Source organism: Ziziphus jujuba, chromosome 9 (assembly GCF_031755915.1).
Source record: "Ziziphus jujuba cultivar Dongzao chromosome 9, ASM3175591v1".
Taxonomy (NCBI): Eukaryota; Viridiplantae; Streptophyta; class Magnoliopsida; order Rosales; family Rhamnaceae; genus Ziziphus; species Ziziphus jujuba.
Window position 1 is genome coordinate 25,900,442 of NC_083387.1, and position 58,551 is coordinate 25,958,992.

The 58,551-nt window shown below is 33.5% G+C and overlaps 4 protein-coding genes across 4 annotated transcripts; all 4 read right to left on the minus strand.

The window, feature by feature from the left end:
* Window positions 1-6,161: 6,161 nt before the first annotated feature.
* Window positions 6,162-8,201, minus strand: LOC107427653 (2-methylpropanoate--CoA ligase CCL4). The gene has a single exon (XM_016038036.4). The coding sequence runs from the start codon at window positions 8,077-8,079 to the stop codon at window positions 6,400-6,402; it is 1,680 nt and encodes a 559-aa protein (XP_015893522.3). The 5' UTR covers window positions 8,080-8,201; the 3' UTR covers window positions 6,162-6,399.
* A 15,861-nt stretch (window positions 8,202-24,062) lies between these two features.
* On the minus strand, window positions 24,063-35,608 carry LOC107427651 (retrovirus-related Pol polyprotein from transposon TNT 1-94). The gene is given in 3 exon segments (XM_060811243.1): window positions 24,063-26,192; window positions 26,194-26,260; window positions 35,244-35,608. Coding segments are annotated over 3 exon segments (2,562 nt in total).
* Window positions 35,609-35,740: 132 nt separating this feature from the next.
* Window positions 35,741-36,121, minus strand: LOC132799088 (probable acyl-activating enzyme 5, peroxisomal). Its single transcript, XM_016038035.3, has one exon. It carries the CDS (start codon window positions 36,119-36,121, stop codon window positions 35,741-35,743), a length of 381 nt encoding a protein of 126 aa, XP_015893521.3.
* A 15,750-nt stretch (window positions 36,122-51,871) lies between these two features.
* On the minus strand, window positions 51,872-53,969 carry LOC107427659 (2-methylpropanoate--CoA ligase CCL4). Its single transcript, XM_016038042.4, has one exon. The coding sequence runs from the start codon at window positions 53,851-53,853 to the stop codon at window positions 52,174-52,176; it is 1,680 nt and encodes a 559-aa protein (XP_015893528.3). The 5' UTR covers window positions 53,854-53,969; the 3' UTR covers window positions 51,872-52,173.
* Window positions 53,970-58,551: the final 4,582 nt, after the last annotated feature.

The following is a 58,551-nucleotide window of genomic DNA, read 5'->3' on the forward strand; positions in this document are numbered from 1 at the left end:
GATAGAAAAAAATTAAATAGAAAAATTCCATATATGAAAAAAATTATATAAATAAATATTTTTGAATTTAAATTTCATAATTGAATAGTATTATATATATAGATTAAATTTATAGTTCCTAAACATTTATAGTATAGATTGAAAAAAAAATCCACATATATTTATTAAAAAATAAACTTTTTAAATATAATTATTTATTATAATTATTTTTAAAATAATTTATTATGGTTACACATAATTGCAGCACATGGGAGCGTGTGTGTATATATATATATATATATATATATCTAAAGTTATCTACTTTTTAACACACCTATTGTAGATTTGAATTTCTAAAATAATAATATATCATCTTTTATTTCAAGCTTATATTAAAATACTTTTATAAAAAAAAAAAAAAAAAAAACAAAAGCTTAGTGCTTAAATTAAAATGTAAAAATCATGCTATTATAATTAATAAGGATTTCTGTTTTGACTTTTAAATTAACATATAATGTAAATTATTGGGAAAAAAAAGACATATAATATAGCAAGATTTCTTTCTTTCTTTTGATTAACCTTCATTTTCTGGGTTTTCTAATAGATATATATATATATATATATTTTTATATTGTTCCTCTTTTCGGGAAAGAAAAAGAAAAGAAAAAGAAAAACAAATATATTACTAGGTAAAACGTTAATAGAAGAAGTACGAGATCACGCCTCTTCGATTTGATCAAAGGAAAAAACAGAAACATACTTGTTTAATTACAAAAGATGAAAAAAAAAAATTTTTATTTTGTTAATAAACTTGAAAATCAACTAATATATAGGATTTTCTTTTTAACGAACAAAACGTTAAAATGACTAATAAAATAAATTTGAAAAAGCCAATAACAAATTTTTTATATTAATATATCATTAAATGGGCTGGTAGAATATTTTTCACTATGTACTCATTCAATTTTTCAAAAGCATCATGACTTTTCCCAAAAAAAAAAAAAAAAAAAAAAAGAAGAAGATATGACTTTTTTGAAAAACAAAAATGTGATACCTATCGGTAACAACTACTGGTTATATTAAATAGTAATTTTTTCTTACAAAATTAAAAAACAAATAAAGTTAAATTAATAAATTAAAAAACAGATAGTATTTTTAAATTTAACAGAACATCTGGCTGTCATTAAAGCATACAGGATATTTTGGTTGCGAAGGAGATCATGATCATTAAATGCTTCAGCTTTTACCGGCATTCAACACCACAAACCCTTTTAATCGAAAACATCGTACAAAATTTGGTCACAAAAGCCCCTTACGAAATGCTTCCCATTTGGGTCTTGGAACTACCCTACCTATTTTAGCATAAATACTTTTTTTTTTCCTTTTTCTTTTTTAATATATAATATTATAAATTTCTTTTCAATATATTTTTATTTTTGATACTTTATATTTTTTCCTTGCAATAGTTTAATTAAATTCTCGTAATTGTGGGTCTCCCTCTCAACCGTTCTTCCCTTGTTTGTTTGCAACCATTTTAGCTTTTTGTTTTTTGTATTTTGTTTTCAGGTTTTCCACTATTTCCCATGTCACATCATTTTCCCTCTCGCTCTCGGGAATGAATGGAAACAATACAAGAAGAGAGTCGGTAGACACGGTCACACCTCTTCAGTAAACCTTTTTCTATTTTTTTTTTAAATTTTTAATAAATAATTCTTTTATTGTTTTATGCTTGCCCTTGTTTTTATTTATTATCTTAGTAATATTCGAAGTCCTCTCTAGTTTCTATTTTAGATATATATATATATACACAGAGAGAGAGAGAGAGTTATTTTCATTTGGAATTCATCCATCAAAAAAAGAGTTACTTACTTGTGGATTTTTTTCCTTTATCTGTACATTAATTTGTTTAAACTGAAAACAAATAGTGTAATAATTGATGATAAACAGACTAGATATAGATATTAAATATATTTTTTAATAATGTAAAATTTTAAAATTAATAATAATTTAATATGATATTAGAATTTATGATTTTAAAAATCTAGATTCAATTCATATTATTACTTCTATACATTTTAATAATTAACACTTATAAAGATTAAAATACCTTATAAATGTTGGATAATAATAGACACTAGATAGACATAAATGTTAAACTCAAAATATTCACTCACCTCCTACAAACTACAACGGTCTTCCCAAATTTTAATCTTTTTTTTTTTCCCTGTTTTAAGGATTTAATTTTTGGCTATTCTTCCTCATTCTAGTTTTAACAATTTATTCAATATATATAATATTCTTTTCTTGGATTCAATATTAGCTTGTTCTTAATTCATTTAATTTGTTTATGATTTAGTTTCAAAATAGTACTGCTTTATCTCTTGGAGAAAGTTTTCACATTAATTCTTGCGAAAAAAATTAGTATGCTCCAATGGCATGTTAGCCTCACCTTTTTGTGATAGACGGGACCACTCATCGAAATTTGCTCAATTCTTGCAAAGTATATGACACGTAATATTTGAATCTCAGCATTCAATTTAGACTGAAAATTTATTGCAAACATTATCAATCACAAATCCCGTCTAACCAACCAAGACATTATGATATGCTACTCTAATAAACTGAACTGTCACTCAAATTAAGTAACTTTTTTTTGTCGTTGGTAAGAACACCTTTCATTCAAAAAGAGAAAACATCTAAATGGAAAAAAACATTGTCCTGTATATTCTTACATCTTTGTCATGTAACCCTTAGACAATCAAGTGGCTTTGGAAATTTAGACAATCAAGTGGTTAGTGGCCAAGTTTCGGTCAATTCGAATCTTCATATCCAATATGTTAAAAAAATAAAATTAAAATTAAATCTCTGTCATGTTATGTTTCATAATGCTTTCATAAATAATTTGGAGGCTCAGCTATCAACCAACAACAATAATGTGCGTGATTATCTTTTATATATATATATATATATATATTGCTCTTTTTCCTTTTGGCTGGGAATAAATATATGTATATCTTTTACCAAAAAAAAAAAAAAAAAAAAAGGACAGGACGTTATATGATTATGGTCCTGAATTTAATTGGAAACGCAAACATATTTTAAAGTTTTAATGGGGTCTACAATGATCTGTCATGATCTTCTTCATGAACCATATGGGTTTTAGTGGTTAAAATTAATATATTCAATGTATATCTTCCTGTCTTTATTTTTAATTCCTATATATGTTTTCTTTTTCCTCTTCTTCTTTTATTGGATGCAAGTAAGGAAGTGGCCAGGGACTCTGAAACACTATGTTTATTAGAATTTGTGTACTAATTTATTTTTATTTTATTTTATTTTTCATGTCCTTTCACTTTTATTGAACCCCGTGAAAGTTATCTCGCTGGCTTTCTTGCAGTTTACGTGCCATTCGTCACTTTCCAAGCTAATTCTGAATTTTCTAATACAGGTATGCATTTCCTTCGAACACATGCATTGACTCAGTCACACTAAAATTTAACATTAAAAAAAAAAAAAAAAAAAAAACTCTTAGTCACACTAAAACATTTTATTCAACTAGTTTATCTTTTACTTGTAAAATATAAGGAAAATTGTACTTTTCACTCTCAATTAAACTATATATACCATGTTTTTAATTTCCCATGCTAAGTTTTAGGAACTCTCATCGCATTCTGAAAATAGAATATATTTTCTACCTTAAACTAATATGTTTGTTGTGTCTTCCACCGAAATAAATAAATAAATAAATAAATATATATATATATATATATATATATATATATAGATATGTATATTGTCTCTCTAATTTATGAAATAATAATAATTTTTTTCTTTCGTCTTATAAAACGAGAGTGCAACAAATATGTTGATTAGTAGACCGGATATATTTGTTACAAAAAGGTTTTGCGCACCGGTTTCTTTTTAGTTTTATTATTTTTGCACTTTGACTTTTGCAATATCAAATTAGCACAAAATATCTTCCCGTAACTTTTTAATTGTTAAATTATATTAGCCATAATAAAATTTATCATTTTGATTATACGCTTATTCGGAAAAAAAAAAAAAAAAGAAGGAGAATCTCCTCATGAGTGCATATGTATTTTAATTATTAAAAAAGTGTTTTGTGAAAAAAAAATATCTTAGCTTTTAAAGGGTGGAACTCTTTTTGCTTACTAAGTGTTATGGTGGTCTTAAATTAATTTGAGGAGATCGAAAGATATTAATAAAGCTCTATTGACTAAATTGGCATAGCTGTTTCTTGCTGAATCTGAGAAAATGTGAGCTAAATGCTTGAAGGCTAGATATTGTTTGGGTAGAGATTTTTTTGAAATTTCTCCTCAAGCTAAGGACTCACGAGGTTGAGAAGTTTGTTTCTGTTAGAGATGTTTTAAAAAAAATATATATCTTTGCTATAAAGTTGGTAAAGGTTTGTCTATTAATAATTGAAGGATCCTTAAATTCCATTGAATAAAATTTTTAAAGCAGTTCCTAAAGAAGAAAGTACAAATGCTTATCCATTGATGGTAATGTACTCCTTATTTAGAACAGGAACAATGGAGTGGAACGTTGATTTATTATTTAGACTGTTTGAATCAGAGACTACTTCTAATATTTTAAGAATTTATTGGCAAAATTCAAATGTTCCAAATTATGTTTGACTTGGTAGAAAGGATGGTCGGTTCTTAGTTAAATCTGCTTTCCTCGATTATTATCAACTTCCTAATATTTTTGATAATTCAAAAACGTTTAAAGCCGGGAAGTTGAGAATTCAAGAAAGATTGAAGTTCATGTTGTGGTCAGTGGCTTCTAATGCTCTTCCTACAAAGCAAAATATTACTCATAAAATTCCAAAAATAGTGATATTTCTTGTATTTTATGTGGGAAAGGGAAAGAGGATGAGGTTCATTTATTTATGTTTTGTGAAGTTGCCTGAGCTTTATGGTGTCGAGCACAATGGGGTTGGCAATCAGATGCTTTATCTTGTCAAAATGCTAGGAGCTTATTTCTTTTGTTCTTGATCTTGCAAAGCTTGGCGGAGAATAGAGGTTGGTCTAAGTTGGATTTTATACGTTGGCAGCCATTTTATTTGATCATATATGGTATTTTCGTAATGCAGTGGCTCACTCTAATTATTCCACTGATATTATTTGAGAGTTTTTTTTTGTAGAGTCTAGATTTTTGGAATCCAAAACGCTACCAGATACTGTTGGTGGTTCATCTCCTATCAAGACATCAAATAGAAGTAAGTATGGTCTCCTCCCCTTTTGGTGGGGATCAAAGTTAAATGTTGATACAGAAATTTCAAGGTAAAGTTCAAGACTTGATATTATTGCTCGAGATGATAAAAGAATGATTATAGGGATGTTGATTTTCAAAAGTAATATTATCAATCCCTTTGCTACAAAAGCTTGTGCTATTCACTGGGCTTTTAGAATTGCAAGGGATCACGGATGGAAATATATTTAGATTGAAAGAGATGCTTTGAATATTATTGCTGTTATTGTTTCCGGTGATTTTGCTATTTGTTGGGAGAGTTTGAGCTACATTGAGGACGCTGGAGGTCTTCATGCGTTTTTCCAATCTTGTTTGGTACAGTGGGGCTTAGAGAGACTAACCATGCAGCTCGTAACTTGTGTAAATGTGATTTTTTCCTAGATGATCAATTTGGTCAAGTTAATATTTATGAGTTGCCTACTGTTTTATTGACACCGCAAACCCTTGGATATGATCCAGCGCATATTATTATCTTTATTCTGTCATATTTTGGATATGTAGTTGTCAATTGGCTAAAGTCCAAGAGACAACGTTGTTTTGATTCACCCTAAAACAAAACAAAACAAAACAAAAAAAAAAAAAAAAAGAAAAAAAAAAATGAGAGAGACAACGTTGATTTTTTTATTTTTTATTTTTAACGTTGTTTATATATATACAGTTCGATGTTTTTTCCATGCAAAATGAAAAATATAGTAGAGTGTCATGTGCAAAATAAATATTACTAACATTAAAATATACCCATAAAAAAAGAAAAGAAAAAAAGATTGGTTTTACGATATTTTACTGTCAATTATCATATTGTTAAGTAGGCTTGGCGGAACAGCAAAAAAAAAAAAAATAAATAAAAAAGCAAAAGAATATAAGAAAATAATTTAATACATTATCTTCGTAAGGGAATAATAAGGATATGCACGCACGAAAATCAATTTGTGACCAGTCACCCTTTCATTTATTAGAAAAATAAGATTTAAAATTACAAAGTTGAAAAATAAAATTCAAATTCTACAAACATTTCAAACATTTTCTAGAACATTATTTTGTTTCGAAATTATCCAACTTAATTGGAAGACCGAGTCAAAGACGAGTTGATCACGGAGTGAACTCAACCGCAAATATGACTCACTGAACTGAACCAATGTCCTAATCCTATATCCGACCCCGTCTGGTTCCCGTGGAGCCCAGGGATTTTGCGGTTTCTCTGAGAATAAACTTCTGGATCTTTCCGGTGGAGGTCTTCGGAAGATCCTCCTTAAACACCACAGTTTTGGGCACCATATAGTGCGGCAATTTCTCTCTGCAAAATTCCGTTATCTCTTTCTCACTGGGTTTGTTTTCTCGGATCCTTTCCTTCAAGCTCACGAACGCACACGGCGTCTCTCCCCAGAAATCGTCCGGCCGAGCCACCACCGCTGCTTCTTTAATCGCCGGGTGCATATACAGCACCGATTCAACTTCCACGCTGCTCAGATTCTCTCCTCCGCTGATGATCACGTCCTTCGATCGGTCTTTTATCTCCAAATACCCGTCCGGATGCATCACCGCCATATCTCCGGTGAAAAACCAGCCGTCCTTCATGCACTTCGCTGTTCCGACGGGGTCTTTCAGGTAACCCAGCATCATACACCCTCCTCTCAATACTATTTCACCCAATGTCGAACCGTCCCGCTTCACGCTTTTACCCGTGTTCGGATCCAACACGTCGATCTGGGTCGTACCGGCTACCCTCACCCCTTGCCTCGCCTTCAACCTCGCTCTCTCCGACGCCGGCAATCGGTTCCACTCGCGTTTCCACGCGCACGACACGACCAGCCCCGCCGTTTCGGTTAGCCCGTAGCCGTGGCTCACCACGAAACCCAGAGACTCTGTACGGTGGAGCACCGCCGCAGGTGGTGGAGCTCCGGCGGTGCGGATGTTAACGGGGTTTCTAAGAGGTTCGTTGTCCGGGGAATTGGATAGCATGTTAAGCACCACAGGTGCACCGCACATATGGGTCACATTGTGGGCCCTGATCAGACGGTGGATGATCGCCGCATCGAATTTGCGGAGACAGATATTGGTCCCTCCAACAGCTGCCATACCCCACGGGAAACTCCAGCCGTTTGCGTGGAACATCGGTAAGGTCCACAGATATACGGGCTGTTTCGGTACAGCCCAATCTATCAGAGAATCAGCAGTGATGAGGAAAAGCCCTCTGTGACAGTGAACCACACCTTTTGGAGACGAAGTCGTCCCAGACGTGTAATTCAGTACTGCAGGATCCCACTCGCTCGTGGGTCGGACCCACTCAAACCCAGGAACACCACTCTCCACCAATTCCTCGTAACTACAAACAAAGTCAACGGCTGGTGATTCAGATAATGATGATGAAGACGAAGCCTCATCAGTATCATCGTCTATGAGGACGAGACGTGGGATTGGACTTCCAGGCGGGAACAAAGAGAGGGCTTCGTGGATGAGAGACTGAGAGAGCTGGTCCACGAAGACGAGCTTGGATTCGCTGTGACGCAGGAGTATGGAGACCGTACGTGGGTCCAGACGGAGGTTGATGTTGTTGAGGATAGCACCGGACATGAGAGCAGCGAAGTGGAGCTCGTACATGGCGGGGATGTTGGGGGCGAGGACGGAGACCACGTGGTCCTTCTTGATGCCGAGAGATTGAATGGAGGATGCCACGCGGAGGCATCTGAGGTGGGTCTGAGACCAGGTGTAGGTGGTGGTGTCGTAGACGATAGAAGGGCAATCTCCATGGACGGTAGCGGCTCTTTCAAGGAAGCCAAGTGGTGTTAAAGGAGATGAACTTGGAGCTGTCGGTTTTAGAGCTTGCATTGGATTTATGTGTCTGAGAGAGAAAAAAACTAAAAAGAGTATGTGTTTGTGTGCGTGATTAGTAAAGGTATAAAAGCTTCGGTGAAGATAAGATTGGGTTGTTAGCACTTGTTGTTACCCATATATATGTATATATATATATATAATTCTCCTAAACAAATTAGTTCATTGTACGAAATGAAAAGGATAAAAAATGAATGTAACATATACATGCATATAGCGTTTTTATATAGGCTTTTTATACAGTGCAGTTCGTCTATCCGTAGATTTGTATTAAAGATGATATTTAAAAAATAAAAAATATTGATTTTATTATATATGATAAAATTAATATTTTTTTAAAAAAATATTTATTTTAATACGGATCGGAATCCACTTACGACGCCGTATCATATTATTTTTCTATATATATATATATATATATATTATATTAAAAGTGAATATCTATGGCTAATTTGGCAACTATAAAATAACATATTTAATTCTTTTTTTTTTAATTTTTGAGTATTAAGATTTTATTCTTACTAAAAAATAAAATAAGTAATTAAATTATCATATCAAAAATTCACCACGTATGTTCCGCTTATACTTGGAGTTAAATAATATTTTATAAACTTAAATTGTTCTTTTTCCTTTAAAAAAAAAAAAACTTAGATTATTGTATTTTGCAAGGTTCAAATATTGCCATGTCATTCTGGTAATTTTAGTTCTCAAACTTTTTAAATTGTTATAGGGGGTTTTCTCTATTAATAAAACTAGTTGAGATTATAGATAGAAATCTGAAAAGGACAATAAAAATGATAAAGCCATAGCAACTATATTTTTAAGAGTAAAATAAAGAATAAAAAAGTGTGCATTTCGAGAAATCAAACAGTAAATGTGTTGGTACTTCGACGACGAGAGACGTACTCCTCCCAGTATAGATAAGACAAGTCAAAATAAGTGTTTTCATTTTCATGCTTACTTAATCAGTAATTGTACTTTGACGGACCAGCTCCCCCAACTACAGACAAGAAATGACTGTTCTCTTTTCACGCTTTCTTATTCAAGTAATTGACAGGCTTTTTATAGGTAGCAATGTTAATGGGGCGGGCCGATTTTTTAAATGCCGTTTTGTCTCCACTGAAAATTTTTCATTCCATCTTTTGGTTTTTTTTATTTTTTATTTTTATTTTTTAAAGGTAGAATAAGAAAAGGGATTTTTCATTTTTTTATAATTGATATAATTTTTATGTATTTTATGAAATTTATATAAATTTTTTTTTATAAATAGAATTATTAAAATATAATAAAATGTATCAAAATTTAAATATATAATTATAATAAATTTTTTTAAAAAATATAATGTAATATAGTTCAAAAGTCCAAATATAAAAATATAAAGTTTATAAAAATATGCATTTTTACTTGTCATTTTTCAAGTCTTATGGGAAAATACTCTGTAAGAGTTGATTGCTATAAAAATAAAAAAATATTAAATAATATCAATAATTTTTTTAACAATTTAATATACATATTTTTGGTAATAAATAAATTCAATTCACTTCTTTATCAATTTTTATGTTACTCATAGTAGAAGAACAAGCTCTAACAAATGGTAAAGAAGATAAAGCTGACAAACATGAGACTAATTAGTTAATAATAAATATAAAAAATATTTACGACAAAAAATATAAAATTTTATTTTCTATATCATTAACTTCACCCTATAACTAATCTTGTGCATACATCAAAACTTCCAAAGTTTTAGGATAAAATCTATTTCAATGTGGACTTCCAAATCTTTCACTGATATTGAATGCAGACTCAAATGTAACAATAGCTACTGGAATAACCAAGATATCTCTTGTAATATTATACAAAGTAGAATACTTCTTTACATTTACTTTCTACTATGCCAATATGTCAAAGTCATTAGATCTAGGCAAAACCGACTCCTCCAAGTAATAATCAAGTTCAGATTTAGTATGATCAACATTAGTAATACTAAAAACAAATAAATCAAATTTTTCCAAATGAATTTTTTTTTTTCAATATAGAAGCACGTTGTGTGAGATCCCACATTGGTTGGAAAGGGGAACGAAGCATGCTTTATAAGGGTGTAGATACCTTTCCCTTGTAGCGCATTTTAAACTCGTGTGGGCGGGGCTCAAAGCGGACAATATCATATGCGGATGGACTGGGCTGTTACAGTTGGTATCAAAGCCAGTACCTCGATCGATGTGCCAGCGAGGATGCTGGATCCCAAGGGGGATGGATTGTGAGATTTCATTTTAGTTGAAAAGGAGAACAAAACATGCCTTACAAGGTTGTGTATAACTTTCCCTTGTGACGCGTTTTAAACTCATGTGGACGGGGCTCAAAGCGGACAATATCATACGCAGGTAGACTGGACTGTTACACACTGGGTTGGAAAGATGAAACATTTGGAACATTTGCACTTAAATTGCTCTTTGACTGATACTATTTCACCAAATCATAGCAAATTTGACGTACAACAACTATCTTATGCACTCCTTCATTCCATAGATCAAAGGAAAACAATAATCTATCACTTTCATTGTATACCTTGGATCTAAAATAATTGCTACAACCATTATTCCATGCATTTCACTCCAATATTTTTCAAATTTAGATATCATACTCGAGGCTATTAATCTAATTTGCTTACAAGAAGATGTTAGCTAATCACAAATCGACATCCTAATCTTATCTATGTGTTGGAAAAAAAAAATATTAGCTGTATGATACTTTGTTCTTGTAAATATTTCAGTCACTTCATAAAACGGCTTTAGACTTTCACGAATTTCTTTGGCTAAATCCTAATCTTGATTACTAGGCAAACATTTATATAGTAACTCTCGTTGTTTCAAACGAAAAAAAACAAAAAAAAAAAAAAGTCTTATATTTCAAAGCAGTAGCAAATATTAAATATGTAGAGTTCCACTTAGTTCTACAATCAAGTACCAGCTTCTTATCACAACAAATTTTCAATTGATGAACACATTTTAGAAAATTTTCCTCTCTTTTTTGTGTTGATGTCTAAAAATAAACACTTTCAAGAATTTTTTCAATACTTCCACAAATTATTTCCAAACCATCTTTCATAATCAAATTCAGTATATGTGCACCACACTGCTTATGAAAAAATTGACCATTTAACAAAAGTAAAGAATTAAGAAGCTTATTCAAAAAAAGATTAATCAAAGCATCATTTGTGCTACGATTGTCTGAGGTCAAAAGTAGAAAGCTTACCGTCTATATTCTAATCCAATACGCAATCCATAAAAGCATCACAAAAAACCTTGAAAGTATGTGGACAAAGCACTTATAAAAACCTACAAAAAATAATAATAGATAGTTATAATAAACTAAACTAATTTGACTTAAATATATAAAATAATATAATAAATATGAAATATAATATATAAACTTATAAAGTACCTTATAATTCGACTTTGATGTCTCCAATTATCATCAATAAAATGTGCTATAATAGCCATGAAGCCTCTATTTTTGTTAGATGTTCACATATCCATTGTAATTGCTACTTTACCATAATTCTTCTCTAATAACTCCATTGTTTTGGATTTCTCATAATCATATAATTTAAAGATATCATTCCTAATTGTATTACGAGAAACCACTTTAAACAATGGTTGAGCAGTATTCATAAACCTCCTAAATCTATAATGCTAAATTATTGAAAAAGGATACTCATGCAAAACTATCATGCTTGTAAGTCCCTTTCTAGAACTCTCTTGGTCAAAAGTGTATGTTTCAACTTTAACTTTCCTAACGGCATCTTTGGTAATATTCAATATTGATTGCTTAATATCCTTTTGTGCTCGAAGAGGATATCTTTTAAAATGATCATGTAAATGTCTTATTCCATTTCTACTCCTTCCTCCTAGTTTCTTAGTACAATAATTACATGCTGCCTTATCCATCCCATCTATTTTTACCTTTTTAAAATGATTCCACACAACCGAAATCAATTTTCTTTTTTCAATTACTTGACTATTATCCTCATCACTTACCTCTACTGAAGTTTGGTTTGTATCTTCTTGACTAGGTGTAACACCCCGTCCCGAAGTACGCTGGAATTTTCTCATGTTGACCAAGGTTAACTGGGTTTGATCGTAGTTGACCGAGAATGGTCAAAATTTGACTTTTTGACTCGACAGGAATTCTAGGTTGATTGATGTAACATTATGAAGTACGCATCGACACGAGTCCGTAGACTAGTAGCACGTCGAAAACGGAGCTACGGTTTGAAAGTTATGAGTAAAACAAGTTGATATCCGAACTGTCCGAGGATGCCCGAGTTGACTTTTTATTTTTGTGAAGTTGAGTTTTGACTCATACATGGTTGTGAAGTACTCGTCGATACGAGTTTGTAAGCTAGCGGCACGTCCGATTAGGATATGTGGTTTTAAAGTTATGGACCTACAAAGTTTTTCAAATACTGTATTATATTAATATTATTTTTAAACATGTGAACAGTATATGCCACGTGCAACTTAATTAATAGTGCCATGTGTCACAATGAGAAAATGCCATCTGTCAGCCACAAGTAAATATTATGTTATATTATATTATTGTTGTTATTATTTTATATATTATATTATTATGATAAAATTTTATTATTTTAATATTATTTATTTATTTATTTTTCTTCTTTTTCTTTGTCTTTATTTTTCTTTCTTTCCCCACGTGGAAAAACACAACGGGGCCGCTCCTTCTCTCTTCTTCTTCTTTTCTTCTTCTTCTTTCTTCTTTCTTCTTCCTTCTTCCTTCTTTTTCCTCCTGTCGGTCTCTCCTTGTTGCATCTCTTCCAGCCACCAGAAGACAACACGCATCGGACAGATAGAAAGCCGGTGGAAAACCTGGCCAGTAACCTAAAGGACAAGGCCGAACGTCGCCGGACGCACCCGGATAGGGCCTCCATCATCGGCGATGGCAAGGTGGTTTTCCAGCAATCCGGCCATCACCCGGTCAAATTGATACTCCTTTCTACTATTTTTGGACCCTCTGAGCTCAATTTTGAGATCCATTCAGCTCAATTCCTCTTTGTTTGAGAGATATGAGAAGTTGAACTTTGATCGAATCTTTCCGTCCATTTTTCGGTAACCGCCGGTCGATTTGAGTCCAACGGAAGTCGGTAATGTATTTCTCATCTCTTTAGCTTCTTATAGGTACCTTATTTGTGAATTATGATTGAGTATTTTGAAAGATGCCATTTTTGGATAAAATATTATTATTTTAATATGGTAGTTTGCAAGATGTACTATTTAATATTTAAATAATTATTATTTATATTGAAGATGTTAAATTGTGTTGAATTGCATAAATATGGGTTGAATTAATATTTCTGAAATTGGGAAGCTGTTATTTTGAAGGTGCTATTAAATTATTATTAAATTATTGTTAATTTTATTGTGAGATTATGCTATCTGTTAGAATATATTTTTGTATACTTATTTATATGTGAAGTTGTGAAATTATACGTGGATTAAATGATATTTGTTGTGAATTGATCTGAAAATTGAGGAATTAATTGTGTTAAATTACCATGATAACAAAAATATATTATGTAATTTAAATTATGTAAGAATTTTTATATTGTTTTGGTGAAAATTGATTTTATGGATTTGAAGAAAAATATTTATTTAAAATTTAGTATTTCCAAAAATATAATTAATTAATTATTCATAAATTTGATTTTATCTTATTTTATCGAAACTTATTATTTTAATAATACTATAAAATTTTTTATAGTTTTTAGATGCACCATACACGTAGCGGTGTTCTGTAGTTGTGGATGTGATTAGCGCGCAGGTGGATGTGGATGTGATTAGCGCACAGGTTGTAATGTCTCTCGTGAGTTGCCATCAGACCGAGGGCAGGCAAGTTTGATATTGGCCATAGCCGCCCCCCTCCATGGTTGGGATGATGGTTTAAGCAGCAGCGCGGTAGGATGCCACGCGACCATATGCCGGTTTCTCTCTTTAGCCTCCCCGTCAGATGGTGCTTTGGAATGTTGAACACCGTAGGACACCACTGGTATATAGTATGTGCATCAAGTATCTTTTGTGTATATATATATGTTATATTTGTATATATCACACTATACGGGAACAGCGATCCGATGTGGTCCATGAATAGCTAGCCTCGTCACTATGTTGCCTACAAGTCCAGTGGATTAGACGGCCAATCTAGGCAACCATCCCGGACTGTATTGGTAGCAAGATGCTGGCGACAGCTGGAATCATGGATTGCGCAACATGTTGGAAGGTATCGTTTGTACCCCTAATACGAGTGTATATTTGATAATATTTTTTGAATTTTAAATTATTATTTGATCTCGTATTATTCTATCTATTCATAATTTGATTTTCTAGCATTATACTTAATTGCTTTTATTGTCATTACTATTATTAATATTATTCTCGTTATTAATATTACAATTATTATTTATCATAATTATGTTTATAATTATTTTCATTATTACTAATATTATCATCATCATTATGATTATTATTATTATTGTCATTATTTATTTTTATTTTATTATTATTATCGTGATTTTCATACTGTAGCGTTGAACAAGTATCACAACCAATGGGTGAAAAATATGGCCATCGGGCAAGTATTATAGTCCTTGGGCAAGTGACAGGCATCGGGCGAGTATGACAGCCCTTGGACAGGTGTGGTTATATGATAGCCTTTGGGCATATGGGATGACTGTTGATAGCCTCGGACGAGTTATATTAATATCATTATTAGCATTAAATGGTTGGTACTATTATTATTGTTGATATAGCGGTTAATTTATCTTTCTTTCTATATTACACATTGGTATATTTTTAAAACGATGTGAAATGCATTTGAGATTTGCAGCACTAAGTGGGTGGTGTGGGCGGTTATGAACCTATGATGGTATATTTTAGTTGCTTACTTAGTAAATTATTTCCATTGTATATATATATATATATATTTTATATCTAATTTGTTATCGAAGTGCTGCCATTTGTGGATTTTATTTGTAGTAAGGTGGGAGATATAAGGTGGTAGTATATAGGAGTGTATTTTCGTGCAGGTAAATTTTGGGCATTTTTTATCCTTAGGGGAGATAAGGTGGTAGTATATAGGAGTGCATTTTCGTGCAGGTAAATTTTGGGCATATTTTATCCTTAAGGGAGATGCTGCCGGATTTTCCATAGGAGGGTTCAATAGGGTCTCCCTAGGATCAGAATTTGTCAAGGGTTCCGGGAAAAGATTCTGGATGGGTCCTGATACTAGGTATTTCTTGAGAAGTATTAATTAGAGTCTAACTATCGCTTAAAGATGTTGATGATGCTTGATCCTTGTCATGTGGAGTGCTTTCAATAGAAGGTGAATTAACATTTGCTGAACCACTAGCTTCAGCCATAATTTACCTAAAACAAATAGCATAATGTAAATTCAATAGCATGTGAATCTTTCTCTAAAATTATTATACAAATTTTGTAAAATAATCACTGATCCAAGAAGAAACATATATAAATAACATCATAAAAAAAATTTCACAGATGTACAAAAACCATGATTACAAGGCTTAATTAGTAAGAAAATCTGGTTATGATACACTACTACTATTATCCTAAGGAATCTCTTTATCAAGAAGCAACTTAAATTAATAATATTTTTCTATCTTCTTACTGGTCTTCTGTTTATAACTAAAATAATAATAATACAAAAAATAATATAGAATTGTTTAATTAAACTATGTGGGTTTATATATGGATATGTATGCAAATTATTATTATTAAAAATACATTAATTACGTTGAGTTTGTACAATTATCATGAGCAGAAAAAGGTGTAAGCTAATAATAGATTCAGTAGACACGGGATGTTAGATGTTTCTAAAATGAGTAGGCAAAAATTCTTTTTATTTTGTTATATAAAAAAGAACTCGTTTTATCTACTCATTTTCTTTCCACACAGTAAGCATTTCAAAGAAGAAAACAAACTAGTGCAACATTGAAAATTAAACTTGCTAAAGAAGAAGATTGAAGGGAATTAAAGTCATTCAATGCATAACCTTGCACATATACACAAGCATGACCAAGTAGCAGCATTATTACAAGCAATAAAAAAAAAAAAAAAAAAAGATTGAGAGACTTACATGTGTGAGCGTTTTGACTCTGAAGAAAAGCTAATTATCTAAAACTGCTATGTGTTAGAAACTAACAATTAAACTACACGAAGTTTCAGCTTATCATATATATATATATATATATATACCACTCGGAAGAAAAGTAACAGTACTCAAATGAAGAATCAACAAAAGACAATTAGACATTACCCAAAAAAAAAAGAAAAAAAAGAAGGACTATTAGATCTTACCCAAAAAAAATTGAAAACAAAAGACAATTAGAATTAAAAGTCTTAAGGACACCAGCGTCATTGCAACAAGTACATCAAACATAAGACAAAAACATAATAAAATTTTCTATTCTACGGCATTACTCCTTTGAAAATTTCTCAAAAATTAGCTTAGGTGCCATTCTTCATCACAAGCATCAAAAGCTTCTTAATCAAAATTTTTCTATCGTACGGCATTGCTCCTCTGAAAATTTCTTTGGTTTTCTACTTTATTGCTTTCCTCTAATTTCTTTGGTTTTCTACTTTATTGCTTTCTTCTTTTAACTTTCATTACCTGAGCTTTTCTTCTAATATATATATATAGAGATGGAATAAAGTAAATCATATTTAAATTATTCTTATAGCACTGAAAAATCAAGAAATTAAAATTCAGAAATTGGCAACATTTTATCTATTAAGGCCGCGACAGTTGCGTTGAGAGGGGTGACATTGATAGCGGGTGATGTCGCATTGGGAGGGCTACGTTGAGATGGGGTGACACTGCAACGGCTGTGTTGAGAGGGGGTGACACTATGATGTTTGTCCTTCGACGAAAGATTTTGGTCGGCCAAATATTGTGGTCGACATGGGTGAAAGCTTTGAAAGCTTGAGAGAGTTGAGTTAAGTGAGGCCTTGATCGACGAGGTTGTTTGTGGCTGGCAGCAGTTGTTTGTGAGGGCTATGAAGGTGATGGTCGGCGAGGTTGAGTTGAGGGAGGTGAAGCTTGGTGGCGGCGCTGTTAGGGTTTGTAAAATGACAAAATATGATATATCAATAATTCAATATTCATTCATTTAATTACATAAATGAAAATATAAAAAAATAAATGTATATACTGGGCCGGGGTTTTTAATTCCTTGGTTCCGGTCCGATCCCGATTCGGACTTTAAAATTTTACCCCAAGCTCGCCCCATAATCCCAGTTATGGGATGGTGCACCGCCATTTTTGGGTTGTATAGGGCAAGTTGCTATTTCTATTTATAGGGCTAGTCTAACATTACAATGCAAGAAAATAGGAAACAAATAACTAATTTCAAAGAAATAGGAAGCTAACAAATTAAACAAACTCCTGTAACAATATAACTAATCAGCCAAGACCCATTCTCTGCATTTGAATTTTTTAAAGCTGTTGGTGTAACAACCCATTCCCCCTTACAAAACACCTTTATCCTTAAGGGCAACTTCTGGAAAAGGTTCCTGAATTGTCTTCATGGCCTCCCAAGTAGAGTTTATTGGAAATAACCCTTGTCGGTGTATAAGAACTTCATTTTTTCCATTCCTTTTTCTTTGGTCCAAAGTGGCTTGAGGTGTAGGCACAAGCAAATCATCTTGATCTAACTTTGGCAATGATTCTAACACTATTTGCTTATCACTAATTTGCTTTTTAAGTACCGAAACATGAAATATAGGATGTAACTGAGAACTTCAATTGAATTCTTTAAAGCTGTTGGTGTAACAACTCATTCCTCCTTAAGAAACACCCTTATCCGGAAAGGAAAAGTCTAGAAAACGTTTTTGAATTGTCTTGATAGCCTCCCAAGTAGATTCTGTTGGAAATAAACCCTGCCAATGTATAAGAACTTCATTTTTTCCATTCCTTTTTCTTTGGTCCAAAACGGCCTGAGGTGTACGCACAAGCAAATCATCTTGATCTAACTTTGGTAGTGATTCTAACACTATTTGCTTATCACCAATTTGCTTTTTAAGTACCAAAACATGAAATGTAGGATGTAACCGAGAAGTAGATGGTAAATTGAGTTTATAAGCTATCTTCTCAATTTTTTTCCAAAACTTTAAATGGTCCGTAAAACCGAGCTGATAACTTAAGATTTTTTCTTGTAGCAAATGATGTTGTCTACATGTTTGTAATTTTAGAAACACCATGTCTCCTACATTAAACTCTTTTTCGCTGTGTTTTGAATCATAAAGTTTCTTCATCCTTGCTTAAGCCTGAATTATATGATCACGTACTTCTGTCAATATGCAATCTCTATTCATCAGCTCTTGTTCAACAGCTTCCACACAAGGTGTACCTAGAATGGAATCGCACAATAATGGAATCCAACAATCTTGGAGGACTTCTTTCATACAACATTTCAAAAGGTGTCTTTTGTAATGTTGAATGCCAGCAAGTATTATAGCAGTATTCTGCCCAGGATAAGCATTTTTCCCATTCCTTAGGACTGTAACTAGTGAAGTAACGTAGATACATTTCTAAGGTCCGATTCACCCCTTCTGTTTGAGGATGATAGCTAGAGCTAAAATTGACAGAAGTGCCATTCATCTTGAATAATTCTCTCTAGAATGCACTAATAAAAGTGGGATCTCGATCGCATACAATTGTTCTTGGAAGATCATGTAACTTGAAAATATTATTAAAGAATAATCTTGCCACACCCACTGATGTATATGGATGAGGCAGTGAAATAAAATGGGCATATTTAGATAATCTATCAACAACAACTAACAACAACAAGAATTGTTGTCTTACCATTGGAGGATGGCAAGCCTTCCACCAAATCCATTAATATATCTTCACAAATTAATTTTGGAATTGGGAGAGGTTGCAAGAGCCCTGTCGATTATGATTGTTCTAATTTATTCCATTGGCAGACATCACAGTATTGAATTAATTCCTTAATATGCTTTCTCATCTCCTTCCATCAAAAATTGGCCTTAATATGTTGAAGTGTCTTGACATACCCTTCATGTGTGCTCCCATGAAATTTTTCAATGATAGCTTTTGTTAAGGATGAATCACTTGAAAAATAAATTCGACTCTTAAACAAGATTAGTCCATCTAAAAGGCTCTAAGGTCCTATTGCTTCATCTTTCTGAATTCTATTCCTTAACTCACGTAGTGGCTGCAAGTCCTTAATGTCTTTTTTAATGGCATCTATCCAAAGGTCAATTGTGAAAATGCCAATAATGTACCCATGTTTCCACCACCCTCATAATGTCTAAAGAGGGTATCAACTATAATATTCTCACTTGGAAGTCAAACCCCATTAATTTATATAACCATTTTTATTAAGCTATGGTAGTAATTCTTTGGGACCATAAGTGCTTGAGGCTTTGATGGTCTGTTCGCACAGTAAACTTTCATCCAAGCAAATATAGCCTCCATTTCTGAGCTGCCAACACCCAAGATCTCCTTTTCATATCTAGACAAAAAGAATTTTTTTTTTTTTTTTTTTTAATGCAAGGCCTGGCTAAAATAAGAATATTTTAGAAAAGTTAGGCAGGGATAGTACATATTTTTGGAATCCAAAATATTATCAGATGTTGTTGGTGGTTCCTTTCATATAAAGACATTAAATAGAAGTAAGGTATGGTCTCCTCCCCCTGATGGTATATCGAGTTAAATGTTGATATAGGAATTTCAAAGCAAAGTTCAAGACTTAGTATTATTGCTCGAGATGATAAAAGAATGATTATAGGCATGTGGATTTTCAAAAGTAATATTATCAATCCTTCCACTGCAGAAATTTGTTCCATTTATTTGGCTTTTAAAATTGCAAGAGATCGCAGTGGAAAAATATTTAGATCAAAGGCAATGCTTTGAATATTATTGCTATTATTGTTTCTGTTGATTTTGCTATTTATTGGGAGAGTATGGTCTACATTGAAGAGGCTAGAAGTCTTCATGCTTTTTTCAATCTTGTTTGGTTCAGTGGGTTATAGAGAGACTAATCATACAGCTCATAAATTATGTATGTGAGATTTTTTCCTAAATGATCATTTTGGTCAAATTAATATTAATGAGCTGCCTATTATTTTGAGAGTGCATTGGCTAAGGATTTTTAATGGATTGCAGGCTCGTTGGTTTGCTTACTTAGTTTCTTAACTAGTAAAAATAAAAATAAAAATAAAAGAAAAAGTTTTTAATTGATACTACACCATTTACAAAGTTTAAAAAATGATGCTAGTTTAATGTTATAAAAAATGAAATATATAAATATTGAAACTGCATAAAAATATTGACACCAAAAACTTTAAAAAAAAAATGCCATGGATATGATCCAGCGCATATGATTATCTTTATTCTATCATATTTAGTTACGTAGTTATCAATTGTGCTAAAGTAAACGAGACAGTGTCGTTTATAAATATATATACAGGGAAGAAAAAGTCATCGAGAACATCGGAATTTTGATGACAATATCGAATATCGACGACCAATGATACCGACAAAGGGGGGTAAGAATATCTGTCAGTGGCGCTGGAGAAATATCATCATTGCCATAAAATATCGCCTATATCACCTGAAGTCGGTGGGAATCTCATAAATCCGATGGATAATTATGGAAATCTAGTGGAGACGTTGGTTGTTGATGCTTTTGTGATGGAAATCTCGGATGTCTCCCATGGAAATCAAAAACCCTTTCTCAACCGAAAGCCATCCCTTTTTTTCTATGAAAAATAGTGATGGGTCGTATAGTATATTAATGTTCTCTGCAGCTAATATTTTAGATTTTTCCTACATCTATGAAATCTCCAACCGCGTGGAATTCTTCAACTCCACATAATGAATCTCACTGGGTTAGGTTGATTATATATATAGAAATTACTCAAAAGGCTTGCCCAAGTTTTTCTTTTTGAAATTTTTCAAGAAAAAGAGCAAGAATAAGTGTAATCAGAACAAGTATAGTGTAACAGCCCAGTCCATCTGCATGTGATATTATTTGTTTAAGGTTCCACCCGCACGGGTTTAAAACGCATCTTAAGGGTTAGGGGTTTCACCCCTTCACTTGCCAGTCCCACTGTCCCGGGCCTCTAGGCCCACTCAAGATACTATCTACTTTGGAAGCAAGGTGGTGAGCCCAAACCTTCCCCTCATGGATTTCTACACGTTACAAGGAAAAGGTATCCACACCTTTATAAGGCATGCTTCGTTCTCTTTTCCAACCAATGTGGGATCTCACAATCCACCCCCCTTGGGGCTCAGCATTCTCGCTGGCACATCGACCCGGGTACTGGCTCTGATACAAGATGTAATAGTCCAGTCCATCTGCATATGATATTGTCCGCTTTGGATCCTACCCGCACAGGTTTAAAATGCGTCTTAAGGGTTACGGGTCCCATCCCTTCACCTGCCAGTTCCACTGGATCGGGCTTTCAGGCCCACTCAAGATATTGTCCGCTTTGGAAGTAAAGTGGTGAGCCCAAACCTTCTCCTCATGGTTTTCTACGCATCACAAAGGAAAGGTATCCACACCCTTATAAGGCATGCTTCGTTTTCCTTTCCAACCGATGTGGGATCTCACATATAGGACAATCAGTCTATATACTCGATGATTTTTCAATCCCAATTCATGAATACAAATTTCTCTTCAAGCTTTTGTTTATTGTCATCTTGAATGGCTGAAAACATTTCTTTAATACCCTTATAATCCTCCTTATCAGAGAAGAGAAAAAGCAGAACATGGCAAAGAAAGAAAAAACATGTAATTTAGTTTCATCTAATTTTTTTTATGGGTTTTCCACTTCTATTGTTTGAAGCACCACTGCACCACCACCACGGCACCACGAGTCCTTGGAGTTGGAGAAGCAAATTTTGGCGATGGCGCATTGTGTGTTTCTCGAGCAAACAGGCAAGGATGGTTTGATCGATGAGGGCAAAATAACATGTCCTCTTTGCAGATTAAAGTTGTTGCTCCATGAAGAAGAAAAAGATGATCATAAAAATGAACAGCCTGGATTTGAGGAGGCAAAGGAAGATCACAAAGAAAAGATCTGGAAATAAGATTTTTTTTTTTTTGAGTTTTCGTTTTATGCGTGAAAAGGAAAAAGAGATCTAATGTATAGCATTTTACTTTTTAAAATTTTTTTTATTGTTTATTTATATTTTATTTTTACAGTTACGAAAAACATATTATTTTGTTTTGTTTAATTATATTTTGATACTTTAGGTTATTTATTATTTGATAATGACTATGAAGAAAAAACAAAAAATCAATCACCTTTTTAATATTTTAATTCAACGTTTATATATATGGACTTTGGAAGTTTATCTTAATTATAAATTATTTTCTAATAATATTTTTAATTGCGAGTGATCCGCTGGTTTAGTTAAGAGATGTAAAGAAGGTTATGATGGAGTGTAAAGCAATAGATTGTGCTAGGTAGTTAATTCTTTACTTATAATAATTTTTAATATTTATAGACTATTTTATTATTATTGTATTTTTTATATTATTTTACTATATTAATTATTTCATATGTAAAAATCTATATTCTAAATTAAATATTTATAATTTTAAAATTTTATCGACATTTACACAAAATCATACTTTTGATATTTCCATCGATACTGATATTTTATCATTGTGTGTGTATATATATATATATATATATATATATATATATATAAATACATATGATAGAATGTTTTTAACATGCAAAATGAAAAATATAGCGTCATGTGCAAAATAAATAATATTAACACTAAAATATAACCATAAAAATTAAAAAACAAATTAAAAGAAAATATTGGTTTTAACATATTTTACTGTCAATTATCATGTTGTTAAGGTAATTTTGGTTTGGAGTAACAGCATAAAAAAATAATAAAAAATTAAAAGAATATAAGAAAATAATTTATTACACAATCTTTGTAAGGAATGATAAGGATATCCATGCACGAAAAATCAATTTGTGGCCAGTCACCCTTTCACTTATTCGAAAAATAAGATTTAAAATTACAAATTTGAAAAAGAAAATTCAAATTTATGTGCCACAAACATTTCACATTCTCTAGAACATTATTATGTTTTGAAACTATCCAACTCAACCGCAAATATGACTCACCGAACTGAACTAATATCCTATATCCAACTCCGTCTGGTTTCGGCGGAGCCCATGGATTTTGCGGTTTCTCTTAGAATAAACTTCTGGATCTTTCCGGTGGAGGTCTTTGGAAGCTTCTCCTTAAACACCAAAACAGAACAGCAAAAAAAACAAAACAGAACAGCAAAACAACGAGCAAAACCCGAAGGAAGGAAAGAAAACTGCAGCTGCTGGTTTATTGAATGATTCTCTGCTTTTGTGGCTTACAGCATACCAAAGCAAAAAACATAACACTATTTATACTAATACTTAACCCTACCTACATAAAACATCATAAAATTACCCTAAAAGAAGTTTCTAAAACTTGGACTTTAAGAAAACTTGGACCGTAAGTAACCAAGGCCCACAAAATAATAACCCAAAAAATCAAGTTTATATTTCAACACTCCCCCTTAAACTTGATTAGTTATTCCTATTAGACTTCTCAATTTAACAAAGACTTCATGCTTGAGAGGCTTGGTAAAAATATCGGTTACTTGATCATGAGTCTTCACATACTCTAGCTGTACATCTCCTTTGATAATGCATTCTCTAATATAATGATAACGCGTATCAATATGTTTGCTTCGATCATGAAAAACAGGATTCTTAGCAAGGGCTATTGCTGATTTGTTATCCACGTAAATCTTGGTTGGTTCTTCTTGTGGACAGCCCAACCTCCTTAACAAGTTTCAAAGCCAAATTGCATGACAAACACAAGAGGTGACAGCTACATACTCCGCTTCACATGTTGAAAGAGTAACAATTTGCTGCTTCTTTAACATCCATGTAAACACCGTATTTCCCAAATAAAACAAAGCCACTTGTGCTTTTACGATCATCTATATATCCACCCCAATCACTATCACTATATCCAACAAGCTTGTAATCATCGGAAGTTGAATAATACAAACCAAAACTTATTGTACCTTTTAGATAACGAAGAATCCTTCTTGCTGCCTTCAAGTGAGTTGTTATTGGATTCTCCATGTATCGACTTATAACTCCTACAGCATAAAGAATATCCGGCCTTGTACATGTCAAGTATCTTAAACTTCCAACCAAGCTCTTAAAAAATGTTGGATCCACCTTTTCTCCTTCCTCATGCTTTGTTAACTTGACTCCACATTCCATTGGTGTACCAACCGGATTTGCATCATCCATTTTAAACTTCTTAAGTACCTCCTTAGCATACCCTTCTTGAGTAATTAATATGCCTTCACCTCCTTGCTTTACTTCAATGCCGAGATAGTAAGACATGAGCCCAATATTGGTCATCTCAAACTCCCTCGTCATCTCCTCCTTAAACTCGACAAACATACTTGGATTGCTGCCCGTGAAAATTAAGTCATCTACATACAAGCACACAATCAATATATCATCTCTTTTAATTTTAATGTAAAGTGCATGCTCATATGGACACTTGATAAAATTCCTTTCTTGGAGATACTTGTCAATTCTAGCATTCCAAGCTCTTGGTGCTTGCTTCAACCCATAATGTGCTTTCTTCAACCTTAAGACTTTATCTTCTTGTCCCTTGATTTCATATCCTTGTGGTTGTTCGATGTAAACTTCTTCTTCAAGAACTCCATTTAAGAACGCAGACTTTACATCCATTTGATGTATTTTCCAATTGTGTTGAGCTGCCAATGAGATGATTAACCTTACCATTTCTAGTCGTGCAACAGGTGCAAAAACTTCATCATAGTCTATACCAGCCCTTTGACTATAGCCTTTCGCTACCAACCTTGCCTTATACCTTTCAACCTCACCTTTAGCATTCTTCTTGGCTTTATACACCCACTTCACACCAATAGCCTTGGATTTTTGTGTAAGTAAAGCTGGTTCCCAAGTTTTGTTCTTCTTGATTGCTTTTATCTCCTCATCCATGGCATTCTTCCAATTTTTGTCCTTCATTGCCTCTTGGAAGTTCACGGGTTCACAATCAGCAAATAAACAAAACAAAGTAAGATCATCCTGGTTTTTGATTACCTCATATATCTCTTGTAAACTCCTACACCGTGGGGCCCTTTCACTTGAATTTCCGCCTTCTTGAAAACCTGCTGTTGGTGAAGCTGGTGGGGTGATCGGCTCCTCTCTTATTGGCTCCATACCTGGCTGTTCCGCTTCTTCCTCTTCAAGATATGGGAGAAAATTGTAGCTTTCATCATGTGATTCCCAATTCCATTATTCTTCTTCATTAAATATAACATCCCAGCCGATTATTATTTTCCTACTCTTAGGATTGTAGAGTTTGTACCCTTTGGAGTTTATGTCATAGCCAATGAAGACATACTTCTGACTTTTGTCATCCAATTTGCTTCTTTTCTCATCAGGTACATGGGCATGAGCTATGCTTCCAAACACTCTTAGGTGTGAAATACCGGGCTTCCTTCCACTCCAAGCTTCTTGAAGTGTTTTTCCCCACACACTTCTTGTTGGAGATCGGTTAGATAGGTAGACAGCACATGCAACCGCCTTTGCCCAAAACTCCTTCGGTAATCTCTTGCTTTTAAGCATGCTTCTTGCCATATCTAGGATTGTTCTATTCTTCCGTTATACCACACCGTTCTATTGGGGGGATCTTGGTACTGTTAAAAACCTTCGAATTCCATGTTCTTCACAATATTTCTGGAATTCATTTGATGTGAACTCTCCTCCTCGATCAGATCTCATAGCTTTAACCAAACAGCCACTTTCTTTCTCAACAAGAGCCTTAAACTTCTTAAAATTCTCAAATACCTCTGATTTTTCTTTCAAAAAATATACCCATGTCTTTCTCGAAAAATCATCAATGAAAAGAAGGAAATAGTAACTCTTACCAAGTGAACTAGGCTTCATCGGACCGCACACATCAGCATGTATAAGTTCCAGCGGCTTTCGAGCTCTTGAAGTTGTCTCTTTGGGAAAACTTTTTTTAAATTGCTTTCCAAGTAAGCACCCTTCACAAACTTGATCCGGATTATGAATGCAAGGTAATTCTCTCACCATCTCCCTTTTGGACAGCAACTCTAGACCTCCAAAATTTAAATGCCCAAATCTAAGATGCCAAAGCCAAGACCCATCTTTGTAGCATGCCTTGATGTAACACCCCGTCCCGAACCATGTCAGAATTTTTGCACGTTGATCAAGGTTGACCGTTGATCGTTGACTTTGACTTTGATCAAGGGTCAAAAGTTGACTTTTTGACCCGATTGGAATTCTAGGTTGACTGAGGTACCGTTATGAAGTACACGTTGGCACGAGTTCGTAGACTAGTAGCACGTTGAAAAAGGAGCTACGGTTTGAAAGTTATGAGCAAAACAAGTTGAGGTCCAAACTATCCAAGGGGTGCCGGAGTTGACTTTTTATTTATGGGGAAATGAGCTTTAACTCATGCATGGTTGTGAAGTGCTCGTCGACACGAGTTCACAGACTAGCGGCACGCTTAAAACGGACATCCGGTTAAAAGTTATGGACGCATAAAGTTTGCCGGATACAGTAATATTTTAATATAATTGGTCCACGTGGATGAACAGTGTCACCACTGTGGCTTTTATTTGACAAAAATCTCGGGGAAGAGAGAGAAAGAGAGAGAAGAGAGAGAGAAGAGAAAGAGAGAAACTACCGGCCACCACCGGTTGGCCACCATCCGGCCACCGGAGGGCTACACACGCCGGCCACTGGTGAAGCCCAGTTCCCCGTGACCCAAACCTCCAATTTTCACGACCGCCGGACAAGCCCGGATCGAGGCGCCGAAGTTCGGCGGCGATTTTTCCCTCCACCGCTGGCCACCGCTGTTTGACCCCTTTCCGGCTGTTTTCCGGCCACACGCGCCAGCCAACCCTCACCACCTCCTCATTTCCGGCCAGCCCACCAAATTTCACAGCCACCAGACCTCCGACGCGCCGGGATCGGAGCGTTTTCCGGCGAGGGGCCGAAAATCTTCAAACCCCGATTTCTCCGCCTTCCGGCCTCCGTTTACCTCACCGTCGGTCCCGTTGGAACCCTCTCCCCTTGATCTACAAAACCGCCAAAAATCTCAGCCAACGGCCACCGCACGCGCCGCCGCCGGCGACGGTTGCCGGTGACCACGGCGGCTCGCCGGAAGTTACTATTCCGGCAAGTACCCAGTCGCACCGCCGGTCCTTGTCCACTGTGTTCGACCTCCTGAATCCGAATCCGGCATCCTTTTTCACCAATTCGCGATGGTTTGGGAGAATTGAGGAGTCGAAACCCGAAAGCTTTCCGGCCACCTCGGGTCCGATCACCGGAAAGTAAGACCGAATCCGTGATCCTCATCACTCAAGCTTCGATTCGGTATATTATTCGACCATGTTGGTTAACGTTTGTGTTTGACCCCCCGGGTACCGGGTATTATTTACCCGAATAAAATATTAATTTATTTGACTGTGTGTGAATTGTGTTCTAGGAGCATCGGTGAGTCGTGGAATTGATCCCATGGTGGATCATGGTTTAATTGTGTGCTCCAGGTGAGTGACCCACCTTCAAAAATATTTTGGGCAATTAATTATGTTTAATTGGTGTTTAATTGGTATTTAAATTATGCTCATGTGGTACAATTTAATTATGATTTTATCGTGATTTAATTTATTTATTATGCATGAGCAAAGTATATTTCGGTAATAGTCGTACGTGGTTTTAAGTATTATTTTGGGCATAATTGGTTTAAATATTTTATGAAAATATTTGTTAAATTGGTGGTTTAATTTTATAATTATGCCCATGGTATTTTATATGTTGAACCTCGTATTACGAGAAAATTATGGTTTCTTTGTTATCGATGTTTTCGTACCGATTTGTTAAATAAAAATATGTGGGATGGTAAGTGTGAAAATTTAATATATTTCCCAAGGTAATTTTGGAAAACGGTACGGTTGGTTTAATAATTATTTTAGACGCACTCATACAGTATTGGTGTTCTGGTGTATGTACATGTGGTTTAGCGCGCAAGTATTTGTTCCCTTTTCCCTCTTCATCTTGTATTGTTTCCGTATCTGTCATTGTATTAATTTATATTTATTTGTATAATGCTCTGTATACTGTATTGGACGTGTAGTTATTATCTATGCACTGATTTACTGTTATTTTGAAGTGCTGTAAATTTGTGGAATCAAATTGTAGTATTGTGGGAGGAATAAGGGGACAATTATAGAAGTGCGTTTTCAGTGCAGAAAATTTTTGGTAAGTCCTACCCTTAGGGAAGGTGCTGCCGGATTTTCCGTTGGAAGGTTCGGTGGTATTTCCCTGGGATTAGGGCTTGTCTAGGGTTCCGGGGAGGAATTCTGGGCGGGTCCTGACAGTTGGTATCAGAGCTCTAGGTTCTAGTATTCCTAAGGGACTGTGCATTGTTGTGCATCCCATCCGTGTCTAATCTCTCGTTTTACCTGTCTTAAAGTGTTCTTTCCCTTTGTCTCAAAGCAATTCGTTGCCAGAGTTTGAATAACTCTAATCTTCGAGGGTGTCAATGAGAATCACCTATCCTAACGGGGGAATTCCTATGGCCTAGTCAATGGTCGAGGATTGCCTTTTCTTTTTGAAGGTCAAGTAATGGGGGCAGATCTAATTCTATGAATCTTTTTAGGAATCGAAGTGGTCCTAGATATGGAGTGAGTGGTTCTTAAGTTTATGGACCACTAGCATAAAGGAGTAAAGTTTAAGTGTTTCAGCTTACCCGAAGTGGTGCTTCATGGAGGAGTTAGGAAGTCTTACGGAGGTTAATTTCTGCCGTCATTGTAAGGATTTATTGGAGAATGGCTGTTAAGGGTTTATGGCCCAGGTGGTTGATGCCAAAGAAGATGGGGAGCGTTGGAACCGCTAATAGTGGGAAGCAATTTGAAAGTATTTTCCCGGCAAGTTATCTGGATTACGACCGTAAAAAGGATATCGAATCATTATTGATTTGGCTTTGGACACCGATCTATTTCAGTACCGCCATGCCGTGTGACTCCAGTAAAGTTAAAGGAATGAAAGGTTCAGCTGCAAGATTTGGTGGATAAAGGTTTCACTAGGTCAAGCTTATCATCGTGAATGGTATCCGTTTCGTTCATGGAGAAGAAGGATGATTGTCTAAAGGTGTGTATCGGCTATCAACGGTTTAGCAAGGTCATCATCCATAATCGATACTCGTTGCCGAGTATGAATGTGTGTCGATCAATTTCAAGGCGTCAAAATATTTTTCCGATCGATTATCAAAATTAAATGCTTTTCAAAGTGGTATTTGAAATTAAAAGTATTTTATTCAAGTATTGTTTTGTTTATGTTCGTACAGGTATTTGTATGCTATATTGTTTGCTATTATACTGCACCATATGGAGGCGGCGAACCAATGTGGTCCATGTAGAGCTAGCCCCATAATCATGTTGCCTACGAGTCCAGGGGATTGGACGGCCAATATAGGCAACCACCCTGGTTTGTATTGGTAGCAGAGTGTCGGCGACAGTTGGAATCATGGACCACGTAGCATGTTAGAAGGTGTCGTACGTACCTCCATTACGAGCGTGCATATTCCATCTTACGCTATGGATTTTAAGATATGATTTTATGCATTTAATCATGTTTTTATTATTGTTCCAATGTGGAGTTTTAACAATTGCCTATGCAAGTTAGGTATATTTGAAAAATATATTTCATTATTTGTTTTATGTTATGGTTTTTCCAAAAGCGACTTAAGGGTTAAGTATCGCCAATTGAGAATCCAAAGTAGGATATCGTTGAGTTCAAGAAGGAGATCCTAAGGGGAGCATGTGATTCGATGTATGCGATACACCCCAAGGGTACAAAGATGTATGGAATGCTCACTAGATGACATTGTGGTTTGGCACGATAAAGTAAGTTAAAGGATTCGAATAAAGGTATTTAAGTCACCGACGAGTAAAAGTGGAGAATAGGAACGTTGAGATAGTTTCAATCCTTGCCCATTTCCATGTCGGGTGGGGAGATGTAAACATGGATTTTGTGCTTAAACTATCAACGAGAAGGTACAACAGTGTTTAGAGAATCAAACAAGATCCGAATAGCGACTAAAGTTCTACTTAGTGGTTGATGAGGTTAATGAGATGAGGATGACTCCTTAGGCGTGGTTAGATGTTTAAGCATGGTTATTTTCATTATAGAAGCTAAGATCTTGATATCTTATTTCCTTGGAGATTTAAGGTTCGTATTGATGGTGTTTTATCGATTTGAGGTGGTTGATATTGTTGGTGATAATTTACAAGGATAAGGAGTATGATTTTTGGGACGTAGTTAGAATTTAAGAAGTGTGGGATACTTTTATGGGTCAAGGATCTAGTGATTTGTTCATAGTATTGGTGGTGATGCTAGAATTAAGATTTAAATTCCCTATTGTTTGAGGTGTGGATTCATGGAATTTATTTGAAATTGGGGGAACTTAGGGTTTTCAAGAATGGTATTTGGATGTTGAGAAATTTTATTCATGACCTTGATGAATTTAGTTAAAAGAAAGATTGATGTTTGTCGAGGTTAAGACTATTGGTTAATCAATGAGGAGCAAGGGTTTTATAATTGTAAGTACTAGGAGGGTAATCGAAGATAAGAGAATTAATCTCAACCTTAACTTGGTGATACCAGTATTTGAGGAAATTAGACTTAAGTTCTAATCTTACCTTTTGAGTTGCTGATCGAGTTAGGAGAGTTGGTTGTTGGTTTAAGGATGCATGCTTCAGAAGCACCTTATGGTTAGCGTTCGACTATGACCAAGACTTGCAGATTGTGTTCTCGTGGCCTAGTTGAATATCCTCAATTAGGGGGCATGAGGAGGAAAGTTGCACAAGAGGAAAGTTAAAGTCACTATTAGACGTGATGGTAGTGATAGTGGGTGAGGTCATTTGACAAGTGCAGTGCAGAATTCACACTTGGAAGTTATGCTGAGACCATGCATTATGCAATGTCGAAGGGAGCTGGATTGAGCAATTGGCATCGATAGAACTCGTTACGATATTAACTACCAAGCGAGCATTGAGGTGTTTTCGTAAGAGATCCTATATGGAAGGCAGCGCCGAACTCCACAGTGTTGAAGTGAAGTAGGTAAGGAGGAGCACCATACGACTACCAACCTGAATTGGATGCAAGCACCTACGAATGACTATGAAAGTCATCCGAGAGAGTTTGAAGACCGCTCAGGAATCGACACATGAGTTCAGCCGATGTGCATGGAAAAGATGTTAAGCTCAAGGTCCGAGATTGTTATTGGAAGAATTGGTTTTGTGGCATGCAAGTTAGTATTTTCGGGAAAGCAGACATCGGAATGCAGCGTAACTCATGTGTTGTTGCTACGAAAGGACATCGAATACCTGTCAGATCAAAAGTCTCGTGGTGAATTAATCTAGTCGAGGAAGCGACGTGGAAGCTTGGGGCTCAAATCCGCAATCAATATTCTTATGCATTTCAGCGACGTAAGAAATTTCGAGGATGAAATTTTTGTAAGGGGGGAAGGTTGTAGCACCCCGTCCCGAACCATGCCGGAATTTTTGCACGTTGATCGAGATTGACCGTTGACCGTTGACTTTGACTTTGATCAAGGGTCAAAAGTTGACTTTTTGACCCGATTGGAATTCTAGGTTGACTGGGGTACTGTTACAAAGTACATGTTGGCATGAGTTCATAGACTAGTAGCACGTTGAAAACAGAGCTACGGTTTGAAAGTTATGAGCAAAACAAGTTGAGGTCCAAACTGTCCAAGGGGTGCCAAAGTTGACTTTTTATTTATGGGGAAATGAGCTTTGACTCATGCATGGTTGTGAAGTGCTCGTCGATACGAGTTCACAGACTAGCGGCATGCTTAAAACGGATATCCGGTTAAAAAGTTTGCCGGATACCGTAACAGTAAAATGCCACGTGTCGTCACCTAATTGGTCCACGTGGATGAACAGTGTCACCACTGTGGCTTTTATTTGACAAAAATTTCGGGGAAGAGAGAGAAAGAGAGAGATGAGAGAGAGGGAAAGAGAGAAACGACCGGCCACCACCGGTTGGCCACCGTCCGGTCATCGGAAGGCTACACGCGTGGGCCACCGGTGAAGCCAGTTCCCCGCAACCCAAACCTCCAATTTTCACGATCGCCGGACGCGCCCAGATCGAGGCGCCGAAGCTCGGCGGTGATTTTTCCCTCCACCGCCGGCCACCATTGTTTGACCCCTTTCCGGTTGTTTTCCGGCCACACGCGCCAGCCACCCCTCACCAACTCTTCATTTCCGGCCAGCCCACCAAATTTCACGGCCACCGGACCTCCGACGCGCCGGGATCGGAGCGTTTTCCGGCGAGGGGCCGAAAATCTTCAAACCCCGATTTCTCAGCCGTCCGGCTTCCGTTTGCCTCACCGTCGGTCCCGTTAGAACCCTCTCCCCTCGATCTACAAAACCGCCAAAAATCTCATCCAACAGCCACCGCACGCGCCGCCACCGGCGAGGGTTGCCGGTGATCGCGGCGGCTCGCCGGAAGTTACTGTTCCGGGGAGTACCCAGTCGCACCGCCGGTCCTTGTCCACTGTGTTCGACCTTCTGAATCCGAATCCGGCATCCTTTTTCGCCAATTCGCGACGGTTTGGGAGAATTGAGGAGTCGAAACCCGAAAGCTTTCCGGTGAGATTCCGGCCACCTCGGGTCCGATCACCGGAAAGTAAGACCGAATCCGTGATCCTCATCACTCAAGCTTCGATTCGGTATATTATTCGACCATGTTGGTTAACGTTTGTGTTTGACCCCCCGGGTACCGGGTATTATTTATCCGAATAAAATATTAATTTATTTGACTGTGTGTGAATTGTGTTCTAGGAGCATCGGTGAGTCGTGGAATTGATCCCATGGTGGATCATGGTTTAATTGCGTGCTCCAGGTGAGTGACCCACCTTCAAAAATATTTTGGGCAATTAATTATGTTTAATTGGTGTTTAATTGGTATTTAAATTATGCTCATGTGGTACAATTTAATTATGATTTTATCGTGATTTAATTTATTTATTATGCATGAGCAAAGTATATTTCGGTAATAGTTGTACGTGGTTTTAAGTATTATTTTGGGCATAATTGGTTTAAATATTTTATGAAAATATTTGTTAAATTGGTGGTTTAATTTTATAATTATGCCCACGGTATTTTATCTGTTGAACCTCGTATTACGAGAAAATTATGATTTATTTGTTATCGATGTTTTCGTACCGATTTGTTAAATAAAAATTATGTGGGATGGTAAGTGTGAAAATTTAATATATTTCCCACGGTAATTTTGGAAAACGGTACGGTTGGTTTAATAATTATTTTAGACGCACTCATACAGTATTGGTGTTCTGGTGTATGTACACGTGGTTTAGCGCTCAAGTATTATGTGGTTTAGCGCGCAAGTATTATGTTTCCCGTGGTTTCCATTGGACAGTGGGCAGACAAGTTTGATATTGGCCACAGCCACCCCTCCCTTGGCCGGGATGACGGTTTCAGCAGCGGTACTGTCGGGACACCGAAGTGCTGTTTGCAAGTTTCTCTCTTTAATCTCCCCGCCAGTCAGTGCTCGGGACGCTGGATATCGGAGGGCATCACTGGTATATGGTGTGGTGCGTCAAGTGTAATTTTCAGATAAAGTTTCAAACCCCAAACGTGTTCAAAAATTATTTATTATAATTTATTACATTTTAATTATATATTGGGGTATTTATTTATTTATTGTTTGTCAAATGGTTTGATCCCTTGATTTTCGGGAGGTACGAATATCAGGTTTTGTGAAAATGTTTTAAAAGGGGAACCTTTCCAATGAAGTAAATAGTGAGGGTTTTGAGAGAAAATATTACTTCAATTGTTTATTTATTTATTTATTTAATTGTCCGGTATTGATTAATTCAATCCCTTTATTTGGTATATTATTAATAATAAAGGTGTATAGTAGATAGGGTCACTTACTGAGATGATTAGCATCTCACGCTCTTAAATTCCATTCCCTTAGGTTCAGGTTGGGAGACGTTGATCGTCCGGGGCGAGCCCGACGTCTCAGCTCGTTGCCGAAAGTCCAAGAAGTATTTATTCCCTTTTTCCTCTTCATCTTGTATTGTTTCCGTATCTGTCATTGTATTAATTCATATTTATTTGTATAATGCTCTGTATACTGTATTGGACGTGTAGTTATTATCTATGCACTGATTTACTGTTATTTTGAAGTGCTGTAAATTTGTGGAATCAAATTGTAGTATTTTGGGAGGAATAAGGGGACAATTATAGAACTGCGTTTTCAGTGCAGGAAATTTTTGATAAGTCCTACCCTTAGGGGAGGTGCTGCCGGATTTTCCGTTGGAAGGTTCGGTGGTATTTCCCTGGGATTAGGGCTTGTCTAGGGTTCCGGGGAGGAATTCTGGGCGGGTCCTGACACTTGAGACACTTGGCAGCATCATTTTGAATGTTGAACATGAACATTCTATTTCTTGACATCGGCACCTTGGCTATTAAGTTGCTTGCATTGTCCCTTATACAAAGATGGTTGTCTCTTAGATGAATATCATAACTTTGCTCCAAAAGTTGTCCAAGACTCAAGATGTTGCTCTTCATATTCGGCACATAATATACATTTGATATGAACTGGTGCTTTCCGCTCCTTAACCGAATGAGGATGCTGCCTTTTCCTTTTACTGCTACCTTGGATTCATCCCCAAAAGATACATTGCCTCTCACGGATTCATCAAGCTCCACAAACATGCCTCTCCTTCCGCACATGTGATTGCTTGCACCGGTATCCAAGTACCATGTATGGTCTTCACTTCTTTCATTATCTTTGTAAGCCAACAACAAGGTACCATCTTCTTGACTTCTTTCTTCGACATAGTTGGCTTTCTATTCAACTTTATTGTAGCTAGGGGTTCTACATTCGGAAGCATAATGACCGAGTTTCCCACATTTGTAACACTTTACATGGGACTTATTATCATACCTTGGTGCTGAGAAACCTCTCCCACGGCCTCTTATTGATCCTCTTCCTCTTTGAAAGTTGTTGTTATGATTATCACCAAACTTCCAGCCCCGTCCAGGTCCTTGCCCGCGGCCACGTCCTCGCACACGGCCTCGTCCTTGTTGGCTTCGATCATTGTGACCGCTGCTGGTTTCCTCTTTAGTTGAATCAATTCGGGTCTTGAACAACTGTTCCACTATTCCTTCCTTCTTCTTTTTCTTTTCTTCATAAGCTTGCAACGAACCCAAGAGCTGCTCCAATGACATAGCTTCCAAATCTTTTGTTTCTTCGATAATGGTAACAATATGATCAAACTTTGAATCTAATGATCTAAGAATTTTCTCCATGATCTTAACATCATCTAATTTTTCACCATTCCTTTTTAATTGTCCTAAAAGAAGTTTCTAAAACTTGGACTTTAAGAAAACTTGGACCCTAAGTAACCAAGGCCCACAAAATAATAACCCAAAAAATCAAGTTTATATTTCAACACGTCCTTCATGCACGTCGCCATTCCAATCAGATCTTTCAGGTCCTCTCAGTACTATCTCAACCAACGTTGACCCGTCCCGCTTCATGCTCTTACCCGTGTTCGGATCCAACACGTCGATCCGGGTCATACCCGCTAGCCTCACCACTTGCCTGGCCTTCCACTCTGGTTTCCATGCGCACGACACACCCAGCCCCGCCGTTTCGGTCAACCCGTAGCCGTGGCTCACCACGAAACCCAGGTATTCCGTACGGGGGAGCACAGCCGCCGGTGGTGGATCTCCGACAGGGAGGATGTTAACGGGGTTTTTAAGAGGTTCGTTGTCGGGGGAATTGGATAGCATGTTGAGCACCACAGGTGCACCGCACATGTGGACCCTGACCAGATGGTAGATGATCGTCGCATCGAATTTGCGGAAAAAAAATTTCACATCTAATAGATTGACCATTGGCCACGTATTTCTTTTACGCGTTATGATTCCAAGATGAATGTTTTTTTAAACCAGCTATGTCTATTGTCCACTAATGGCATTTCAGTAACAAAAAGTTCATTGTGTTTCGTATAGAGAACCTAAAATAATAATAATAAGGGAAATGCTAGTTGCACGGCTGAAATAACTTTTTACAGTTCCATTATTTTTAAATTTCAATAATACCCTTGTTAAATATTGTATATTCTTTTATTTGAAAAAAAAAACCACTTTCTTAACCACCCACGCAAATGGAGACGTGAAGGATAATGGCTTTGCCAGAGAGAGACACCAGAGGACAGTGGACTCAAGGTGGAAAATGGTAGAAGATGTGGAGGAGCCGGCCGGTGGAGAATCACTTGGTGAAGAAGAGATCGTGGGAGTAAAGAAATCTTGTATCATGCCCCAAAACCAAACCAGACTGTTTGTCCGAACCCATTTTATAATATTCTAGTTCAAGATTAGCAAAATTTAAGGTACGGTATGGGATTATCACACAAGAGCACCATTATTAAGAGACTTTGGTATTTATCCAAATACTATGGATTTAGGTCATCCTTAACCAAAAAAAAAAAAGAATGACGATCTGAAATAAACAGATTTTGTTTTCTCCTTTTTTTTCTTTTTATTTTTATTTTCCTTGAATTTGAATTTCCCAATAAATGGATTTTGAGTTTATAAAGAAATTAATTCGAGAAAATAGAAATGGCCGTCAGTAGAGAGAACGAATGAAGGGAGATAAGGAAGATGGAGAAGATAAGGGAAAAGAGTAAAAAATAAATAATGGTATTTTGGTCATTAAATTTTGAGTGGGACTATATAAAATGTTTTTATTTATTTTTTTTATAATTAACGACTTAACTAATTTGCCACAAATTTAAATCTGAAACAGAAAAAAATAAAAAAAATATGGCAATTTGCCAACTCGGCTAATTGCATCCTTAATTGTATAAAATGTATTTTATATTACAAAAAGAACCACTCTAATAATAATAATAATACTTTATCCCCGTTTTAAGTGGTGGCACCAAGATGAAACGAGAAAAATGAAAAGAACAAAGTGGGGGTTTTAAAATTTCAACTTTAAAAAGATAGGCACATGTTTTGAAGAATACGATTCTATCAAATAATTAAGAAATAGCTGAAAATTGAGAATGTGATATGGGTAGCTGTTGAGTGACAGTTAAGTGCTGCTAGAATGAATAGTGTGAATGAATATGGTAGCCTCATATCTTAGATGTTAATTAATTATTGATAGTTAATATTGTGACGATCAATTGGTTAAGATCAACTTCGAATAATTTAAATACATAGCCATTTTATTAGCACTAATTAAACTTATGTTTATGTTTATAGGAGAATGTAATATGACATGACAAATTTTAATTAATAATCAATAGAGTTATTATCCCAAACTCGTGATCATGAAATGTATACATATACATATATCACATGAAGTCTAGAGTTCAGTTCCATATAATTAACACATCTTCTCAAGAAAAGTTATAATTATAGTTTCTTTTGCTGTCTAACAAATTTGAATATAATTTATGAACCAAACATGTTTTTCTGTCATTTGTTTCAAGATTTTCATGAACGTTCATGAACTACTCTCATGTTCACTAAATAAATTATCCTTAATTTTTTTTCTCATGTGATATAGTAAACAAATTCTCATTGTTTTTAAGTTTTGCACACAGTTTTGGACCTCTATGCCAAGCTCGTTTTCATATTTTCGTAAATTATTAAAATATCATATTATTTTATGAATTCAGTGAAAATTATGAAATAGTTTTTATCTGTTGTGGACAAACTGTAAATTAAATTTTCCATATATATATATATATATATATTTCTCTACAATTCTTTTTAAATGGATCCGTTGAAAACTTTGATAAATGATTTCGATACTTGTGGTCGAATCTAATGTGGTTGATGCATAGGATCCACTAGATGCAATGACCCAAAACAAAAAAAATATATATATATTAATTTCAATTTAATTTCTTAAGTTTTGAATATTACAATTATCTTTTTTAAAAAGTATAGATGATATTATTTTAAAAGGGGTGAATGAAATAATAGGAAGGCAAATAATAACTATTTGAAACCAAAAGAAAAATTAATAATATTTTTTAATAAAAAGTCAAATTGTATTCAAATTAAATTTTAAAAAAATAGTGAAATTAACCTTAAATAATTTGGTTGTGAAGAGTTATTCTTTTAAACATAAGATTTCGATTCCAAGATGTAATCCCATCCTCGACTTATTTGGTCATGGTACACTACAGAGTAATATTTTTGCGTTTGCAATTATTTATTTATTTTGTGGATACGGCTATGTTTGCAAAATTTAGAAAGAAAAAGCAGGTGTTAAGATTTTAATTTCATGAGTATAATGATTATGCTGTGGTTTTTCAGCAAGCTCTAGGAATATGAACTTGCTCAGGAAATTGGTATAGGTGAATGAATCTAATTTTGGTTGGCTTTCCCACCATTTTGCTGCAATTGTCACAACCAATCTGCATCAGCCTCACCATATGTGTCTGGTTTTGTCCTAATTTTCATATATGTATTTTTTTTCCCTTTAATAATCGAGAAAGTGAATAAGATGAAAAATTAAGTATTTACTGCCGTATATTCAGAGTTTGGAGTGGACTCTATAAAGGGAATAAAAAATAGTTCTCATTGTTTTTGTTTTTAAAAGAAATTACAAAAAAAGAAAAAGAAAAAAAGAAATAGAATATAAGAACGAGAATAAAGTCATATAATTGTATACAAATTTATTCTTACCCTTTCTTTTCCTGTTTTGTTTGGTGAATAGTAGAATCCAAATGCCATGAGCACATGTTTCAGTAAAACATCAAATTTTATATAAAATTAAGATTCTTTATTCTTAAATTCTTCTTTATTATATAATTTATCTTTTTCTTCCACCATTTTCTTATAAACCAAATCACGGAAATTGTTTACAAATTCTTCCACTTTTATTTCATAAACTCCAAAAATCAAATATTCCTTAAGCTTTATGCATATTATCAAAAAAGTTCATTGTTCCTACCTCAACTTTCATTTGCTTTTGGCTTGAAAACCATGTATGTATGCTTCTTTGGTATATGGACATGAGATTGGTAGGAGGACAACAAAGGAAATCCTTTACCTAATTCCATTTTCTCTCCAATTTCAACTCACAAACTATCCCATCAAGCTAATGGGCTTTGTCATATTCATTTTTCTGTGGGTGGTCTATTCCCTAATGTTTTCTTGCATCTTCAGTTGATAGAGGTTGCTTTCTTGTGAAATTTTAGATAGATCATTTAAAAACTTACTGTAATTAAAATTTTAAACATTATCCTTTCAAATGAAGGAGTCCTTTGTGAATTTATCAGTTTAAGAGAAAAATGTTACAAAATAATTGTAAGAAAAATTTACACATTTTGGTATTTTAATAATTCGAAATTTATGTTAAATTCGGAAGTTTTTATTACATGCAAATTAAATCATTAATTAAGTCTTAATCGTTCGAATTTTGATAAAAGATATCTTTTCCGGTTGAAAAGGGTGACTTATTCATTTAATCGCAGCAACATATATTAAAATTTTATACTAAATTAAATTCTCTTTTAAGAATCGTTTTGAACTTTTCTAAAGCAAGGTTCGACTTTGAGGAATAAAATATGTGCATGTAAGCTTCATTATTAATTCACTTTGTTTATATTTCGTCTGAAATGAATTTTGAGAAATGTGTCATATATATTATATTTGATTAGATTATCTTAATCCTAGTCATGCTTTAAGCTGGTCAGTCAAAGTAAATATAATATATGTATGATGTCTTAGATATACTAATGCATGCCGTATCATTGTTTTCAAATATGAGGCTAGTGGCAAATAATTATATTCACCCTTTATTACAGTTATTGTTTAATTAAAAAGCCTTTTAAAAGATTATTATGATTGTGTCAATATTAATTAATGGGCTATAATAGATTATAACAATGATGGCACTAGTGTTAAAAAGATGCTATTTATTATTACTGATGAATGATTATCTGTAGAACCTAAATGTTAAAATGATTACTTCTAAAGAATTTCTTTTAGGATTTTAAAATAAAAAATAGTCCAAGCTATATCCGTTTACAACTTACTTTTTTAAGAATTTTTTCTTTTTTTCATATTTTTTATTTTTTATTTTTTATTTTTTGTATTTTAGTCTTTTAGAATAAAAAATAGGATAAATTACATGATTGATTCCTACATTCTACCACCATTACAAGTTGGTCGTGAAGAATTTTTTTTAATTTACATTTTAATTCTCGAACTCATTAAAATATTGTACCGTTAATCCTTCTATTCAAAATCATATTCTTTTAAAGACCAATTGTAACACAAGATATAGTTTATGATCAACTTGTAACATCTAACATAATTTGACGATTAAATATGATAATGGATTGACTACACATTTAATTCTCAAATTATATCATGCGTTATATATTGATCTTCAAATTAAATCCTACATTACGAAATTGGTCCTCGACACAAATTTATACGTGTATCTAATGGTAGATTTTAGATAAAATAATGTCGAGGGATTAACAGTGCAACATTTTAACTAGTTCAGGAACTAAAATGCTAAAAAAATTGTTTAGGGATTGACTTATAAATAGCGAATATAGTTTGGAAACCAATTGCATGATTTATTCTAAATAATAAAATTAAATACTCCAATTAAAATTGACAACATAAGATAGTAATTATCACCAATGATGATAAATAACACAACTCTGAGTATTATAGGTATGTTATTAATGTTAAAAAAATGGACAGACTTAAATTTAAGAGCATTGTTTTGTTGAGATGCTGCAGAGGGCATGAAAAGGCAAACAGATGCAGTGTTTTAATTTTTTTTTTAATTTTTTAATTATTTATTTATTTATGTGTTAAAGGTTGTAACATCTGTAACATATATAAATCTCGGCTTAATGGTGAACCGCAACAGCTGGTCTTGTTAAGAATAGAAAGGAGGTAGAAGGGCTGGTTGAAGAAAGAGAAAATTAATGTGGATGGAGCTTTGTCACTGCCATTGCGTAAGGGCTGGTATTGGGTTGGTTATTATCAAAGCCCTATAAACCCAATGATGCCATTTGTTTGTACAGAAGGTGAATATCAATATCAAATGAATACGGTTAATGCAGAAAGTGGAATTCATGGAATCTGAATGAATTTATAGTGGAAGACATCAAAGGCTATGCTTAAAACAGAGAAGTCAATAAAAGGGGTTTTCCATGTTACCTCAATATAACAACGGAGGCATGTGGAGTGCGGGGCTTTATAATTGTGACAAAACAAACCCACATGGGGATAATTGTAACTAGATTCGATAGTGATCCCTAGAGTATAAAGATCTGCATTTTATTTGGTAATATAAGTGTATTAGCAACTATGCACAATCTTTTTTCCCTTTCATAATCTCAATTCCACTTTAAGGAAAATTGATAGATTTTAGTATCCGTTTGATTAATTTCCCTGTACAATCAACTATGCATTGGTCTCTATGTTAGGCTGTGAGCTTATAACATTCATAAAGGAAAGGAATTTGCTTACCAAAGGGCAAAAAAAAAAAAAAAAAAAAAAGGAAAAAAAGGGATGGTCATCGTAATATTGAAAAGTTCACCGCTTTTTGTTTTTGTTTTTGTTTTCGGCTTTTAGTGTTTTTGCTTTTCCGGCTTTTTGAAATCTCTTATAATGTCTAAGCAAGCATTTAACTGCTTGGACAAATAGCATTTGGTCAAGGCCCAAGCCTGTTTGGTAGTTTCGGCCAAGGCCCAAGATTGCTTAAGATCCAACAAACGTTGGTGTTCAAGGTATGACATCGAATGTTGCAGGAATAAAACGACGTCAAAACTGTTTGGAAGGGAAGAAGCGGTCCAAAAGATGAGATAGAGCCAAGATGCATATCGTATGACACCGTTAGGTGAAAAAGGAATCAACGCATAAACGTATCAGAAGCCGTAGAATGGAACAGCCCGTAGGATTCCAAATGGAAAGTGGTGGGTAGTGGAAAGTAATTCAGTAAAAAAGACATAAATAATTTATGGAATTTTATTAAACAAAAAAAGAAAAGAAAAAGAACATAATCAAAGATTTCCATCATTTCAATAGAATAATTAACATAAATTATATGCACTCGTTGGCATGGCATAGATATGTGAAGTGTTAAATTTATGAGAACGACACAACCTGTATGTATGTATCTTTACACATACATATATATATATATATATATTTTTTTTTTTTGGCTGAAACTATAAATAGGTATCTTGGTCCTTGATGATTGATATAGGCTCAGGAATATTTGATCATATATGAGCATGACATGGCAAGCTACTTAGAAGACAAATTTGTCAAGACAGTACATATATATAGGTTGGGCTTATCCCTAGCTTGATAGGGTTATTTATGCCATTCAACAAGATAAATCCTAAATAACTTTTTGATGCTCAAATTTTAACCTCTTTCCCATGTGGATTGCCATACATGTAAAGCATCTAAATTTTTATCTTTGTTTCACTTATGAGATTCCTAGTTTTGGAACCAGATCTTATTTGTCCGGTTGCAAAAATGGCCACTTGTTTAGATGTGAGTGCTGGAGTTTATAATCATGCCCATTAAAGATAAATGAATCAAAAGAGCTTGTTTTACTTATGCATTTATGGTGAGAAAAATGATGTATTTGGTTAGCAGAGATGGGTTAAGACTGCTGTAGTACTTTTGGCTTGTCATCAGCTCCTTGGTTCTTTCTCTTTAAGCATTCTTGTTCAATGGACTCGATTTAATTTTCATAAATGACATTCTTAATGCTGGAGGTCTTGTGATTGGCTTTTGTAAAGGATCCTGATGGTTGCTCATATGAGCTTGTTCAAAGGAAAAATCCAACTTATTCGTGAACCACTCTCCCAATTAATGCTTTGTGTTAAAGATCTTTATAATTTTATGGACTTTTTTATCATATGTCAAATTGATCATCTAGGGCTGTGTGTGTATCATAGTTGGTTTTGTTTTGGTTTTCTGATTAAAAAAATAAATACATAAATTTTGAGCTTTTATGGATCATAATTGTGTAATGTGTACTAAAACCTTGCAATGGTAAACTTTAAAAAACCAGAGGAGCTCTGCCAAGCCAGTAAAGTGGAAGACAAATTTTCTCTAAGCATTTCAGGTCAGTTTTCGCTGATTGTGATAAGAAAATGTATTTATAGATAGTGTCCTAAACAACAAATTGAATTTGACTTTATTTCTTCTTAGGATTGTACAGTTTGTCTCATTATTTTCTTTCTTTGTGCTGTCATTTTTGCTTCATGATTTTCCTATTTCTTTAGATAGAACAAGGGCAAACACAGTAGTATTAACTACACTTGTTTTCTTTGGCCAATGTCATATCCCATCCGTTCAGACTGTTTCATAATCCATCGGCACCTACTTTTTGTGAGCAAATGAAATAGGGGTAATATACTTTTAATACTAACAGGGTTTTGGTGCTGCTTTAGTGGATATGGAAGCCTCAATATTTATAAAAATATTCGTCCGAACTATGTTCGGGATTCGCTTCGAGGTGAGGTATACAAAAAATGCCTCAGAAGCTTAATTTTTTTTTTTACATATAAGTCCTCATGAACCTTATTTATATATAAATAGGACTTGTGTATTACAATTATTCGGAAGATTTATAAAATTTTACTATTTGTCTGAGACAATAAATTGAATAAAGTGTATTAAAATGTTGTCTGTTGTAAAAGGTATACAAATAAAATTTACGATAGACTAATATGTATTGTATTACTTTGAGTATTAACAACACATTTTATTTCGTAAATGACAGGCCATATGCTTGTAATATAATTTTAACAACATAATTTTTTTGTTTTTACAATATATAATATATTTATATGTTGCAAAATGTCTAAAACATCCGTATATACAAGAGACTAATGACTATTGTGAGAAGCCATTAACAATAATCACTGTCTCTTGTAAAAATGTTTTTTCGATTTAGTTTTTATTTTTTATATAATATATCATTTACAATAATTATTTTATTTCAATAGCTCAAATTCGTGGTATTTCAATTTATGTCTGGGTTTTACTTTAATATATGACAGTGTGCCCGACCAAAGCCAGTTCACTGTTGAATTTTGTGTCAAATTATTGCCTTTTTGTGCGGTGCTGATCAGAAAAATGATGGAAAAGGCTACGAAGCATTTACTGACAAAAGCCCCTGCACTGCAACCAAAAAATTCCGCATGTTCACTAATAGCCAAGTTAGCTGATCTTTAAATGAATTAGTTGAATCAATTTCCACATTAAATATTTTTTTTTTTTGTCACCCTTTTGATGTATAAATGGTTCATGCTATCATTTTCTATATGAATAAAAAGTTATCCAAATTTAATAACTAACTATCATATATTATACTATTTACTCAATTTTAAAAAGAGGCTTTTTTTTTTTTAATGGGATATGAAAATTCGAATATGCAGGATCATATTGCCTATAAAAAAATGGATTTCCTTAACATTAGTGGGATGTGCCATTGTCCCCTCAGAGGGACCAAAGTGGGAATTAAAAAAGACACAAACTTTTCAACTAACTTAAAACTCCAAAGTGGGACTTAAAAAAGACACATAAACTTTTGAACTAACTTAAAACTCTTTTTACTTTACCAAAAAAGAAAATAGCAAACTTAAAGTTCTTTCAAATTAAAGTCCCATGATTTCTTAATTGTTATGCTGTTCTTTCCTATGTTTCAACTAATAATATCCAGAACCAATATTTTTCAAAAACATAATGAGTATGTAATAACAATATATATTATTGGAGTTCAGTCACTTGAGCAAGAGGACAGGAAGAAAAGGGAAATATTACTATATGGACGAAAAACGTATGAGACTACAAATCATACTATTTATTGTGATCATGATAATGACACCTTACTATGATTGAAATACGCTGTTATAGATGATAACAAAGATGCTAATGATCCTATATTTTTTGTTCTTCTTTTCGTCGACTTGATATACTCATTGAGTGCAAAGCAGAATCCGACGGCAAATGTAGGGCAAAAGAGGAAGAGGAATAGGAGCATGCAAAATGTATTGAAAGAGAGCTTGCAAAATGTACTGAAAGAGAGCTTGCAAAATGTTTGAAGAGTAAAAAATAAGGCCTAGTATTCACCGAACTTTGTTTTGCTGGTGTAGGTAGTTTCCTTTATAATGCACATGGAAATATGCATATATAAGGGCATAGATGTAAATTGAAATTATTTTTTAAAATAAAAAAACTGACATATGCAACTTTTGGTTGTTTTTGCTCAACAATATATGGAGCATTTGAATATAAAGATATGGCTTAACCTTTTCGGAGATCAAAATGATAACAGAAGTCGATAAGTCTTGCTTACATACTGTATACCTTTATATATATATATATATATATGTGTGTATATATGTGTGGTGTGAACTACACTTAAATCTTAAATCGATGTTTTCTAAAAATAAAATATTAATTTTGTTGTATATGCTTTTATATTTTTTGAAAAAATCATCGATCTAGATATAATTTGTACAGTATAACTATGCTAAATAAATATATATATATATATATATAAGTTATCTACTTTTTGACTCACCTAGTGTAGGTTTGATGAGTTTCTAAGAATAATATATCATTTTTTATTTCAAGTTTATACTAAAATGCTTTCATTCCCCCCCCCAAAAAAAAAAAAAGCTTATACTAAAATTAAAATGTAAAAATTGTGCTATTATAATTAATAAGGATTTTGTGTTTTGACTTTTGAATTAACATGCAATATGAATTATTTGAAAAAATATATATAGTATATCAAGATTTCTTTACCTTTCTTTTGAATGTTAACATTCCTTTTCGGGGTTTTCTAATAGATATATTTTTTTTTTTATGTTGTACCCTTTTTAAGAAAAAAATTTGAAAAACAAATACAATAGTAGGTAAAACGTTGACAGAAGAAGTACGAGATAACGCCTCCTCGATTTGATGAAAGAAAAACAGAAACATTCTTGTTTAATTACAAAAGACAAAAGAAAAATATTTTTATTTTGTTAATATACTTGAAAATCAACTAACATGTAGGATTTTCTTTTTGATGAACAAAACGTTAGAATGATTAATAAAATAAATTTGAAAAGCCAGAGATAATTTTTAATATTAATATATCATTAAGTGGACTAGTAAAATATTTTTCACTATGTACTCATTCAATTTTTCAAAATCATCACGACTTCAAAAAACAAAAAAAAAAAAAAAAGAATATCGTGACTTTTTTGAAAAACAAAAATGTCATACCTATCAGTAATATACCAATTATATTAAATAGTTTTTTTTTTTTTTGTAAAATAGAAAAACAAAAAAAATAAATTAATTAAAAAAATAAAAAAAACAGATAGTATTTCTCAGTTCATTAGAACATAAGGCTGTCATTAAAGCATACAGGATATTTTTGTTGCAAAATGAGATTGTTGTCATTAAATGCTTCAGCTTTTAAAGCATTCAACACCACATAGCCTACCTTTCATCGAGGAAAAAACAAAAAAAAAAAAAAAAAATTGAAATGAAAGAAACTAACAAACCCTTTTCATCGAATAAATCGTAAAAATTTGGCCACAAAACTACTTACGAAATGCTTCCCATTTGGGTCTTGTAATTACTCTAGCTATTTTAGCAATAAATAATCTTTTTTTTTACTTTTTTTGTCAACATATAATATTACAAATTTCTTTTCAATATTTTTTTATTTTTGATATTTTATTTTTTTCTTTTCAATAGTTTAATTAAATTCTCTTGATTGTGGCTCTCCCTTTCAACCTTTCTTTCCTTGTTTGCTTGCAACGTTTTTAGCTTTTTGTTTTTCGTATTTTGTTTTTATTTTTTTGCTTTCAGGTTTTCCTTTATTTCCCATGTCACATCGTTTTTTCCCCTCTCTCTCTCTCTCTCTCTCAAGAATGAACGGAACAATACAAGAAGAGAGTTGGTAGACACGGTCACACAGTACCACCAAAGCATAATACCCTTCTGGGAATTTTTTTTTTTCCCCCATTTTTATAAATAATTCTTTATTGTTTTATGCTTGCCCTTGTTTTTATTTATTATCTTAGTAATATTCGAAGTCCCTCTAGTTTCTATTATATATATATATATATATATACACAGCTATTTTCATTTAGAATTCATCCATCAAAGAAAGAGTTACTTACTTTTGAATTTTTCTTTTCTTCTTTGTATATACATCAATTTGTTTAAACTATAAAAATTATTAAAAAAAAAATAGTGTAATTGATGATAGACGTTAGACATACATATTAAACATATTTTTTAATAATTTAAAATTTTAAAATTAATAATAATTTAATATGATATTAGAATTTAAAATTCTTAAAATTTAGGTTCAAATCATATTAATACTCCTATACATTTTAATAATTAACACTTATAACAATCAAAATACCCTATAAATAAGGGAAAATAATAGACTCTAGATAGTATATATGTTAAAATCAAAATATACTCATTAAACTCACTTCCTACAAACTACATGGACAATGATCTTCCCAAATTTTAATCTTTTTTTTTTTCCTGTTTTAAGGATTTAATTTTTGGCTATTCTTTCTCATTGTAGTTTTAACAATTTATTCAATTTATATACTATTCTTTTCTTGGATTCAGTATTATCTTGTCCTTAATTCATTTAATTTGTTTATGATTTAGTTTCAAAATAGTACTGCTTTATCTCTTCGAGAAAGTTTTCTTGCCAAAAAAAAAAAAAAAACTTTACTATGCTCCCCTCCCATGTTAGCCTCACCTATTTGTGAAGAAATTTGCTTAATTCTTTGCGTAGTATATGACACGTAATATTTGAATCTCAGCATTAAATTTAGACTGAAAATTTGTTTCAAACATAATCAAACACAAATCTCCATCAAACCAACCAAGACATTCTAATATCCTACTCTAACCACCCGAGCTGTCACTCAAATTAAGCAGAACCCTTTTTCTTTTTCTTTTTTTTTTTTGGGGCCCGGGGGGGGGGGGGGGGGGGGGGGTGGGGGGGGTTTGGTAAGTAGACCTTTCAATCATAAAGAGAAAACATCTAAATGGAAAAAATCGTCCTATATATTCTTAAATCTTTGTCATGTAACCCTTAGACAATTAGACAATCAAGTGCTTAGTACAAAGTTTCTGTGTGAATTCGAATCTTCATATCCAATATTTAAAAAAAATAAAATTAAAATTAAATCTCTGTCATGTTAAGTTTCATAAAGCTTTCATAGATAATTTGGAGGCTCATAAAGTAGCAGCTATCTCAGGCCACAAAAAAAAAAAAAAAAAAAAAAAAAAAAGTAGCAGCTATCAACCAACAACAATAATAAGGTGCGGTGCGTTACACACAAAAAAAAAAAAAAAAAAAGTAGCAGCTATCAACCAACAACAATAATAAGGTGCGGTGCGTTACATATATATATATATATATATATAAATTCTATGATACAGTTTGATGCATGCGAACCGATTTATAGAACTATTCTATATATATATATATATATTTTTTTTTTTTTTCTTTTGACTGGGAATGATTATATATATCTTCTACAAAAGGAAGAATAACAGAAAAAACAAAAATAATAAAGGACAGCACGTTCTAGTCCTGAATTTAGTTTGAAACGCAAACATATTTTAAAATTTCATGTGGTCTACAATGACCTGTCACGATCTTCTTCATGAGCCATATAGGTTTTGGCAGTTAAAATTAATATATTCAATGTATATCTTCCGGTCTTTATCTTTAATTTCAATATATGGAAGTGGCCAGGGACTCTGAAACACCATATCTATTAGAATTTTGTGTATTAATTTATTTTTATTTTTATTTTATTTTTCATTTCCTTTCACTTTCATTGATCCCCGTGCAAGTTATCTCGCTGGCTTTTTTGCAGTTTACATGCCATGCTTCACTTTCCCAACTAATTCTGAATTTTCTAATACAGCCAAAATGTATCAGCTGCATTTCCTTCAAACGCATGCATTGACTTAATCACACTAATATTTAACCAGAAAAAAAAAAAAAAAGATTGTCACACTAAAACATTTCATTCAACTAGTCTATATTTTACTTGTAAAATATGGAGGAAATTTTACTTTTCACTCTTAATTAAACTATATATACCATGTTTTTAATTTCCCATGCTAAGTTTTGAAAATCCCGTCGCATTCTGAAAAATAAAATATATTCTCTACCCTTAAACTAATATATTTGTTGTCTTTCTAATTTATGAAATGGTCTTATAAAATGAGAGTGCAACAAATATATGGCTTAATAGACAGGATACATTTGTTACAAAAAGGTTTTAGGCATCAGTTTCATTTTAGTTTTAATATTTTTGCAGTTTGACTTCTATAGGATCAAATTAACACAAAATAACTTTGCCATAATTTTTAAATCGTTAAATTATATTTTCCATAATAAAATTTTTCATTTTGATCATATGCTTATTCAAAAAAAGTGGACAATCTTCTCATGAGTGCATATGTATTTTAATTCAAAAGGTGGAACTTTCTTTGCTTACCTAAATGCTACAGTGGTCTGGGTTTGAAAATCTAAAGATATTAATAAAGCTTTTTTGACTAAATTGACATAGCTTTTTCTTACTGAACCTGAGAAAATGTAGATTACATGCTTGAGGCTAGATATTGTTTGGGTAGAAATTTTTTGAAATTTCTTCTCAAGCTAAGGACTCATGGGGTTAGAGAAGTTTGTTTTCTGTTAGAGATGTTTCAAAAAAATGTCTTTGCTATAAAGTTGGCAATGGTTTGTATACTGATATTTGGAAGGATCGTTGGATTCCATGAAATAGAAATTTTAAAGCAGTTCCTAGAAAAAAAAAAAAAAGGTAGTGATGCTTATCCCTTGATTGTGAACTCCTTATTTATGATAGGAATAATGAAGTGGGATGCTGATTTGTTTTTTAAACTGTTTGAGCTAGAGACAGCTTCTAATATTTTAAGAATTTATTGGCAAAATATAAATGTTCCATATTCTTATTTTTGGCTTGGTAGAAAGGATGGTCGGTTCTTAGTTAAATCCACTTTCTTTGATGATCAACAACCTTCTAATATTTTTGATAAATCAAAAATGTTTAAAGCCATTTGGAAGTTGAGAATTCAGAAAAAATTGAAGTTGATGTTGTGGTCAGTGGTTTCTAACGCCCTACCCACAAAGCAAAATATTGCTCACAAAAATCCAATTAGTGGTATTTCTTGTATTTTATGTGGGAAAAGGGAGGAAGGATGAGGTTTATTTATTTATGTTTTACGATGTTGCCTGAGCTGTATGGTGTGAAGGATAATGGGGGTTGCAATCAGATGCTTTATCTTGTCAATATGCTTACGAGCCTTTTCCTTTTGATCTTGATCTTGCAAAGTTGGTGGAGGATAGAGGTTGGTCTAAGTTGGATTTTATATGTTAGATAGCCATTTTATTTGCTCATATATGGTATCTTCGTAATGCAATGACTCATTCTGATTATTCCATTGATATTACTAGAGAATTTTCTTTTATTCTTTTATTTTTTTATGTAGAATAAAGATTTTTGGAATCCAAAATATTATCAGATGCTATTGGTGGTTCCTCTCATGTCAAGACATCAAATAGAAGTAAGGTATGTTCTCCTCCCATTGCTGGTGAGATCAAGTTAAATGTTGATGTAGGAATTTCAAGGCAAAGTTCAAGATTTGGTATTATTGCTCGACATGACAAAAGAATGATTATAGTTTCACATCTCCAAAAGTAATATTATCAATCCTTGTGCTGCAGAAGTTTGTGCTATTTACTAGGCTTTTAAAATTGCAAGAAATCACGGATGGAGAAATGTTTAAATTAAAAGCGATGCTTTGAATGTTATTGCTTTTATTGTTTCCGATGATTTTGCTATTTTTTGGGTATGGTCTACATTGAAGAGTTGAAAAGGCTACAAGTCTTCATGCTTTTTTTGAATCCTGTTTGGTTCAATGGGATTTAGAGAGACTAATAGCTCATAATTTATGTGAGGTTTTTTCCTAGATGATCATTTTAATCAAGTTAATATTAATGAGTTGCCTATTGTTTTGAAGTCTAAATTGGCTAAGAACTTTTCATGGAATGCGGGCTAGTTGGTTTGCCTGCTTAGTTTCTTAACTAGCGGGAGAAAAAAAATGTTTTTAACTGATATTATACCATTTACAAAGTTTAAAAAATGATGCCAATTTAAAGTTATAAAAAATGAAATGTAAAAATATTGAAGCTATATTGAAATATTGACACCAAAAACTTGTAAAAAAATTTAAAAAAAAAAAAAAAAAAAAAAAACATGGATATGATCCAGCGCATATGATTATCTTTATTCTGTCATATTTTGGGTCTGTAGCTATCCATTGAGCTAAAGTAAAAGCGACAATAATATTAACATTAAAATATAACCATACAAATTTTAAAAAAAATAAAAGAAAAGATTGGTTTTAAGATATTTTACTGTCAATTATCATATTTTGGTGCAACAGCATTAAAAAAATAATAAAACAAAAGAATATAAGGAAATAATTTATTACACAATCTTTGAAAGGAAATAAATAATAAGGATATCCACGCACGAAAATCCATTTGTGGCCAGTCACCCTTTCATTTATTCGAAAAATAAGATATAAAATTACAAATTTGGAAATGAAAATTCAAATTTATGTGCGCCGGCCGAGCATTTCCAACATTTTCTAGAACATTTTTATGCTTTGAAATTATCCAACTCAATTGGAAGACCGAGTCAAAGACGAGTTGAACCCGGAGTGAACTCAACCGCCAGTATGACTCACTGAACTGAACCAATATCCTAATCCTATATCCGACTCCGTCTGGTTCCGGCGGAGCCCATGGATTTTGCGGTTTCTCTGAGAATAAACTTCTGGATCTTTCCTGTGGAGGTCTTCGGAAGCTCCTCCTTAAACACCACCGTTTTGGGCACCATATAGTGCGGCAATTTCTCTCTGCAAAATTCCATTATCTCTTTCTCACTGGGTTTGTTTCCTCGGATCCTTTCCTTCAAGCTCACGAACGCACACGGCGTCTCTCCCCAGAAATCGTCCGGCCGAGCCACCACCGCTGCTTCGTTAATCGCCGGGTGCATATACAGCACCGATTCAACTTCCACGCTGCTCAGATTCTCTCCTCCGCTGATGATCACGTCCTTCGATCGGTCTTTTATCTCCAAATACCCGTCCGGATGCATCACCGCCACATCTCCGGTGAAAAACCAGCCGTCCTTCATGCACTTCGCCGTTCCGGCGGGATCTTTCAGGTAACCCAGCATCACACACCCTCCTCTCAGTACAATCTCACCCAACGTCGACCCGTCCCGCTTCACGCTCTTACCCGTGTTCGGATCCAACACGTCGATCCGGGTCATACCCGCTAGCCTCACCCCTTGCCTCGCCTTCAACCTCGCTCTCTCCGACGCTGGCAATCGGTTCCACTCCCGTTTCCATGCGCACGACACGACCAGCCCCGCCGTTTCGGTCAGCCCGTAGCCGTGGCTCACCACGAAACCCAGAGATTCCGTACGGTGGAGCACCGCTGCCGGTGGTGGAGCTCCGGCGGTGAGGATGTTAACGGGGTTTTTAAGAGGTTCGTTGTCCGGGGAATTGGATAGCATGTTGAGCACCACAGGTGCACCGCACATGTGGGTCACATTGTGGGCCCTGATAAGACGGTAGATAATTGTCGCATCAAATTTGCGGAGACAAATGTTGGTCCCCCCAACAGCTGCCATACCCCACGGGAAACTCCAGCCGTTTGCGTGGAACATCGGTAAGGTCCATAGATATACGGGCTGTTTCGGTACAGCCCAATCAATCAGAGAATCAACGGTGATGAGGAAAAGCCCTCTCTGACAGTGGACCACACCTTTTGGAGAAGAAGTCGTCCCAGACGTGTAATTCAGTATTGCAGGATCCCACTCGCTCGTGGGTCGGATCCACTCAAACCCAGGATCCCCCCTCTCCACCAAGTCCTCGTAACTACAAACAAATTCAACGGCTGGTGATGAAGATGATGATGGTGAAGACGAAGCCTCATCAGTATCATCGGCTATAAGGATGAGACGTGGGATTGGAATTCCAGGTGGGAACAAAGAGAGGGCTTCGTGGATAAGAGACTGAGAGAGCTGGTCCACGAAGACGAGCTTGGATTCGCTGTGACGCAGGAGTATGGAGACCGTACGTGGGTCGAGACGGAGGTTGATGTTGTTGAGGATAGCACCGGACATGAGAGCAGCGAAGTGGAGCTCGTACATGGCGGGGATGTTGGGGGCGAGGACGGAGACCACGTGGCCCTTCTTGATGCCGAGTGATTGAATGGAGGATGCCACGCGGAGGCATCTGAGGTGGGTCTGAGACCAGGTGTAGGTGGTGGTGTTGTAGACGATAGAAGGGCAATCTCCATAGACTGTCGCTGCTCTTTCAAGGAAGCCAATTGGTGTTAAAGGAGATGAGTTTGGAGGTGTTGGTTTTAGATCTTCCATTGGATTTGCGTGTCTGAGAGATAGACAAAAAAACCTAAGAGAGTAAGTATTTGTGTATGTATGTGTATTTTATCGGTGAAGATAAGATTGGCTTTATACCGCTTCTCCAAAATATATATATATATATATATAGGTGAAATTAGTTTATTGCACAAAATGAAATTTATTGAGCGAACATCTACGGCTAATTTGGCAATTATTAGTTAACGATGGTTAATTTGTCTTTTTAATTTTTGAATATTAAAATTTTGTTTTAAAAAAATAAAATAGTCAAATAAATTATCATATCATAAATATATTTCATTTACACTTCATCATATGAGTGATGACAAAAAAATATTTTTAAACTTAAATTATTATTTTTTCAAAAAAACTTAAATTATTGTATTTTATAAGGGTCGATATTGGCGTGTAATTCTCTTAATTTTAATTCTCAAACTTTCTTTAATTGGTATACGAGGTTTTCTCAATTAATAAACGTTAGTTGAGATTATCGTTAGATAACTGAAAAGGAAAATGAAAATTAATTATTTCAAATTTCAACTACTTTCATAATTTCATTGTCCTTGTCATCTTTCATCAATTTCAAAAGTTCAATGACCTGTGCTTTCAAAGGCTGTATTTGGAATTTCGTCCAAAATAAAAATTATTATATTTGGAATGTAAATCACTGGAAGAAGAAAAAAATGTTATTTGCTTTGGTAAAATGTTATTAAGTTTTACGTTTCTCATATAAATTTTTAGTTTTAAAAAGTTTTAAATTAAAAATTAGATAAAAGTAATTAATGATTTTATTAACAAAAAAGAATACCCCACAAAAGAATAATAGTGGGGATGACCGACTCATTTATGACTTCTAAGCACCTGGTCTCTCTCTCCAAGAAGGGTCAAGAAAACAATGTCAGGGTCAAGGAATTTGGTAGCCAATTTCCATAAGTACGACCTTTTTCCTAACCAAATTTCCTAGCTTGTTTTTTAATCGTTCTTTATCAATTTAATAGATGATGAAAAAAATTTATTTTACCAAAAAAAAAAAAACTAAAAGTTAATAAAATTCAAATTAAATACCTATGGAGGTATATATATCAAGTGTTAAATAAACAAATATACAAAAGCATATGGAGGATCTGGATCTAACAATTATTCCTTGCATAAATTTGGAGTAATAATTAATCAATGCTTATCTATTAATATAAATTAACAATAATGTGTACATATACTTGTTGATTTGGATTAGGTTTTATATCATTTTATAGTAAAAATTTTTCTCTTTCAGAATTTATGGGGTGTTATATATAAGTGAAATTCCGAGTTTAGACTTGCCCAATAAATCATAGTCCAATGCCCTTAACATCATATACTATATATAATCTTGCGATTTTTAATATTGAGATCCAGTTTTTATTTATTATTATTATTATTATATAAGGTTGAGTGAAGTTGGTTAGCCTGAAAATTTTACCCCCTACTTATTGGCATGCATGATTAAAATTTTCTAAGCGTGCCTTAGAAAAAGATCTTATTTGTTTTGTGTTTTGAAAAAATAGAAAGCAAGGCTTGAGTTTTGGCGATCAAAGATTAATCAAGAAGGGATAATATATAAGATCATTAAATCTTCTGCAAGCCTTTATAACAACGACAGATCAAAGCAATATTACATGCTGAATTTTTGAAAAAAAAAAAATTTCCAAATTGGCTAAAAATAAGCCTTTTGAAAAAGTTTATATTAGATACTTAATAGCCTATTACCTTTAATGAGTTAGAAGCATATAGAATATGGATCTTTTTTATTTTCTGGAAAGACACAGCATCGATGAAAAGATGCATGCAAATGGTACATTTAATTTGTGTCCAATTAAAAAGATGCCTTTTTTTTTTTTTTACACCTGAAAGGACGTTTAAAATAAGAGAAAAAACATTAGAACATTGCATACCCAATAGGTATTCGGCCCTTTTAGCCTTTCTGTCTAGTTCATGCTTTTGACGCTATTATTATTTTATTAGTGATTGCATTATTTTATCTTTCCATGTTGCATACTTGACTCCACGGCTTTACAAATCATAATTTTTCCCTTTCAATTGTTTCAATTTAGCTTTACCCATCACTCAAACAATATTTGTCAATCAATCTATGATATTTTATTTTCCTTGGTAAAAAATTTATGATATTTTCTTAAAACGATACTTTTGACTCTTATTCAATGAAACAGTCATTGGCATAATCATAAATATTTATCAATCTTTTAATTAAATAGGGGTAAATTTTTGTTAAACTATTCTTATTTTAAACTTTACTAAATGATTTGTTTAATTAAATTTAAAAAAAAAAAACTTACTATTTTTTATTTTTTTCTTTATGGAGACAGCTCAATTAGCAATTAGCAATTGCTAGTGATGATAACCCATAGACGCAGGCTCAAGGCTTATTGCATAACTCCACCTTCCCAATTAATTAAAAAAAAAAAAAAACTGAAAGTTGATAAAATGCAAAATGTGCAAAATATAAGGTGTTGTTTTAATTTATTTTTTTTTATCGTTTTTATATCATTAAATAAAGGATATGTAAATTAAAAATATTTACAAATGTATATTGAATGACCACTTTTGTAACTATTGAAAATCATCATGCTAAAAGTTAAATATTTGTCCAAACCATTTGATATGATGTTTTTTAATGTTGAAAAATCAACAATCAAATGCAGACCGTACACGTAGCTTCATCAGTTAATTATCTAGAAGAAGGATAAGAAAGGTGATAGGGCATTGACTTGGAATAAGTATGAAGCCCTTTTTAAAATGCTTATTTATTATTATAATTATTATTATTATGATTTGCCTTTTCTTTTTTTTTTGTCAAAACTATTGTTATTTGCTTTAAACGTCAATTGATCAAGTTGACATCGTTTAGGGGTGTTATAAGGCACTTTTTTTTTTTTTTCTCAATATTTTGAGTTCTCTTTAAATGGCTAGTCTTTGCTTGCACGAAAGAATAAGAAAAATAAATTGCTTAAAATTAAATTTTGTCCCTGCCTGATACTTCGATGTATGGGGTCTCCATTCCACTCCAATATTCCGATTTATAGAAGGGTGAGGCACCGTAGGAATCATGTTGGGCAAGACATACAGTCATATAGGAAATTTCAAATAGTTTCTATGTGTTTGGATAATTTATTGGCTGTGGATAACATGGATCCATAAGAAAATTGATTCTAAAAATTTATGCAAGCGATTTCTTCTTAATAAATGTTGTTTTTGAATTCTTGAAAAATGAATTTATAATGTGTGTGTGTATATATATATATAAATATATATGGACACATTTTATTTTTTTTTAATGCATCTAAATCCTTGTTTTTTTTTTTTTTTTTTGGAACTAACCAAACACTAGGAAAACAAATTGATCATCTTGAAACTAGTTTACAGTAGACAGTTTCCCTACGAATTTTACTATAAACCAAATATCAAAGGCCAATTTAGCGATGCTTTTTGTTTTTTGAAAATTGTTCTTATAATAGTGTATAAGAGATTGTTTTATGAAACTGAGAAATGTTTGGGAAATTATTATTATTTTTTTTAATAAAAAAAAAAAGAAACAGAAAAAGAAAAGTTGTCGAAGCTTTGTCAGGTTGTATTTTTCATATTTTTACACTTTTTGAGAACAATTGAAAACAACGTTTTTTTTATTGATTTCTGGTATTGAAGTTCATTAAAACAATTAGGGAAAGCAATGGCCAAACATGTATATATGTTTCTAGAGAATAATTTTCAGCGTTTAAACACAGAAACAATATTTCAGTACCATGGCTCCATAGGCCCCTAATATAAGAATCTTACAGGTTGGATTTCCTTACTAGACTTTCGTCAATTCGTGTGGTTTGCTTGGTTCATATTCCAAATGAAATTATTGTAAAACCTTGTAATCTTGTAATGGATGGACCAAACTTTATCAATTGGACAGTTTTCTTCCAATCCCCCAACTTTAGTCATCGGACCCCTGGGCTTCATGTAGCTAGAACCATTAGCCTAATGGTTCTGAAGTTCTTCTACCTATGTCATTTGAAATCTAAAGGTTCTGTTAATGTATTTTCTTTCGAAATGTACGGATAAATTCAAATAGTTCTTGAACCATTTATTTTTATATGGTCATTTTATAAATTTTTAGATATGTGATAAAAATATGTAAAAAAAAAAAAAAAAAAAATAGTTTCAGTCACATCCATATTTTAAAATCATATCATTTACTTTTTTGTTTGTGTCAACAATATATGGAATAACATATGAGAATGAATCACCTAATTTTTTTCTCAAAATCGGGGTAGTTTAAAGTTTGGACCATGCCTCACATGAATTGAAGTGAACTTTTTTTTATTTTATTTTATTTTGCTAAGAAAGAACTTTTAGTCTTAGTATGAAGGTAAAATTTTACTTAGACTTTTTTCAATTTTGTATTAATTATAATTAAATTTTATGCTTTTGAAATATTAGCATTTAAATCTTATCTGTTAGTTTTTAATAGTTAATTATAATATTTAAAGATTATAATTGTATTGTCACAATATTAAAATATCGATTTTTAACATTTTAATTATGTGGCTTTTAACTATAAAAATTAATTAAAAAAATAACAAATAAACCTATTTTAATAAATATAGAAAAGTAAAAGATAGTGAATGGAGATTCTCCAAAAATATTGATCTA

Excerpts from the sequence above, each read along its gene's own strand:
- LOC107427653 (XM_016038036.4), bottom strand. The coding sequence starts at position 8,079 with ATGCAAGCTCTAAAACCGACAGCTCCAAGTTCATCTCCTTTAACACCA.
- LOC132799088 (XM_016038035.3), bottom strand. The coding sequence starts at position 36,121 with ATGTGCGGTGCACCTGTGGTGCTCAACATGCTATCCAATTCCCCCGAC.
- LOC107427659 (XM_016038042.4), bottom strand. The coding sequence starts at position 53,853 with ATGGAAGATCTAAAACCAACACCTCCAAACTCATCTCCTTTAACACCA.